General features: G+C 43.2%; 1 pseudogene; it reads right to left on the bottom strand.

Annotated features, from left to right (window-relative positions):
* Positions 1-34,065: 34,065 nt before the first annotated feature.
* On the bottom strand, positions 34,066-65,311 carry LOC133960853 (uncharacterized; annotated as a pseudogene).
* Positions 65,312-72,089: the final 6,778 nt, after the last annotated feature.

Genomic DNA, 72,089 nt, shown 5'->3' with positions numbered 1-72,089 from the left:
ACGGAGTGCCCTTTGCAGCCGTTTGTTCAGATACCATGCAGCTGAAGGTCGAGAGCCAGGAATCAGATCGGCTTTTAAGTGTTTTGATTGCAATACTTGTTGATGCATTGTTGACCAGGCCATCAACAATGATTCTGCCTGGAGGGTTCTTATGACATTAAAAGACATAGCTGAATTGCTGGTTGCACCTGTTCACACAGTTGAATCTATGCATACCTTGACTTTAAAATATCTGTACATCGTGATAGATTATTTGCAGTTTTTTGAAGAAGAATCGTTGACACCCAAACAACATTCTTTGGAATATCACCCAGCATGGATTGAAGAATATGGTTCTCTGGTTGGTGTATTTGTCAATGCGCTTTGAAGCTAAACACAGCTTTTTTAAGCAAGTTGTGAGGCACTCTAAGAACTTCAGAAATGTTTTGTTGACCCCTTCTACAAGACATCAGATGTTTATGGCATACCACTTGCATAAAGCATTGTGTGTCACAAAAATATCTGTAGTGCCTCTTGAAGTGCTGCATTCAGACATAAAGAAAGCCTCAAGAGAATCATCACCTATCTACTGTGCAGTTAACTAACACTGTCATCTACTATGGAACAAGGTACAATGCAGCAGAGGTGTAAAGTAACGAATTACATTTACTCACGTTACTGTAATTGAGTAGTTTTTTGTGTACTTTGTAATTTTTTGAGTCGTTTTTGAAATGGGTAATTTTACTTTTACTTAAGTAGATTTTGTATTGTATTTGTACTAAGTATTGTACTTCGCTACATTGGAAATTACATCCGTTACTGAGTAAAAAAAAAACATAGTTCAGGGCGCAAGGCAATTCTCACGGCAGTGGTAGATCCTGCAGAGTGGATGACGTTCCCTCACGTGCACGTTCAACATATGAAAACTGATCGTAAAGTTCACTGTTCTCGAAAAATATGCACGACATGCACAACACTGCAGAGCCGGGGGTTGTCGACCCCTGGCTACGGCGAAAGAGCGATTTGTTTACTGCTCCGCCATCAAAGAGATGCGGACGTTTAGACATTAGTTCGGCTATAATATGAGTTCCGCCTCGCATTTTCCCCTCCCGGTCGCGCGCACCACCTGTTATGCCTCCGCACCACACAGTTTGAGAATCACTGTGCTGCACAGGGCCGGCCCTAGAATGCAGGGATGATCTTGTTTTATGGCTCTACTGGTGGACTACGTGACTTTGCTGAGATTATTCACATTTTGGACAACTGTGTACATTTTCTTGTAAAGTTACTTTCTGCCTGGTATGAAAATTAAAAAAGATCTTTTCAACTGGAGGACAATGGTAAAATGGTTCTTCTGGAGAAGCAGAAAATGTATGATGTGTGCCCGCTTGGTTGTACTCAAACGTGACATCTGTTGTTCATTTTAGGTCATTTAAATATTTATTGCATATTTGTCCATTTTCAGGTTTTATGTGTTTCCTACTCAAAAATGTACATTTAAAGACAGCTCCTAAATTGTGCGATGCATAAGCAGGGTGCCACGTGAAACATAAGTCAGTCCAACACACAAGTTATCAGTATGAATTCTGATTTTACACGACTCACAATATACACGGCAACACAAAGAGTAGCCAGTTGGAGTTCCTGTTTCTCCCTTGGTGGTTGGACTCCATTTAATTGGCATCCTGCTGACACAACTTTTAATTGAATGGAGTTTCTTAAAAAAGGAACAATGGAAAACAGAAGTATTGAAGTAAACAAATGTTTTGTGATATTGACTATGAAATGCAGACAGTGATTGAATGTAATGATACAAAGATACATTTTAAATAGTTTTATAAACAAATATGTTGTAATTTGTATTTTCAAAGACTACAACAATTTGTAATTACATTTAAACATTATATTATTGATTTATTATTTAAGACAGAATAAGGAAACATTTTGAACTTTAAATTAATTGTGATTTAAATAACCATTACAAATTCTCTTTAAATTAATGTATTATTTTTTATTTTTAGCTCAATGTATTCTGTTGGTATACTCCACACTCATTTCATTATTCCCTGAATTACCAGCCTGACAAGAATGTTCTATTTACATTCTTGTCAGGCTGGCAGAAATGAAGGCAAAGCTTTGAGTATGACTTGATGCCCGAATTGAGAAGTTGGTCCTTCCATTAGGAATCCCACCCACTGTGGAGGAGCTGCAAACTGTTGTGAAAGAGACCTTTGGAACTCCTGCCGAGTTCAAGTCTTCAGTATTTGGACTCTGCATTCGAAGATTACTTCACTCTTCATCAAATTAAACACAAAGACACCATAAAGGTTGTTCAAGCGGCCCCAATTATTCTTAACTTGCTTCCGCTTGATGAAAGTTTGGACAGTTCCTTCGGTCTACAGTAAACTGCATCATATGCAGAGTCGAATGCAGACTCATCTACTGGAACACCTTTTTCACAGGACACCATTATCCTGCCTAGGCAAAGTACCACAGAACATGAGCCATGGCCAAAGCAGTTCCCCATTTCACAGTTTGCATAGGAAAGTGAAATGTACCTTGAAAGAGCCACGGAAGACTACAAGAAGAATATAACCCTTCTGACTACCTCAAAGGTTAAGGCAGACATGTTAGAGAAGCTGGCTGAAACTCAGCATCGGAAATAAACAAGGACAAAGGGCAAAACTGCCCCTAAGAAATATATATTGACCCTGATATCACCAGGAGGGGGGCAAAAAATGCCCCCGTAATTTCCTCTAATAATAATGATAATTTAATGAACTTGTTATAAACAATTGTAGCCTATATGACCCGGTCCAGCTGCAATAGAATGTTTTTGATTTTCGCCTTGTCTGATGTTGCGTGTGCGTAAAGAACCGAACGTTCTAAACAATATAAAAAAATGAAGCGCTTCTTAATAAGACCTGTGACTGCTGCGAGTGTGAGGAGAAATGATAAGGATCAGCAAACACAGTCTCCGTCCCCATCTCAGGTTCCAAAGCTTAAACGTACACACCCAGCGACCATAGAAAAAGACTTGAATGTTTTGCAAGGCATGTCGAAATGTCGAAACAAGCTGCCAAAGTCGCACAGGTGAATTATTCTGCTGACTTCATCAAGGGGAGCGAAAACACAAGAAATACATGGCCTTTCGTCACCAGCCGACCAAGCAACATCGCCTACGGTCAGTGATAACTAGTAATAATTATTTGGAAATTATTTAGTTCGCTTTAGCTAGTTTAACGTTAGTTAGCTATCGTTAGCTAGCTCTGATAGTGCATTAGCTACAAAGGCTTGCTTGCAAGCTAGCTAACGTTAGACAGAGTGCAGTCAGTGAGTGATTTTTCCCCCATCCTCATAAGTTAGTTACTGCCATCTTGTGGTTGACAACCAATCCTCTAGTTGCGTAAATTACAATTAGTTGAGACTGCAGTTGACTGGGGGTTTTCAAGGTTTAAATGTTTAGAATAAGTTTCTTATCACATGTAACATCCTATTTTTGTTTTTACAGAAGCATGGAGTAATCAGCTCACTTACAGAGACCCAATTGTGGAAGCTGTCAATCTGATGCAGAAGATAGCGTTATGCAAAATGGTCAAGCTGTTTGAATTTGCTTACCATATTGCTAAACACGAGAAGCCGTTTGCTTATTATTCATCTCTTGTGAATCTGGAGAAGCGGCAAGGAGTTGATTTGGAAGATGCCTTTTTAACCCCAAACCAGGTTAGCAAGCAAGTATTGGCTTCCAGATATATTAGTGTCCTTGTTGATGGCATCATAGACAGGTCAACAGCGGAGAAGGAGGTTCTTTATGTGAAATTCCTGCATAAAGTTACCCTCGCATGGCATTTCTAGGGTAATTATCTATGATCAATGATCTCTTATCAATTATCTATTGCTCAAGTTTATTGTTTATCAATTAATCTAAAGGTTAGTAACACACATACAGTACAAGGATTTCTCTGAAGTGGCTCGCTTGTGTTTTGTTTAGTTTTTTTTTTAACATTGTATGTGTTTATCATCCTAATAGAATTGAGGACACAGAGAGAGCCACAGCTGACACCATCCTGCATTGCATCCGGTCACTGTAAATCTCCAAGGGTATCCCTAACTGGACTGATCAACTTGTTGGATTCGGAGCAGATGGAGCCAGCGTTAACTTTCAATGCAGGCAGGGCATCTACTCAAAGCTAAAGAATGACATGCAATTGTCAAGTTTTGTCCTGTCCGATAGTTTGTTTCCCCTGTGTGGTCATTGTTTATGTTCTGCGTTGTGTTTACCTACTCATCTCTCCTCTCGTTTCAGACACATCATGCCCTTCCCTTGTGTGTGGGCCCTGCCTTGTTGATTGTTTTTTCCACTTTGATTGTTTCCACCTGTCTCTAATCACCTTGTGTATATAGTCTGTGTGTCCCTGTCATCTCATTGCCAGTTCGTCTTAGTTTCTCTATGTCTCTAGCGTCCCAGCGGTTACCCATTCTGATAGCTCTCTTGTTGGCGACTACCATCTGTCTAACGGATTACATCTCTGCCTCTCCCTTTCATGATACTCTGCCTGATCATCGACTGCCTGCCCGTGTACCGACCTTGGACCGTACTTACTACAAACTTTTCTGCCGCCTGTTCCCATTTGGATTTGTATACTTGTGTATGGACTGCCTATCCGTGTACCGACAAATCAAGAGGTTTGTGTGATATTTTAACTTTTTATATAAAAACCTATTATAAAAAACATAGTATTTATTTGCATTGCTGGACCCTAAAGCAAACAGTATAAACAATGTGGGATTCTCAACGCCTTGTTCGTGTTTTACTTTGTTCCAATCTGAAATAACTGCCTGTTAGGAGCCAGGCATGGGCACAAATACATATCCTCCGGTACCTCACGAATTAGATGAAAAAGAGGACCAACGCTTGTCGAGCCCGGTCCCGTCCGGACCGGACAGCGTCGTGTTCGTTGATTCGAGGTTCAGATGGGAACGGCAATGATTAGACATTCAATGTTCAAAAGTTTCACAGTAACAAGTTTATTGCATAAGAACAATACTTACAGAGAGTCTCTGGGGTTCTGCCGAACACGTCACCAGGTTTACTGGATCATGTCGAGAAGAAGCGCACACACATCCTAAGTCCACAGTATTTATAAAGACACAGGGGGCAACATAGAGGCGGTTCTTTTTCTTTGAGGGAATTCAGTTATTGGCCAGATGTATACCGTTTCCTCAAGGTGCAGTTTTTTGCAAGCAGATCACTTTCAACTGACCAGGTGTCCCACTACTGTGGCCTTGGCCAACAGGGAGCCTGCTACATCGGAGAGACACAGATAAGACACAGAGGAGGATTTCATATCTTTTTCTCACCACATTTCATGAAACACCACTTTGTATTAATTCTGGCATGACCTCTCTTTGCTGAGAACCTGTACTTGTTGTGCAAACCCTGCGTCTGACTCAAAAAGATAGACATCATTCCAAGAAAAGGAACAGTTGTAGCATAAGCATTATTGAATATATAGATTATACAGCTAATATTCATTCACAGGATATAGGTAAAATATAGTCACTAGATACAGAGAAACATAGATATCTCAACACGCTCCAAAATCCACCTTCTACTTCTTCATCACAAACCCAACATTGGCAGCAACCTAATACAAGCTAGCCACAAACTTCAGCTTTTCAGGCCTATCCGTATTTTTCACAATACCAACGAGGTCACACTCCACCCCTGACAACATATCAAGGTCCTTCTCAACCCCCAACAATAAACTATTCTGTCCCCCAATGCCACAACAACAGCTTGGAGGTGTGAAAAGAGCTGGAGGACCTCTCTTCTCCAACAACATTCTTTCATGTTGATTGATTAAAAAACTAAGTAAAAAGGTCACCAACATATGTATATATGCCTGTATTGCTGCTATTCATATTTCGTTGTATTGTTTGTTTTGTTGTTATTACAGCTTTATATTTAATTCATTCGAAGCATGTGTTTGTTTATTACTTCATAGTAAAAACATGGTTTTTGTTTTTTGTATTTATATAGTGCTTTTCCAGTCTTGGTGACCACTCAAAGCCCTTTACAGTACAGTTTTACAATCACCCATTCACACAGTGCATCTATTCGCAGCACTTTGTTATATTATGGGGGGCCATTCCTGGTTCAGCATCTTGCCCAAGGACACTTCAGCATGCAGATGGGTCAGACAGGGGATCGAACTGCCGACCTTCAGGTCGGAGGACAACCACTCTACCCCCTCAGCCACAGCTGCCCCCATGTTTGTACAATACATGTATGCTTCAATACACTATGCTAATAACAGTGTCCTGGTTTTGTGTTTGAGAATGTCATGAAAAGGTTCTCAGTGTTACAGCCAACCGTTGCTTTGGTTTGATGGCTTTTCGATAATTTGTTGATTGCCTGGTTATAGCTGGTCCTATCAAAGACAGAAGATTATCCAACTTCTCAGCTTCCATTCTGAAGTACTTCATATGGCGATCTATGTCGAGTAGCAATTCAGCAACAATGATGACCGGCGCAGAGAAATGCGCTTCTGGTGTGCTATTAAGAATAGCGCGGCACTTCCGCGCCCGTAGTAAACCTGGCAGAAGAGGATGAAGAATGTCAAGAACAAGAGAGGATTAGGGTTTTAGCCAATTACAGGCCAATATCTAATCTCCCCTTCATTTCTAAAATCTTACAAAAAGTTGTTGCCAATCAGCTTTGTGAGTTTCTCCAGGAAAATAATATATATGAAGATTTTTAATCGGGGTTTAGAGCCAATCACAGTACAGCGACAGCCTTGGCAAAAGTCACTAATGACCTTTTAATAGCCTCAGATCAGGGACTTGTGTCTGTCCTCGTTAGATCTCAGTGCAGCATTCGACACAATTGACCATCAAATTTTATTTCAAAGACTCAAACAGTTAACATTAATGGAACCGCCCTTAACTGGTTTAAATCGTATTTTTCTGATCGCTCCCAATTTGTGCAAATTAATGATGAGTCATCTGTGCGCACCAAAGTTAACCATGGTGTTCCACAGGGCTCTGTTCTCGGCCCAATTTTATTCTCATTATATATGCTTCCACTAGGAAACATTATCAGGACACACTCTGTAAATTTCCACTGCTATGCGGATGACACTCAGTTATATTTGTCAATAAAACCTGAACAAAGTAATCAATTAACTAAACTTCGAACATGTCTCAAGGACATAAAAACCTGGATGACCCGCAATTTTCTCTTATTAAACTCAGACAAAACAGAGGTTATAATACTTGGCCCCAAACACCTTAGAAATGCATTATCTAATGATATAGCTGCGCTAGACGACATTGCCCTTGCTTCCAATGAAACAGTCAGGAGCTTGGGAGTGATCTTCGATCCTGATTTATCCTTTAATAGTCACTTAAAACAAATTTCTAGGACTACTTTTTTCCACTTGCGTAATATTTCAAAAATTAGACATGTCCTTTCACAAAAAGATGCAGAAAAACTAGTCCACGCCTTTGTTACATCGAGACTGGACTATTGTAATTCATTATTATTATCAGGCTCCAGCAGTAATTCGTTAAAGACTCTACAGCTTGTCCAAAATGCCGCAGCACGTGTCCTGACGAGAACAAAGAGAAGAGAGCACATTTCTCCAGTATTAGCATCGCTACACTGGCTTCCAGTTAAATCTAGAATAGAATTAAAAATTCTCCTCCTCACCTTCAAGGCCCTTAATAATATAGTGCCATCTTTTCGTTTAAAAGTAGGCTCAAAACCTTCCTTTTGATAAAGCTTATAGTTAGAGCTAATTAGTGCGCCAGAACGTTACTTGTTCTATTTTATGACACATGACACACGGATCTTCTCTTTCTAGCTTCTCCTTCCTCTTCTCCATCCCTATCTCCCTTCCCCGGAATCCCTTTGCTTTATCACCCGCAGATCCAGGGCCTCTGTTGCACCGGGGGTCGCGGTGTTGGATCTAGTGTGGCGGATTCTGAGTCATGTGGGCTGATCGTGGTGCTGGTGGCGGACCCTGTGTCGCGTTGGTATTGGTGGCTTGTGATGGGTCCTGGTGGGCGGCGGTGGACGGTGACTGAGGACTGGAGTGGCGTCTGGTCTGGATGGTGGATCGTGGTCTAGATGGTTGCTGAGCATGGACTGTGCTTGCAGCGGGACTGCTTGGCATGTCATGTTGGGGTTGTCCTTCGGGATGTCTACCCTCATCAAATGCTGCTAGAGACTTTGATTATTGATGATGTTCTCCTACACGTGGCATCTATTGCACTTCTGTCTGTCCTGGGAGAGGGATCCCTCACATGTGGCTCTCTCTGAGGTTTCTACGTATTTTTACCCTGTTAAAAGGGTTTTTAGTAGTTTTTCCTTACTCTTGCTGAGGGTTAAGGACAGAGGATGTCACACCCTGTTAAAGCCCTATGAGATGAATTATAATTTGTGAATATGGGCTATACAAATAAAATTTGATTGATTGACTGATTGATATGATTGCAGGTAATTAAAGTCTGTTGGTCCAAAGAATGTTGTTCCAAGGAGGGAAAAAAAAAAAGAAGTTTACGGTGAGTTCTCTCCTATCGCTCGCAGGGCAAGGAGGCTCGTAGGGCAAGGTTGGTTATTAAGAGTCTATACAGGGATAGCTCGCCATCAATTGTCAGAAAAAAAAAAAGAAAGGTTGGGGGGTAAAAACCTGACCTGAGCTGATCAGTTTACCGGTTGCTCCAAACGCTGAGTTACCGGTAGCTTCACACTGCACACGCTGATTTACTGGTAGCTTCGCACTGCTCAGCCAGCAAAGAGGCCTTCGCACTGCTCAGCCAGCAGGCCATTGAGGGAAATAAAAGCATAAGTCCAAAAAAGTCACGTTTGCATTTAAATCATACAAACCTTTGACTAAGGTTAACTGTTCATTATAAAATAATTGACTTAACTAAGAACAAAACATTCAATCAAAGTACAACACAAATGCAAGTCAATACACACAAACATTACTAATTGATCACTGATTCCCTAAAGGGGGTTTCGTTAGCATTGTTAGCATTAAGCTAACAAACACACAGACAGGCTAACTAGCACCACGCTATACTACTCCTATACACCACAGAGAACATAACTCACCTTCGCACTGCTCAGCCAGAAAAGAGGAAGTGTGCCTCTCGACCCGGATATTTATAGTGCCAGAACTGGAAATATTTGCACTTCCGGTTCGGAAAATATATATATTTTTAATTATTTTAGATTCATGAGACCTGGGTTACACTAGCCTCGAGTAACAGAGGGAGACCAGTTAACAAAAGACTGTCCCTAAACTGACAAAGGGGAATATATATGGTGGCTGGTCAAGCAACAACAAAAAAAGGGGGGATAGAATTAGACATACTAACATTGAAAAAAAACTACAGCCACAACATAACAGCCCAGTATAAGACCATATAATATTAACTAAGGGAGAATAATTCAATATAAATATCAAACAATAATCAAAGATTAACAACTAAAAATCGAAATAATGTCCCTCCCCATGATTACACAAGACATGGTGCAGCCCACTTAATGCTTTAAGCCATTTAAGGTTGTCTGCTGCAACTGGACCTCCTTAAGATGATTGGCCAGATGACTCCAACAGCAAATGGTAACTCAAAGAAAAATCAAAAGAGAAACAAACTAAGCAAATTAGGAATTAAGAGAGGTTACCATCATGTTACAGAGTTTCAGTGTGTGGTTGCTGGTGCGGCCATCACAAACGGCATTGATCTGAAAGTTGTTTCTAATTCTTTGTAGTCCATTTCAGGATACATTAGGGGGTCAAGAAAAACCTCCAAATATAGGTGTGGTAGTGGGGGATGGTTAGTGGCGGCTACAGGAGGGAGGGAATGGAGATGGGGTTCTCGGATCGGTGCCAGGGCGAGAGTCTAATGGTACACAGGTGTTACAGGTTAACTAATGACCCTCTCTCCCTTATCAGCAGTAGTGCGCTGGGGCTACGCCTGGACGCCGGCTGCTAGGCTGGAGCCGGCATATATACTGAATAGTATATGCGTGCAAAGAAATTGTGTGATTGTGAATTGTATGTGTCCTGGAAATTAAGAAGCTTGAGACACACCTACCGTTTCCCCTTGATTCCTACGAAGAACTCCCGGGGACCAAGAGACCTGTTACAATAGGATAGTCCAGTACAATATCTTCAAAAGTAATGACTTCTGCTAAAACAATATGCAAATGCACAGGGTTAAGATTTGCCAAGTATTGCTTTGAGATGACTGATTCTGTCTTACTTTGTCGATTGGACATAAAAAACCATCAATCTGCAATGGTTTTGATCAACAGCCTTTGAAGCACATGATGATTCTGATTATTAAGACGGTCTGCTGTGATCATCCACAAATAAAGTGCTACATATGTGTGTTTACATCTAGAATGTATGTCCCTTCTGTGTATTATTTGGTTCTCAATACCAGCTAAAAACTGGAAATGGGGGAAAACCACTAGTCTGGCTCTGTCCAAGGGTGACACAGCTTGCCGTCCAACATATCTAAAGCTCACTGGATACCATTTTATGTCATGTTTGGTTAATACATACAAGAAGCAAGGTCTAAAATGGTTAAATTTTATTTATTTTTAACGCAATATGTACTATTTCTTTACTGGGACTTTCCCAGAATCACTTCTGATTTCCAGGGAACCTCAGAAATGAGAGAGTTTCATTATACTGATACCTGAGACAACACATCAAGGACTCTTGATAGGGGCTTGTTAAACAATAATATAAGCCACCCGGTGTTGAAAGTGGCATCTTTAACAAGTTTTAGGTCAGTGGAAGATTGTTACACCAGGAACTTGAATGTTATTTTTGTAATTTCAGGCTCCAAGCAATTCTAGCATCAACATGGCCAGAGATGTTGTCATTCAATGTTTGATGGTTTACCTCGGGGAATTGACAGATCAACTCTTAAAAGGGTATGATGTAAGTTGTACATATAAAATATAAAGAAGGTGATCTCTATCTCTTTCATCTCCCCACCTGGTATGTCTTGGGAAGGTCAAGACACAAAATACAAGTAACTCCCAGTACTTATTGGCAGGCTGCTAAGATTCGTGAAGTCATGTAAGTAATCATTGTGCATTGTACATTTGTTATCCATTAGGACATTTTAAAGAACTACTACAGAAACAGGAGGTGTTATTAATTCCTCCCCATCTCAATCTGATTCACCAACTGGCAGAATTCAAAAGTTATCAGTAGTTTACTTGTCTTTATAATGTAGCCCTAAAAGTTCCTAGCCAAGAGTTTCTTCCTAAGAACTATTCACAAAGCAGTTGAGAGACAGTTTTATAGAAATGCTGAGGCAACTTATAAAATAAGCGAAGGAGCAGAGTTGATTCAGTTGCTGTGGTCGACTTCAAGAATCAATAATGAGCTAACAGTGCTTTATAAAGATTGTTGACAGGTGACCAACCTTTGTAAGTCAATGTAAAATAAGATATGTATCAATACATAAGTGTTAGGAATAAAATAATTTATGTAGGAATCCATTGATTTCATTAAAATAATTTATTTACAAATATCTCTGTAACACTTACTGCTAGTTGCAGTTAAGTTGGAAACAGGACCAGAGTCTAAGTTCGTTGGAGCAGTAAAATAGTTAAAAAATATAAATATAATGAACACACCAGAGACCATAGAATAAATTGAAATGCCAGACTTTTATATAAGAATAGAAAAAGTAGTTTTAGATTCACAGGTAACAATACAACTAACACAGGGAAAATAATATTCATTCAATGCAATATAATCAATATCTAGTATAATATTTACTAAAAACACATTTTAATCATACGGTGAATCTTGTGATGTAAATCCAGTTCAGTGTGTATCAACAAGTTCAGACGATCTTTCTTACGGCCACGTTCTGCAGTCCGTAAATTCCAGAAAAACACGTGCTGTCCTCCGATGAACAGGACTCCGTCCCGTGTTGTCACGTGCTGGCAAGGGTGTGTCACTCGCTCGGTTGGTTCGCTATCAATTCCACCGCACTGCTAAGCTCTTCAAACACACTTTTCAAATGTCCAAAAAACCACAGCCTACCGACGTAGACAGAATAAAACTCAAAACACTTTTAGAAATTAAAATAAAAGTTAACAACAGTCCAAATCCCGGTTTTCTTGTAACGTTAGTTACGTATTGTAACTCAAGATTCTATGAGTATAGGCGCAGCCCTTTAAGGCTATCGCTAGTGGGTTTATCCCTCGCGCGCATGCGCAGCACTGAAAACTTTAGTCCACGCCCACCAACGGTGGGCCCCGCCCCGGTCTCACCTGCATAAATTGGGGTGAGACCGGCCGCTCGCTTCCCTACTAATAGCTTTTTCTTCAGCCATAGAGGAAAACCAGTGAGGCCCAAGACTTAAAGGGCTGCGCCTATACTCATAGAATCTTGAGTTACAATACGTAACTAACGTTCTATATCGTATAGGCTTCGCCCTTTAAGGCTATCGCTAGTGGGTTAAAGGCGAAGCTCGATGTAGTCCATGCCTCACTGGGTCTGTACAGTACCACAAGCACAAACACATCTGCCTAATAACCATCAACCATTCCAGACGTCGTGATGGAATAACGTAAAATATTCCAATATGGAATGGTCAGGAAAAGACTACTGCTGTAAGACGTGGCAGACGAAGTTACGCACTGTAACAGTCTAACAAATACAGAGTAGAAACCAAACGTATCTCCCCATCTCCAAAGATGGGAGGGAGAACGTCATACAGAGGCATCCAATAATCCATCACTCTGACAAAACACTTAGTACAGAGTGAGTCATGGAAAAACGGGAAACATCCCGCAGATAAAAGCGGATGAAGGAACAGGGAGAAGACCAGGAAGCTGCAGTGCAGATATCCTCTACCGTCATTCCTCCATGCAGAGCCGCAGAGGAAGAAATTCCTCTGGTGGAATGAGCTCTGATGCTCTGTGGGGGGTCCATGCCTGATGAGAGGTAAGCCTGTGAAACGGCCTCACAAAGCCAATGAGACAGGCGCTGTGCCGACAGAGGGAGCCCTTGAGAATGCTCCCTGTAATGCACAAACAGACGCTGAGAACGTCTCACCGGGGCCGTGCGCGCCACATAACAGGCCAGCGCGCGCACAGGACAGAGAAGATGGGAAGTTGCCTCTTCCTCTGAATTGTGAGGGGGTGGGAAAAAACCCTCCAAAGTGATCACTCTGGATCGGAAAGAACTTGTGATGCTTTTAGGAGTAAAAGCAGGATTAGGGCGTAGAATAGCCGAGCTGCCATCTCCTTGGATCCGAAGACATGAAGGTGCCACAGAGAGAGCAGACAAATCACTAACCCTCTTTGCAGATGTCAAAGCCAACAACAAAGCTGTTTTGATTGACAACAATTTAAGTGGAATTTGCTCCAATGGTTCAAAAGGAGCTTTCACCAAAGCACGTAAAACCAATGCTAAATCCCACTGAGGGGCCAAAGAACGTGACACTGGCCTGTCTCTTCTTACGCCCCTCAGGAAACGCTTTGTCAGAGGATGACTGAACACTGTTCTGCCACCGAACCCCTCATGACAGGAAGAAATAGCAGCAGCGTATGTCTTCACCGTGCTGAAAGCCAAATTCCTATCCATCAAAAGCTGGAGGAATGACAATACCTGAGGCAGGGGACACACCGTGGGATCCAGACTCCTGTCTACACACCAACGCTGAAAAGCGCTCCATTTGGATGTGTATGAAGCTCTGGTAGAGGCGGCCCTGGCGCCCTGGATAGTGCGCACAACATCTTGAGAGAGACCCTGCCTCTCTAAATGTTCCCGTTCAGCGGCCAGGCCCACAGACGCTGACCTATCTTCGGGTAATTCCTGATCGCTCCTCCTGCTTTAGAGAGAGAGCGTCTCCGCGCCACGGAAGTTCCCATGGCAACCCTGAGATCAGCCGTTGCAGACATGGAAACCATGACGCGCCCGTGCGCTCCGGAGCTACGAGGATGGCTGACAGCCGTTCCTCCAGTACTCGATCCAAGAACCGTGGAATCAATGGACCCGGTGGAAAAGCGTAAAGAAGCGTCCTGGGCCACGGCCGATGCGCTAACGCGTCCACTCCCAGCGGAGGATTGTCCCGCACGCTCGTTTCCGCGAGAGGCGAACAGATCCACCTCTGCTTTGCCGAACCTGTTCCAAATCTGAATCACCAGTTCGGGATGAAGGCTCCAATCCCCGTGTCGAGGACCTCCCCTCGACATGATGTCCGCTCCCGTGTTCAAAACACCGGGAATATACACTGCTCTGACTGAGAGAAAGTGTGTGTGTGTCCACAGCAGCAGCCGCCTCGCTATGTTCAGCAGCTGCGCGGAGCGCACTCCTCCTTGGCGATTTATGTAGACTGCTGTCGCCTTGTTGTCTGTGCGGATCAGGATGTGTTGATCCCGCAGCAGTGACGCAAAATGCTGGAGTACTTTCCACACCGTGAGGAGCTCCAGCGCGTTTATGTGGAGAGACATGTGAGCTGGCCACTGTCCTCCCACCACTTGCGACAGACACGTTCCCCCCCATCCCGAGAGAGATGCGTCTGTGAACACTGAAATGTGTGATGCAGCTCTGCCCAGCGGCACTCCCGCTGACAGTGTGCGGGAATTCTTCCAGTGAAGAAGATCTGCGTTCACTGAGGGAGGAACGACTACCATGCGTCTTCGCTGCCGCACAGGATCGACGTGCAGACGAATGAACCATTTCTGCAGACGTCTCATGTGTAACAGACCCAGGGGCACTACCACGTGACCTGCTGACATCATGCCCAGCAGGCGCATGACAGAGAGAGCTGTCACAACATTGGGGGGCGTGACGCGGCGGAGAAGAGCTGTCAAAGCCTCTGTTCTCTGCTGTGAGAGCCGCGCTCTCATGCTGACGGAGTCTAACTCCACCCCCAGATACGTCACGAACTAGGCGGGGAGAGCGGAGCTTTTCTTCCAGTTGATTGTGAAGCCCAGACTCGACAGATGACACACCAGTGTTTTTGTCTTTAAAACAGCTTCTTCCCTGGAGCGAGCTAATAATATCAGGTCGTCCAGGTAGAATAGCACTCTCATCCCTGTCCTGCGCAACGGCTCCAGCGCCGTTTCCACACACTTGGAGAAAGTGCGTAGAGCCAGAGAGTAACCGAATGGCAGGCGGTTGTACTGGTACTGTATCCCCTGGAATGAGAAGCGCAGATATCTCCTGTGCTTCGACACGATCGACACGTGGAAATATGCGTCCTTCAGATCTATGGAGGTGAACCAGTCTCCCTGGTGAACACACTCCAACACCTGTCTGATCGTGAGCATGTGAAACCGCCTCTCCATGATCGACTTGTTGAACAGAGACAGGTCGAGGATCGGTCTCACTCCTCCCGTCTTCTTTGGAACCAGGAAATAACGGGAGTAAAAACCCTGTGTCTCCTCTCCCTCGGGAACTTTGGAAATTGCATTTTTCCCCAAAAGTTCCTGTAGCTCTGACTGAAGAGCGAGACAATGTTCCTGAGATGAAAGGATTGTTTCCACTATCCCGTTGAACCGCGGGGGAGGGGAAGCAAACTGCAGAGTGTAACCTCGGCTGATAATCCTGTCCATCCATTTGTCCATCAAACACACGCGCTGCCACTCTGAGTAATGCTCTGAGAGGGGGCGTGCACTTGCTTGGTGCTCTGTGGCTGACATGGTGACGAGCCAAGCCAGAGCCCTGACCGCCGTTGTTCGCATCGGAGGACTCTCCGGAACAACCCATGGGGGGCTCGCAGCGAAAGGGCTGAGCAGAAGCCCCCGGGGCACACAGGTTCTCAACCACACTTGTAGTCAGACGCTGACAAGGAGATGACGCGCCGCTGTCCGAGAGCGGCCGTTTAAGAAGCCCTTTTATTTTACAAGGCTCCTGAACGCATCTCTTATGTGCGATCAAACCTTCGCTCCCGGAAAGAGGAGGAAGGGAGACGCTGATTGCAGATACAGTGTGTGTGTCGTCCATACGAGGCGTTAAGACGGCGCTCGATGGCTCATGGTCACACTCACTGTTAGCAGAAACATGTGAGGGGGAACACCCTGTCTTTGAGACAGAGGAGATGTATCGGCTTAGTGTCGTGAATCTGTACCGTGGATCAACGGACAGTTCACACAGTGTGGGGAATGTGTGTGAAACAGTGGCAGCAGAGCCAGCGGACTCAGGGGCAGACTGTTTACAGGATTTGTTCTTCTGGGGAAAAAGTGTTTGTTTTATTACAAAACTCCCCTTGAACTTATCACACATATTCCCCCCCCGAATGTCAGAATCTCTTCCCCTGTTTCCTGGGGGGTTCCTCCGGTGGGTTGGACCAGGTACAGGCCGGGCGCCGATTCTTCCACCGAGGATTCTGTCGTTCAGCTGGCGGGCCCGCCCGAGGAGGAGGAGGTGGGGGCTGAACAGCCGAAGCAGGGGGGCGAGACGCTGCCGCCACGGCTGTGGCGGGGCGCCTTGACCGCTGGTAAGAAGGAGCCCGGTGGTCCCGCCGGGGATCCTGTGGACGAGAGACTCGAGACAAGTGTCTCCGGAACCTGTCGGCCTCATCTGCTGTTTTCTGCATCTCTTCGAGCGCCGTCTGCAGCCGAGGCCCGAAGAGTCCGTCCGGACTAATCGGCGCCTCCAGGAGGTCCTTCCTCAGCCCCTCCGGGAGGTTGGAGCGCTCCAGCCAGACACCTCGATGCAAAAGCGTCTGCCATGATGAGATGCGGGAACCCGCCACCGCGATGGACGCACCCAAGGTCTGGAGCATGCGGGTGGCCTCGGACAGATCTTCCGCTCTATCGGCCAGGAGGTGTGGCTCCAGAGACATGGAGTGTAACCAGTGGGACAGTAACACTACATTGTTAGCCGCTGCCACTGTCTGGACGGCGCACTGGTGTGAGCGGTCCGCCAGTCTCGTCATCGTCTGGCCCATAGGGGAAGGCGGTACAGGGCGCCGACCCCCGAGCGGATTCACCTTCACGCCGAAGACAGCGGCCAAGCTCGGCTCTAAAGGGGCCACAGGTGGGAAACCATCCTGGGAAATCCCCGCCACTCTTGTGAAGGGGGTGTAAGAGAGGACCGGGGACTTCAATTTCCCAGGCTCCTCCGCTGATCGGGCCACGTAATCCTGGATGCCCGGGAAACAGGGCCAGCACGCGTCCTGCTGGGGCCGACGTGCCGGTGCGACGACCCCGATGAGGTTATCTGGCGTAGCCGCGACCTGCGGAAATGGCACCGACAGCTGCCTGGAAGTCGCCGCCTTCTCAATCATTGCTGGCATCAGCTGCACGAGGGCACCAATACCAGAAGGCTGAGCGGACACCGGAGTGTCTGTGTGGTCCGACCCCTCGGTCCCGAGGGGGGAACCTACGGGAGGATAATGCTCTTCAGCTCCGGGAGCGGAGTCGGCTGACTCCGGTCCACAATCATCATTAAAAAAGTCGATGGCTTCACCCAACCCAAAAACACGCTGCGAGGCGAACCCTTCGCCGTCCATCTCGGCGTAAGCCTCAGCCCGTCTGCGTCTCTCTGAATCCTCGAGGAGTTTGCAGAACGCACAGTTAGCTCCGGGGGTGAGCGCCCGACCGGCGTGTTCCGGGCCGAGGCAGGACTCGCAGCGCGGGTGGAGGTCATCGGACATTATGTACCCGGTTCGGCACTCCGGGCACAGGCGAATGTTCGAAGTAGTGTGCTGCTTCATGGCTGAAGAAAAATGGGAAGCGAGCGGCCGGTCTCACCCCAATTTATGCAGGTGAGACCGGGGCGGGGCCCACCGTTGGTGGGCGTGGACTAAAGTTTTCAGTGCTGCGCATGCGCGCGAGGGATAAACCCACTAGCGATAGCCTTAAAGGGCGAAGCCTATACGATATAGAACTTTAGTTCACTGTTTGCAAACCAGTCTCTTTTTTCTCCGTCTCCCTGTCTTACACCTGCCGTTCACCGGAGCAGGAGAACTACCTTGTGTTTGATTGGCTGTTGCTACTGTGCTTTCTTAAAGCAACAGTGCACTTTAAACTACTTTCACAACTAATAATATCCTTATTGTATTAGTTTTGATATTTGTTTAAGTGTTTGGTTAAACATTTTAATCCGATCAAATCATAGATTTTATTACTAATATCAACTTAACTCAGGTAAATTTTAAATCATATTTATTCAATTATTTATTCACTAATTTGTTTACTAAATCATGTTTCTTTTAACCTTGGTTACATCTACAACAGTCAGTTCATCTCTGGTGTCATTGAATTGTTATCATTTGTTGGTGAGCTGGTTTGATCCTTATTCAATCAATCAAATTTCAATCAAATTTTATTTGTATAACCCATATTCACAAATTACAATTCATCTCATAGGGCTTTAACAGGGTGTGACATCCTATGTCCTTAACCCTCAGCAAGAGTAAGGAAAAACTACTAAAAACCCTTTTAACAGGGTAAAAATATGTAGAAACCTCAGAGAGAGCCACATGTGAGGGATCCCTCTCCCAGGAGGGACAGAAGTGCAATAGATGCCACGTGCAGGAGAACATCATCAATAATCAAAGTCTCTAGCAGCATTTGATGAGGGTAGACATCCCGAAGGACAACCCCAACATGACATGCCAAGCAGTCCCGCTGCAAGCACAGTCCGTGCTCAGCAACCATCTAGACCACGATCCACCATCCAGACCAGACGCCACTTCAGTCCTCAGTCACCGTCCACCGCCGCCCACCAGGACCCATCACAAGCCACCATCACGGTCCTGCGCCACCGCCCGTGCCCAGTGCCAACCCGACACAGGGTCCGCCACCAGCACCACGATCAGCCCACATGACTCAGAATACGCCACACTGGATCCAACACCGCGACCCCCGGTGCGCGATCCACAAACCGCAATCCATGGTGCGGCCACAGAGGCCCTGGATCTGCGGGTGATAAAGCAAAGGGATTCCGGGGAAGGGGGATAGGGATGGAGAAGAGGAAGGAGAAGCTGGAAAGAGATTCTCCGTGTGTATTACGTTATCTGGGATGCCAATTTGCTTTTGTAAATACATAATCTCAAATTGTTTTAATTGCTATCAACTGTGAAATGGTCAGTTTCATTTTAGTGGCATTATGTGTTTTATAAGGCAGCTGTTCTTAAACTTTGTCCACTGAGCAGACTAGGTGTGCGAATTTGAAATATTAACTGATGAATTTGAGGTGAGTCCATTTTTAGCAGTGAAAAAGTAATCCAAGACCCTATCTCAGACTAAGTCTATCAACATGTAATATTTTGAAATTTCTCACAATTTCAGCTGTATAAAAAAAGACATGGGTAATAAATACAATATTTAATATGACGTAATATTACATTTGCAGTCAACATACTGTTTTAATTTTAATTCATTGATATTCTTAGTTTTCTGTAATGCCCACAAGTGCAACTTGTCATAGCTCATCGTGCAGTTTTGTTAAATTTGTACTACCAAACACTATTTAATAAGTATTGTGTTCTAGCTAAATTTTTTGCTAAAAGTAATTTAAAGTAGTGGTGCACTGATGTTTCAGTCGTACATAGGTAGCGGCCGATATCTGCCTCGTTCACTGACATTGGCGCATCGGTAATAAACTTGACTTACACCGATGTCATTGGCCGATATTCATTGGTATTTGTGGTAAAACGGTGCATTGCAGAAGGCGGGCCGTTGGAGGGGACCGGGTACGGTGGACGGTGGCAGCGACTCAGGACGCGTGTCGGGCCCTTCTCGCGGATCATCTCAGCTACGGTGCCCACTTTGGGAACCCTCTGTTCCCGTGGGGGGGTGGGCCCTACGGCAGTGCGCCTAGCAGCTGACTTAGAACTGGTGCGGACCAGGGGAATCTGACTGTTAAATTAAACAAAGCATCTGCGAAGGCCTACGGTGGGTGTTGACGCGTTTTGATTTCTGCCCAGTGCTCTGAATGTCAAAGTGAAGAAATTCAATGAAGCGGGGGTAAACAGGGGGAATAACTAACTAACTCAAAACAGGTCAATCTGAGGAGGGCTGTTTTAGACAAGGTAAAAGTGCACAGGACAACGAAGGCCCTAGTGATTAATAACTTTTGCTGGTAGGTTCCTATATAATCCGCGGAGAAAATGTGTGACGAAGTAATTACATACCTTCAGGCTGTTCAATTCCCGATACTGAAGAAGACAACTTTAGTACTTTAATTAAAATTTAAAAAAATCTTTCCTGTAACATCTTGCCGCGTTAATATCTCATGTCTCAACAGGGACACCTGCGTCTTATAGACAAGTGCGGGTTATTTATGTACAAGTTATTTTTTCTTTTAAAAATGAGCAGGTGTGGCCTGTATATAGGTGCGCTCTATAGTCCTGAATTTACGGTATACAGATCTATTAAGAATGTATCTAACATTTATACATCGATGATTAATCCTTCATTTATATTTCAGATAGCAGGGAGAGTGTATGTTTTAGGTTTTACAACAATCATTATTGGAGAAACAAATCTATCACAAGATCATGTCCTGTTTTACCTAAGACAGGAAAACATAACAGCCATAATTATTTGAAAGTGAGAATGGCAAGGTCATTCTGGAACAGTTGGGATTTATTACATAAGCATGTATACCCGTTATAACTGTTAAAACTGAGTCACTCAAATGATATTTCAGCTGCTATTCTGCCTGCAACTTGATGTGGACTAGAGGGCCAACTGACAGTATTGTTTTTCCATATAAATGTCTTCATCAGAGGAGCTGTAGTCAGTGTTCCTCCATGTTGTCTTCCTGCTCCGACACTTCCTCCTCCAAATCACTATCTGCTTCCTCATCTTGGAAGATCAGATCAAGAGCCTCTTGCACAGTTTTTCTTGCTGCCATAAACTCAGTCACCGAAAATACCAGCTCCTTTACATATATTATCTTATGACCCCCCTGTCTTTTGATCTCTATTGATCTCAGTTGGCTCAGAATAAATGGATTCTAATTCATTGTTTATATTATTTTGTCACAAAACTTGTGCTTACAGGTGCAGATCTGGTGTCTGTGTCAGGGCCACTCTGACCTCTGTATGACTTCTGTTCTTTATGTGCACCATATATGATCACTCCTATGCTGTTTCACATTTTTACTGTTTCAAGATTCCTCCTGACCCTTCAAAGACCATGTGCCTGTCTCTGAGGAAACCTGGGCAAGTGTGGTGGGAACACAGGCAGTTCTTCTGACAGTATCAACTCCGTAACCACTGTTCCATAGAAAATACACAGACATGGCATGTACAATTTCAGAGTTTCAAGTATAACATTTTAAAACAATTGCATTTAATGAAAAGTCATACAATTTCAGGCTAAAAGAATGAAATTTAGGGTATTTTTACTGCTGTCAAATGTCAAAATGGGTCAGTTGACATGAACAGTATGCAGTGGTGGGAAGTAACAAAGCAGAAATACTTTGTTACTGTACTTAAGTAGATTTCACATATCTGTACTTTAGTTGAGTATTTATTTTCCTGACAACTTTTTACTTTTACTCGTTACATTTGAACACAAATATCTGTACTTTCTACTTCTTACATTCTCAAAACTGGCTCGTAACTTGAGCAGCGGAGGTTGGCTGTCTCTCTCTGACGTGTGTACAAAGAGGAGGGACTTAATCAACGCGAGCACATTCCCCATCCATTTATTCCCTTTAGAATTATCCAGGTGCTCATGCAGGAGCTCGGTTCAGTTCAGTCTTTATTATTCTGTTTGAAATTTGGCAGGAAAACGAGATCTTATTTTGTGTGCCTAGAACTTGTTTCCGTTTGCTAAGTTATCATAAGGGGCATTGTGTATCACTCCTGCTACTAATGAAAGGTCCATGCTTAGTGATATTTACAGAATGTTTTAGTGGTTATACTGTGGTTTATTAATGTTCTTAGGCAGACACAAGAGTGTCCTCAGTATCTAGGGTTCAACATTTTTAAACTTATACATTATATGTATAATGTTGTTATAGTTTTTCAGTTGAAATAAATCTTGAGGTGAAACATTTTGGGTTGTTTTGTGTTTGTATAGGCCTACTATAAAAAGCCCCATGCATTTATAATTTGTTGTACTTGTACTTTTACTTTTGATTGACGCGTGTATAAAAGATGAGGAGTAGAGGTGAGTCCAATTGGTCCCTTTGACCATTTATTGTAGAAAGGAGTAACAAATTTCTTGCCTAAAAGACATTAAACTAAAGAGACTCTCGTAGAGCACATTTTCCCTGTTGAACGTCGCAGCACACGGTCAAAAAAGTGTTGCCTTTCTCAGCCACGCCCAGATCCTCTGGCTGCTGGCTCCTTAAGCCTTTCTCCTTGGGCTCCACCCTCAGCCTCTCAGGTCCAGTTCAGGTGTCCTTTAGGTGGGGGTAAAAACACCCGTGGACACAGTGTTACTCATTCACACACACACATACTAATAAAGAAAGATAACAAAGGTTAATTTGGCTCCTACGTACCGGCCCCTAATTGTGTTTGTAGAGGCAAAGACAATTATTTAAATTACAAATGAGCCATTTCTATTTGCAGTTTACGTATTTTCACTAATTTGGCAATTTTAAAATAATCTCATAAGATTATTTCACTTTCAATTATTTTCACTTATCTTGAACTCATTCGGTGTTCAGGATTTTCTTTACAGGAACTGTCATCACCCTCTGTACAGAAGTATTTGATTGGGAGTTAGGGCTTGTAAATCCTGTGGGTCATCAGATACTTTTGTTATAGGCTGGCTCTTGAGAATTGCCTCAACCTCACAGAAAACAGTGGTTAGGCCTTCATCATCTAAAGTTTGCTGCGTCAAGAATTGCCTCAACTTCACAGAAAACAGTGGTTAGGCCTTCATCATCTAAAGTTTGCTGCGTCAAGACTGAACATAAGACATGCCTTACTATTCGGATGAGGCGTTCCCAGAACCCACCATGGTGAGAGGCAGTGGGGGGATTGAAGCTCCACTGAACTCCCTCCTTCCTTAGAGTTTGTTGGATCTTTTATGTGTTCTATGGCTTGAAGTACTTCTCTCAGCTCTTTATCTGCACCTACAAGGTTAGTACTATGATCGGATCTCATGTGTTGTGCTGGGCCTCTTCGACACAAAAAACGTCTGATGGCATTGATGCACGAGTCTGTGGTTAGAGAACAGGCCATCTGCAGATGTACTGCTCAGCTGGTCATGCAGGTAAAGATGATGTCATACCTTTTCAGCATGCCTCTGCCCCTTCTAACCTCAAAAAAATACTTAAGTACATTTAATATGAGCTATTTAACACTTTTACTCAAGTAATTTTATGACGGGTGACTTTTACTTTTGCCGAAGTCACTTTCTGGTAAGATATCTGTACTTTTACTCAAGTATGGCTTTCAAGTACTATACACCACTGACAGTATGTAACGGTTAAACATGAATTTGGGTTTCACTTGATTATAACCTGAAATGAAGCAAACCCTGCAAGCTAGTTCAGGCAGCCAACTTGAGCTGCGCTGATCCAATCATGTGACATAGATCCCTCTCCTTCGCCATCGATAGGTCACACCCACCTTATCAGGTGGTCTATTTAAGCTGAAAGAAATTTCACCTCCTTTTCTGGCACTGCTGCTGCAGTATTGCTACCGGTTGGTTCAGCCCCTGCACCAACCCTGCATCCACCTGTATGCTCCGACAGGGGTTACAAGTATTTGCTCATCACTCCCCTCATATCTGTGTAATCATATGTGGGAGAGATGAAGTTGGAGCCTAGACGCTAAAGACTAAATGCTGCAATAAGCGTTTGATCGTGAGTTGTCTGAAGTATCATGAGTATTATATTCCATTTGTGCCAATCAATCACCCCAAAGGCTTCCCCAACATTCCAAGTTTAGGAACAGTCTCCCTCTCTTGACACATAATTTATCATTTTAAGGCCCAAACCTATTTCACCCCTTGGCCCAACCCATTCTTTGTAGGTGTAGGCTGCCCCAATACCAGTCGGGAATGAGGGGTAGGGCTCTATACCCATAGATATATATATATATATATATATATAAATAAAGGCTAGTCGAACGTCCGCACATGGCCGCCATCTTGCCACAGGCAGCTCGCACATTGTGTTGGTAGTGGTACATGTACTTTTCAAATAAAAAATTTTTTTAAAAAATCTTGATGTATATTTGTAAAGAGAAATCTTGTACCTATATGGAACATTATCCTGTTTTTTTGAAAATAACATAATTATTCATAAGTATGCAGTGTCACAACTACATCTCTGACGTTTGTAACAAACCAAACCATTTGAAAATCGGTTGAGAATTTAGCCAGTTATTGTTACTTAAAAAGTACGTACCACTACAACACAATGTTATGGGTGGGCGAGCTGCCTGTGGCAAGATGGCCGCCATGCGCGGACCTTCGACTCCATTGGCCGAGACATATAGACTTTATATATATATATCTATGTCTATACCCCTACAAACTGATTTATCAGACCCTCACTTTAAATGGAGGGGTACCCAGTGTCAGGGCTGGCAGAATGGCAGGCGTGAACCCAAAAGCAACGACAATGAGGCAGAGTGGGAATAAGCAATGTTCGTGGTTTATTGGAATGAGCAGGGGTCAGATACCAGGTAGTCGGTCCGAAGAAAACAAATCCAATAAGGTGCAGGCCAGAGATAATCCAGTGTAGACAGAGCAGAGGTCAGGAGCCAGGTAGTCAGTCCAAAGCAAACAAAACCGACAATTAGCAGGCAGAAGAGGAATCCAGGGGAAAAGCATACAGGTAACGGTGGAGATCAGGCAGGCAAGGAATCAGGAAAGTAACGCTGGAAGGATTAGGCACGAACAGACTAAACGATCTGGCAGAGGACAAGGGGAACAGGCATGCAGATATAGAGGGGAGACTAATGAGGGAAGTGAAGACAGGTGCGTCTGTGGGTGGAGCTGGTGAAGGGATCAGAGGAATGAGGAAGGTGCAGAGCAGGAGGGGAGTGGCAGAGTTCTGAAAAGAGAAGAGAATTAGTAAACAAAACTTAACAGGCAAACGGTGATAAGACGGTGAATTTGTGACACCCAGAATGCCTTGCGAATCATCGGCAAACTGGGAGAGACCCAAAAATAAAGTAATTTCTCCACTGATAGGGATTTAAAAATAACGATAATGATTATATAATTTCAATGTATTATGGTCACTTTTTTTCAGAACAAACTTAAAAAAAACGCTATTGTATTCTTAGCATGGTAGCGATCTTTTTGCATGATAATCACAAATTTTTAAAAAAATATACATCTCTTGTTTGATATGGAGAAGTGCTCATTTGCTGATCACGATCCACCGTACCAGGCTTAGGAAAACATATAATACATTATGAGAAGGATTGCAGGAGAATTTTCATGACAGTTTGGTGGAAGAAGCTGAAGCAGAACCCCATACTGTTCCTTACTAAGTGTTTGGTGAGTGTTTCTGGTGAAAATGTTTTTTTTTGTTTTACCTGCACACTGATGTATATATTACCTGTAATACCTGTGAAGTATTTTTTTTTTATTATTTGTATTTATATAGCGCTTTTCTAGTCTTGATGACCACTCAAAGCGGTTTACACTACAGTTTCACATTCACCCATTCACACACACATTCATACAGTGCATCTACTTGCAGCAATTTTGTTATACTATGGGGGCCATTCAGGGTTCAGCATCTTGCCCAAGGACACTTCGGCATGCAGATGGTTCAGACTGGGGATCGAACCGCAGACCTTCAGGTTGGAGGACGACCACTCTACCCCGCCCATAGTAATTATCTGGTAATATGACTGGAAAAGTTAATGTCACATGTTATATAACGAAAATGCAAAGGGCAATGATCTGAGAGTATTCCAGGTAATTTGAATCTGTCTTCAAATAATAGTGTGTATAAAGGCTACACAGTTGGAGGAAACTGGAATTTCAATAACCCTAACGCAAATGAAGGAGTTGATTTGATTATATTCAATACAAGGAAAAACAAAACATTTAACCAATAGTTTTTAATTATAACAGCTTCTCACAAGGAGAGTACAACACTGCTTTCAATTTAGCAGTAGATTATGAGCCTTGTCTTACATTGCAAAGTCATAATTTTCTTCATAGTTCACAAGCAAACAACTCTACCATCAAACAAACATTGGTAAAACAAATACAGTTACTGTCAGAAAAGGCGTGTGAAGAAATGATTGGCTTCATAAAACAATTCTATTCAACGTAACAATGCAGTAGATTGTCGGTGTAACCAAGACAGTTTGATAATTGGCTGTGCCAGTTTGCAGAAGACAATAAATGTGCTTAGGTGAGGGGAGGGGGTTGCCGGGGGATAGAGTGCAGTTGTTTACAAGCTTTATTTCACCACACGTTACCCCTGCTCTTTGTCAGGAGCACACAAGGCATTCCATGATGTGCAGTGCCCCTATCCTATGAGGGCTCAATTAATTTAGATGCCTACATCCATTCTGTCCCGTAAACTCACCTCTTCAAAACCTATCAATAATTGAATTACTGCAAACTAAGCCAATGAGGTACTGTGATATAATATAATGATATGTTCATAAGGGTTTGATTGTGGACAAGACTGGTTTCCCTTCTCTGCAAAGGGGGAAGAAGATGAGCTTGGTTGCTGCCAGGCTGAATCTCAATGGGATCTATCCGGCCATCGATCGATCCTGTTCACTGCTCAGGAGGACGCAGACTGGAAGAAAACCTGCAGGAATAGACCAAGATTGGTGAAGCCGCTATCTAACTCTAACTAAGCACCTGACCTGGTCAGACCAAGCCATTGCTGCCCCCTCCCTCTGGAACTACACTCCTGATCAAAATCTTAAGACCAGTTAAAAAATTGCATGAATTTGCATTTTGCACTGTTGAATCTTAGGAAGGTTCTAAGTAGAGTTTCAAAATGCAAAAAGAAGAAATGGGAACAAGAGCCCAAAAGTTGTGGGCAGGCAATTTATTGAAAACAACAATTTAACTGAATTAGGCTGTTCATCAGCTGATCAAAAGTTAGTAATCACACTGTAATCACACTGTGAAGATCTCTTGATGGCAAAGGCAAAAAAGCTCACCGTCTTTGAACGTGGTAGGATTGTTGAACTGCATAAACAAGGCCTCTCACAACGTGCCATCGCTGCTGAGGTTGGACGCAGTAAGACAGTCATTTTGCATTTCTTAAAAGAGCCTCAGGGTTATGGAACAAAAAATCAAGTGCAAAATGCAAATTCATGCAATTTTTTAACTGGTCTTAAGATTTTGATCAGGAGTGTATCTCCTCAAATACATCAGCCAGTACTGAATTGCCCACCATTAAAACATGACATCCACCTGTTAAGAAATGTTTTAATGTGACATTAATGATGTGTATTTGATATTTACTGATATTTTATTCTGTTTTTAATCTATGTGATATAATGTGAGGCTTGTTTATTTATTTATTCTTGGGTTTAGGTGTATTGTTTGATGTAGAGTGAGGTCATAGGGAAAGACTGACATTCCAAACAGGGTGGTGCAGTTAACTCCCTTTTAAGTGGACAACTTGACACCCTTGGCTGTGACAAATGCGGTGGAGCAGGACTGCAGCGGGTAGGTGCTAATGCGACAAGGCTGCGTCCAAGACGAGACTCTTCCTAGCCCAGAGCATGGATTCTTTTCACGACATTTTGCACAGGGACACTTCCCCATCACTGAACTCAAACGATATGGCAGCGTCTGAGCTCAGAGCCTGGCATTGCTGCATTGCTGCAGGGGACTCAACAACAGACTGTGTCATGGTTCACGACCCGTTGGCAGAAGACGTTGGGAAGTTCAGCTGAAGAGCGCGAGTACTCCCTACACTTACAAATAGGTAAGTGAGGCAGACAATACAAGTAAACTGCATACACTGATGGGATTGCTTTATATGTAACACAGTGAATGTGAACGACCTAGCATTGAGTCATGCGTATACTACTTGTGTGCACTTATATTGTAAAAGTCTCATTACCTATTAATTACTATGTATCCAATATGCCATGAACCCTGACCCCGACCCCTCACTAAAACAACATGACAAAAAACATCTATGATGGATGTGTTAACACAAACCACACGTAGTTGCGTATTGATCCAAATCTGTGAGTGTCCTGGATGAAAGGTGATTTACCATCATGGTAATTACGGTCTCTCTGGAGAGTCTCTACACACACACACACACACACACACACACACACACACACACACACACACACACACATTAAAGTATACTTCTGGGCTTGGCTATCCATAACCCTGACACTGCTCTAGACTTCTGAGACCAAAAAGGTTTTCTCCCCTGCCATTATTGTGCCGTTGTGTGTCATTTATAGTTTTCGTAATCCACCAAACCATTGATAGGCCCCCCTTAGCGTCCAAACAATTATGCCAAAAAAGTGGTTACACTTAGAATTATTTTGCAGCTATGTTCCCACATCACTTACCCGGGCCAAATATCCGGTTTCACAGGGTGATATATTCTGGGAATTTTATCACACACACATCTATCTCAACAACCTCACATTTGATTTGAAGTTTGTAACTGTGTCATTTGGGAGCAGGATATACTGAGGGTTTCTAAATGTGGCTCTAAAATATTTTCTAAAGTATCGCTCTCATCTACAAGTACACACACACACAAATTTACAAACAGATCACTGCTCTGGGTCTCTGAAGAGTGGTCCTAAAACATTTCTTCATCCTTCTTTTTTAATTTTACTTTCTCATGCAGTCGATTAATCTAGCCAGGAGATACTTATCTCAGGCAATGATTTGCCTGCAGATAAATCTGTTTCCATATGGATGGGATTAAACGTCGCAATGAAGTTAGGTTTATAGTAGGGATGAGCGAGTACAGCATTATCTGTATCTGTATCTGTATCTGTTAACCATATGAATTATCTGTATCCGTATCCGTACTAGGAGTGGGCGGGGCCTAACCCGGAAGTGGGTGTGATTTAACCCGGAAGTGGGCTGGATTTAACCCAGAATTAGGCCGGGTTGTCTTGAAACGGGCGGGGCTTTAACCAGTATGTTATTTTAAGCATGCAATTGATATGGGTTGATCCGAAATTGTTATATTTATTGCTGATTAGAAAACTATTACAGGACAGCATCAGCATTGAGCTTCAGATCAATGATTTTGATCACAATAGCAAACAAACTATTTACAGAACAAGTTTTGCAACAATGAATACAACACATGCTGTTGCAATTATGAAGTGAAATGTAATAACAAGTATTTTCATACTCAACATAACTTTCTCTATTAACTTTGATATTTTTTTATGATTTTTTTAAATTTATTTCCACACCAGGTGTGTGTTTTTGTGTGTAGCTTAATTTGTAATATTTTTTATACCACTACTACCTAGAAAGTATCAGACACTCAGTGCTTGAAGTAAAATAAAACTGGTTAGAGCCAACTGATGGTTTAAAAAAAAATAAAAAAAAATCCAACGACCGGCAGAGAGAGGGAGAGAGAGAGCGAGAGAGAGAGTAGCCAGACACTCAATGCGTGAAGTAAAAAAAAAAAAACTGTTTAAAAAAAAAAACAGCACCACGTCTGAACGAACCCACGTTTAACAGAACTCTACTGGTTAATAAGTAAGTACAAACTGAAATAAAAACAAACTTCAAGCTGAAGAAACCCTAAACGTTAACGGAACAGACCCGCGAACCTGAGTGACTGAGAGACAGAGAGCTGTTCTGTGAGTGAGTGAGCAGAGCGGTGTGTGAAGGGGAGGAGCGCTGTGACGCTGTGTGAGGATTTTCATTCAGTCCGAGCACAGATAATGACTCGTATTACTCGTATAATACTCGTGCTCGGCAAAAGTGCTTTATCCGTACCGGATACGCTCATCTCTAGTTTATAGTTCTGGTTTATGATGGAAGCCAAGGGGTCTATCTATATTGTTCTCTGTGCAATGTGTACAAGATTTAAAGTTCTAACAATATAAATTAATCCAAACCTGTCGAGTTCCGACCTTCATTGGTTTATTAAGAGCTAATTATTGAGTCAGTGTTAACAATTATTAACAGTCTGAAGACATAAGAAGATTTTATTCGTTGAGGTCTACGTATGGTATATAATAACCATGGCTACATGAACAAGTGTGTTATTTTGATTTTGATGTCTTACAGTACTTAGAGTACAGTATCATAACAACATAATAGTTTAAACAATTGTTGGTTTTGGTCTTTTCATATGTTTTACTTAAGATTTGTAAAATATGAAATGTCAGCAGTCTTGTTTGTTAAGTCTAAATGGAAGAATGTTTACTGCCACAAAAAAATCAATTCTTTACTCTTCTTAAACATTAACTTACATGAAAAGCAGTTTTTCTTGCTGTGTGGGTGTGGTCACACGTGTACTGTGGCTCTGATGCACCTGATACCACTACTAGCAGTGATAATACCAGACTCTGGAGTAAACCCGTAGTCTACAGCCCAATCCAATTACCCCTACCCCTACCCCTACCCCTTGGTGTCGAGGGTTATCTTGCCCCATGAACGGCGTCACGTGTTTGTGTGTGTGAAATGAAACCCAGAATCTGCTGCTCTTCTTTACCCAGGACAAGCACAGTCCAAACTTAGTTTTTTACGAAAAAGTTGTAGTTATCTGTCTGTAATGCAGTTTTTGATCATTTGTAAATAGTGCAGACCACAGCAAAGACATTGAATTTGTTCTTGGACCACTTCAACAGTAATTAGCTACAGCTGATAAAATATACTGCTGACTCTTCATGATTGCTGACTCTGGGCTTGTTTGAAGGTACAGTTTCACCTAATGAACTCTCCTTGCTGTGGGAACAGGTACACTTGGAAAAAGTCATTACTTACATGAAGTTTCAATGAAGGAAAAATGTGGTGACTTAAACTGCACAAACATGACAACTGAGTTCACTCCATAAGAAGCTTCTTTTTTCATTTTGTAACATCTCAACTTCATGTCAATTCAGTGCTGTCTCAGTGATCAATGTAACTGTCAGGCAAATGGGAGGAAAATGTATAGTTAATTTTCTTTGGAAGAATAATCCTCATTGTCATGGCCCCAAAACCAGTTTGACAGCATAAAAAACATGCTTCATATAATAAAACCCAAATTTGTTTGCACAATGATATAAGTTTAAGAAATGTTAGTGTGGCAAGTATTTGGTCATTAAATCATTATTAGATACATTGGAATTTCGACTGGATAATGGTACTAGATAAGAAAAAAATGTGGGTGTGATAATCCATCCTGTTGTTGAGATATTACATGGAGATCCACAGGTTATAACGGTAATTAATACATTCAACTGTATAAAAAAACAGTGCTGCTCAACATCTCACCAAATGCATTATTTGAGGATAATTAATGTTTCATGGCCATTTATCCAAACCTTTGGTTTCACATACAAATTTACGATGCCATCCTCAGAAGCACTAAATGGTTAGTGTGGCTAAAAAACTATTCGTAAACTAAGCAAACATTGTGTGCTTTTAGAAAACCTGTCAAATTCACACCACAGTGTCTTGGTTTACTGCTCAAAGTAGAGTGGTATCTCCATTCTCCCCCCAATGGCTTGATTGAATCTTTGTCTCCTAATGGCTGCCATCTGCCATGCATGACTCTCCTCAACAGGTCAATCACATCATCTCATCACTTTGGTCTTGAGATGCCAAAAAGTAGGGCTTTCAAGAGCCTCATATAGAATATCGTGTTTCCTTGTCTGTCTGAAAGTATAAGTCACACTGTTACTGGATTTGTATGTAAGGTTACCTCCTTTGAGCACAAATCTGATTTCATCTCTCTTGACAGTTAATATTGATCTGATTAGGGGCAAGTTGGGGAGACGGAAATGATCCAGTGTTATAAGGTATCATGTGCTTTAATTCGTTGCCCTGGGAGAACTGCAAAGGTGAGAAAATCTTTCCTCTCATCTTTTTTTTTTCGCAGTCCTATACTCAGTTTAAGACTATTTTACCATTATCTCCCACGTCGTTTGCTTGAAGGAAAAGAGGAAAAGCACATTAAAAAATATAAACTCTGCACTTCTAAAAGACTGTCTACATACTCCACACAGCAGAGCAATACAATGTTCCTGTCAGAGTTTCTGTTTTCTTTGTGTGTGGGTTTGTGTATGTGAGACTGTTTTACCATGCTATTATTAAACCAAAATCTGCTGCAGCCTGGTAGTTGTACTATAAATGAGGAGCAGATAGGAACAAAAACAAAACAAACACCTCAGGATGAAAGATCATAGAAGATACCGACAAAGATATCAAGAGTTTCCGAGGACCGCCACCAGTGTCGATGTGCTGTAAACAAAAACATGTGATCTTTTGTTGCATTGTGCATATGTGAAAGGAAAACTGTAGAGAAATGTTCCTCATGGATTTACTTCCTCTGCAACATGGTCACATTACACCAAAAGAAACACTATTAAAACATATATACAAGATAATACATAATTTATATATATATATGTATATATATATATATATTTAAATCAATCAATCAAATTTTATTTGTATAGCCCATATTCACAAATTACAATTCATCTCATACGGCTTTAACAGGGTGTGACATCCTCTGCCCTTAACCCTCAGCAAGAGTAAGGAAAAACTACTAAAAACCCTTTTAACATGGTAAAAATACGTAGAAACCTCAGAGAGAGCCACATGTGAGGGATCCCTCTCCCAGGACGGACAGAAGTGCAATAGATGCCACGTGCAAGAAAACATCATCAAGATTAAAGTCTTCAAGATTAAAGATTAAAGTCTCTAGCAGCATTTGATGAGGGTAAGCATCCCGAAGGACAACCCCAACATGACATGCCAAATAGTCCCGCTGCAATCACAGTCCATGGTCAGCAACCAGCAGGACCACGATCCACCATCCAGACCAGAACGCCACTCCAGTCACCGTCCACCGCCACCCACCACGAGCCGCCGCCGCGGTCCTGGTCCAATGCCCGTACCCAATGCCAACGCGACACAGGGTCTGTCACCACCACCACGATCAGCCCACACGACACAGAATCCGCCACACAGGGTTCGCCACCACCACCACGATCAGCCCACATGACACAGAATCCGCCACACTGGATCCACCACCGTGACCCCCGGTGCGCGATCAACAAACCGCAATCCATGGTGCGGCCACAGAGGCCCTGGATCTGCGGGTGATAAAGCAAAGGGATTCCGGGGAAGGGGGATAGGGATGGAAAAGCTGGAAAAAGAAGCTCTGTGTGTCATGTGCCATAAAATAGAACAAGTAACGTTCTGCCGCACTAATTAGCTCTAACTATAAGCTTTATCAAAAAGGAAGGTTTTGAGCCTACTCTTAAACGAACAGATGGTGTCTGCCTCCCGAACTGAAAGTGGTAGTTAATTCCACAGCAGAGGAGCTTGATGGCTAAAAGCTCTGGCTCCTACTCTACTTTTAAAGATTTTAGGGACAACAAGTAGGCCTAAATTCTGGGAGCGGAGTGCTCTAGTTGGTTTATAAGGTACTAACAGCTCTTTAAGGTAAAATGGCGCCATATTATTAAGGGCCTTGAAGGTGAGGAGGAGAATTTTAAATTCTATTCTAGATTTAACTGGAAGCCAGTGTAGCGAAGCTAATATTGGATATTTGTTCTTGTCAGGACACGTGCTGCGGCATTTTGGACAAGCTGTAGAGTCTTTAACGACTTACTGCTGGAGCCTGATAATAATGAATTACAATAGTCCAGTCTCGATGTAACAAAGGCGTGGACTAGTTTTTCTGCATCTTTTTGTGAAAGGACATGTCTAATTTTTGAAATATTACGCAAGTGGAAAAAAGCGGTCCTAGAAATTTGTTTTAAGTGACTATCAAAGGATAAATCAGGATCGAAGATCACTCCCAAGCTCCTGACTGTTTCATTGGAAGCAAGGGCAATGTCGTCTAGCGCAGCTATATCATTAGATAATGCATTTCTAAGGTGTTTGGGGCCAAGTATTATAACCTCTGTTTTGTCTGAGTTTAATAAGAGAAAATTGCGGGTCATCCATGTTCGAAGTTTAGTTAATTGATTACTTTGTTCAGGTTTTATTGACAAATATAACTGAGTGTCATCCGCATAGCAGTGGAAATTTACAGAGTGTGTCCTGATAATGTTTCCTAGTGGAAGCATATATAATGAGAATAAAATTGGGCCGAGAACAGAGCCCTGTGGAAGACCATGGTTAACTTTGGTGCGCACAGATGACTTATCATTAATTTGCACAAATTGGGAGCGATCAGAAAAATACGATTTAAACCAGTTAAGGGCGGTTCCATTAATGTTAACTAACTGTTTGAGTCTTTGTAATAAAATTTGATGGTCGATTGTGTCGAATGCTGCACTGAGATCTAACAGAACAAGGACAGACACAAGTCCCTGATCTGAGGCTATTAAAAGGTCATTAGTGACTTTTGCCAAGGCTGTCTCGATGTAACAAAGGCGTGGACTATTTTTTCTGCGTCTTTTTGTGAAAGGACATGTCTGATTTTTGAGATAATATATATATATACGGTTGGATGATACGGGTGGATGACATGACGCATGATTTTCCTGTAATTAAGTATAAATGTTTATTTAAATGCATTTTGCCACTTAAACAACACATGGATGTGAGGCATATTATGGTACTGTGTTTTAAACTTATGATTTTGTATGAAATATCTGTTATGTTTTGATTATATTTTAAGGTGAATAAGCAAACTGTCCTGCGGTGTTGGGCCACAGTCCAGAGGCTGAACACCAGACACTGGAGCCGACGGTGAGGACAAAGGGTTGTAAAACTTTTGGAGGGAAAACATTCTCCAGCAGGCCTGAGAATCTCCCCCTGGTGGTTGGAAAATGTCCTGAAGCGCCTTCAGGACCCCCGCAGAGTTCCAAGCCCCGCCCACTGAGGTCCAACTCTGACACTCAATTGGCTTAAAGCCAGCATCATCCTATGACCAGCACCTCAAGGAGGCAGAACCTCTCAGGTAGAATAAAACCACTCAATAATCGCTGCCATTTTCCCTGCTCTGAAGACGTCAACAGACCCCTCCGGGTCTTTCCAGATGATTTAGTTGCTAAAGGGGGCAACCAGAGTTATTTTCTTTCATTTCTTTCATTTTCTTTTATCTTAAGTCTGATCTTACTTTGATAGAGACTATTTTTGTTTTTAACTTGAAAAGGCCGTGCACAGGAACTCACTCGCTCGCTGGCCGAGCTCGGAGACTTTCTTTCCAAATCCACAGCTGCGTCAACCGCTGCTCATCCCTGCAGAAGAGACGAAGCCGAACTTCGTTCCAAGAGCAAGAGACTTCGCTCTTTTCGGCCCAGCGCTGACCTCCGTTGTAACCACGAGACCCACCGGAGCACCGCTTAAGAGGCCAGGACACTGATTTGTTTTCCAGGAATCCGCCCGTTCGCACGCATCCTGAAGTTTAACGACAGATTCACTGGACTTCCGGGAAATCCGCGCCCCACGCGCAAGCAACACCGCGGAGGTCACAGTAAGAGGCTTTATTGTCTGGGCAGAGACTAGTTTAAATACTTAGCGTGTCATTTGTTTGATTGTATGTTTGTTTGTAGATCGCTGATCTGTTTTTAGCCGTGCTACACGGCGGGCCGAGACGACACATCCGGTTCCTTTGTTTACTGTGTTTTTGAGAAGAGCGCGGTACAGAGCCGGCACATCCTTTTTGCGTGTTACCGTCAGAGATATTGTGCGGAGATTTACATCTGTTAAAAGATAAATCTCACGTAACTGGACTGCCTGCTTTGCTAGTAGTTGTCTCTGACGATGTTTCCTGATCTCTCTCTCTCTCTCTCTCTCTCTCTCTCTCTCTCTCTCTCTCTCCTCCTAAACCTGTTTTTACACACGTCCCGACCTACATTTATACCTTTCATGTTACATGGAGAAATCTAGATTTAACGAGCATTTATACATCTCGACGCCATTCGGCGCCAAAACCACGAGATAAGAAATCTCTTTGTCTTAAAGATCCCCTTTGTTAAGGTCAGTGACCAGTAGCCATTTTGCTTTTCGCAACGTGGCTTCACTAAGGTAACCTCCATCTTGGAAGTACGTGAATGTAACATCACCTTGAATTCGGCCAGAGGACGTCACCACGTCATTACGCCATAGCCACTCCCCTTTCTCTTTCTTCCACACACACACACACACAGACAGGCAGACACACACGACCACACACACACACATAGATACTCCGTATTACATGTGTGACAATTGTGATAAGTGCTGCTGCTGTTGTTACCATCTTTGAAATATTGGAGTTTGTTAAATGAAGAATCATTGAAATAACATTAACTTTATTTCCCCTTTTTAATAAATACTTTTGTAATTAAAGTATTTGTATTGCTGTGATTATTTGTGCATATGTATGTGTATACAGCTGGATTACTATAGCCTGTGTTCGAACTTAAAACCCTTCATTGTTTATTATATAATCATTAATACTAAATATTGAGATTATTAATATAACCTATATCATTGAGACTGATATTTAAAGATTGAATTGTTGGTCCCTGTAACCAGGGTGGTGCCCCGCGACAATAAGCAATGATTACAGATTTGTATTATTCTTAATTGATAATTTTATTGTTTTCATTAATTATTTTAACTATTATTAATGGATAACCGTATCATTTCTAATTAAATGTGTTACTATTCTTAATTAATAGCTTTATCATTTTTGATTATTTTTAAGAAATAATTGTTATTTTAATAATCATATTTCATGATTATTAATAATTAGCCAACGTCAATTCTACTCCTACTATTGCACAACAGCGGTGTGACCGTAACATAGGTGGAGCATTAAACTTACATATTAACAAAATAAACCAGAAATATCTGGAGCAGCTAATAATTGCAAATGCATTACATTTGAACATTATAATTTCATACAACTATTATCCTCATTAGGTCTTTATTTAAAAAAAATACTGTTTCACCCTTATTTGTCAACTACCCATACACATATCTATTCATTGTTTATAAAATGCATTACCAACCTACAACTGATTCACAGGGTCTAACAGCTGAAGGCTTGATGAATATTATGAACTTCATTACTTACACAAAATAAAAGTTAAGAAAAAAAAAATTATTAAAATGACGAGTAATATGCGTAAGTAAATAATGAGCTCAATTCTGTAAAGATATGAATATTCAAGTACATTCATTTGTTGAAAATATAATGTTTGCTCAGGAAACGGGTATTCATATATTTATTCAATTATTTATGTAGAGTATGTCTTTTTGCATTTATAATACATTCATTTATTAATTTATTATTAATTATATATTCTTACTTTTATTTATTTATATTTATTTAGGCTATTTGTCTATATCATCATGTTGACATTTAGTATTAGGTTGGTGGGCTCAACTCCTTTTAAAGTCGGATTGTTCATAGCTGTAAATGAAGGAGCTGTCTTTCCAAGTGTCCCATGGGGTCAACTCTGTATCTTTTGGTTTATTGACGTAAGAGTGCTTACAGTAGATCAACATTACAAGGCTTTTTAACCATCAGTGTGGAGAACCTTGCTCCTACCACCAATGCTCATAAAGGCCTGTGATCTCACTAATCCACAAACCTTCAAGCAGAACACTCTCCAGGGCATCTGCAGGCAGCCGACGAGGAGGGCACCAGACTGTCGCTGCTTATGGTAGACAGCAGAGGCTAAACTGGGCCGAGACTGTCCGCATCCAGCACATATGTTCAGGGTTCCTACAGGTTTAAGACCTTTTTAAGACCACTTTGAATAGAATTTAAGACCTATTTCACGGCCATACTGGCAAAAAAGTATGAAGGAAAATTACCATGAAAGAAGAAATAAGTAACCAGAATTACTTGCAAAGTAAATGTATTCCCGTTCAACATAACAATGACTGAACAGAACAGTACACAGAACTGTGTGTGCGTGTCTGTAAATCTGGTGGAGAAGGAATACAGGCGACAGCTAGCTGGCCCTGCACTGAGGCAAAGACTGTATCCCTGGACTTACAGCAGTTGGAAATCCAAACAGGTGCAAAATAGTTACAAATATAATCAGAAATAACTTGCCTTCTAGTCAATAAGGACGCTTTTGTTTGTCAAACAGTTACCAAGTATGAGTTTGATTGAGTGAAACGATTCTTTCAGCATAGAGAAAAAAGGATGTTCCAAAAAAAATGTCCAGAGAAGAAAATTAAACATCCCAACCCAACACTACATAAACATGCTGCCTAGGCCACAGTCTCCTTTTCAATTGTCTCCAGCTCAGCCAACTTCTCCTTGCAGCCCCTACTAAGAATATTTAATTTGGAGTTAACCCCGGCCATCTTGCTGCCAGCCTTGCCCTCAGCCTCTCGAACACCGGCGAGATGGCAGGCATTTGTTTTTGTTTTTTCACATCTCTTGTGTTTCTCTGACGAGGCATGCGATTCTAAAGCCTTTACCCCTGATTTTCCTAGTTTTACTGTTTTCTTGCTAAAGGTGCAGTGGCCTTTAAACATTCCCCTCCACTGGTTTTAACTCCACTGCACTTCCCCATTAAGTTACAAAAGACGTCAATACACCAGTTGAATGTCCGTCTCTTTTAGCTTGATTGTCCTGCGCGTTTTCCATTGCTAGACATAAAGGCTGCCTATCTGCAGAGCGGAGGTGCGCGCAGAGCACAGAAAGAGGAGCGCGCGCTGCAATTCTGCGGCGGGAGCGCGCGTTTAGCGGTGTTGCGCTCAGAGTAGCGCAAGCGGAGTGTAGCGCAGTAGTAATCAAGCGTGTAGCGTGAGACAGAGACTGCCCTCTGTTTGTGCATGTGCGTCCGCAAGAAACATGAGTGGGCTGTGTATGTTATTAGTAGTTTCAGACTTCTTTATTAGTTAACTTGCACTGCTGGGGCTGCACGGTCAGTGCGAGTGCAGCGTTATCGGTGAGTTCCTCGCTAATATGTATATACGGATAGATAAGGATATATATTGTTAATATAGAACCACACGAATTCCCACCCATATCCTGCCCTGCCTTTCATAGGCATATGTTGCACTGTGCTGTTTCCACATTAAAGAACATTAACAGAGAGAAGTTGTCTGAGCCGTGTTTTAACAGACACCCCTGGAGTGGAGCTGGAAATCAGGACCGGCTAAAAAGAATAAGTTCCTCATATACAGTCCTTACATCAATCCTCCGATACGTTCTCACTGGGGGCTGCAAAGTTAGTGATGGTTCCATGCTGCTTTATATCCATACGAATTGTTGGGGGGGGACTGATTACCGTACTGCTTACTCTGCAGCGCGGACATTTCTTCAAAGCACATTTACTGGAGAGCAAGTTATCGCGAAGTCGCTACCTAATCCATTTCATTTTTAAGACCTAGTATCGTATATTTGATGCAGCCAAGAGGTCAATGATGTTGTAGAAGTTGTTGATGATGAAGGAAGGATTCCGAGGACCCAGTAGTTTCAGTATAACAAAGTTTATTACACAGAAGTTTCTCAGGTCAGGACGGGCATCTAGAAACCCGAAGCATCACACAGCCAAATGGTGAAAATCTGATGTGCGGGGGTCTTACAGTTATATAGGGACATTGGTTCCGCCCTTGACTTCAGGTAAATGACGTCCACTTATGGGATGTTTAACTAAATAAGGGCACATTTTGTGTCCGAACATGAAGACACATTGGTCAAAAACATTCCATCTGCCAGCTGGTCAATACAACTCCCTAGGTCAAAGGCCATCCCAAAAAGTTAGAGTGCAAATAACATAAACACCTGGAGGACTCTCCAAGAATTTCTGAGTGTCCAGAGGGCAAGCACCATAAGTGTAAGCCTATCATTATGTTTTAAGCATATGTCAACATGTTTTACTCTAACGAATACACTACACTAGCTTAATCAAATTTAAGCCTTTTTAAGGCCTAGAATTCCGATTAATTAATTTAAGACTTTTTAAGACTTTTAAGACCCTGCGAAAACCCTGTATGTTACGTCGATGTCATCAGGGGATGCTCAGCCTTGCACATCTTCAACAATTATTTAAACTTCTCTCTTTAATAACAGTGTTTAAAACATATTTACTATTTGACTGTGGAGCTCATATTTGTCGTCTTCCGCTAATACTCTATACGCACTGCACGCTCCTGCATACACACAAACAGAGATATGGAACGAGCGGGGCGGAGAGGCTCTAGTAGGAAAAGTGAATCCGGTGAAGTAACGATAACTCAAGGTGACTATGCTTGTTACTGTCAGTGTAATAAAAAGTAAAAGGTCAATAAAGTGTTTTATAAAACAAAGATGTACGAAAACAATGTTGTGCAATAGCAGTAGTAGATTTAACGTTGGCTAAATATTACTAATCATAAAATATGATTATTAAATCAAAAAATATTTATTAAAAATAATTAAAAATTATAAAGCTTTTAATTAAGAATAGTAAAATAATTAATTAGAAATGATACGGATATCAATTAAGAATAGTTAAATTAATGAAAACAATACAATTTATCAATTAATAATAATACAATCTGTAATTATTACTTATCAGTCACTGGGCACCACACTGGTTACAGGGACCATCAAGTCAATCTGTAAGGATCAGTCTCAAGTTATAAAAGTTCAATTAATAATCTCAATACTTAATATTAAATATTATATAATAAACCATGAAGGGTTTTAAGTTCGAGCACAGGCTATAGTAATCTAGCTGTATTCACATACATATGCACAAATAAATCATAGAATACAAATACTCTAATTACAAGAGGATTTATTAAAAAGGGAAATAAAGTTATTGTTATTCAATGATTCTTCATTTAACAAACTCCCAATATTTCAAAGATGACAACAGCAGCAGCAGCACCTATCACAATTTAGAAACACACATGTTATACTGAGGGTATCTATGTGTGTGTGTGTGTGTGTGGTCGTGTGTGTCTGCCTGTCTGTGTCTATTTGTGTGTGTGTGTGTAAGAAAGAGAAAGGGGAGTGGCGATAGCATAATGACGCGGTCACTTGGTGACATAGTCTGGCCGAATTCAAGATGTTACGTTCGCGTAATTCAAAATGGAGTTTTACGACCCCAGTGATGCCAAGTTGCGAAAAAATTTCATACCAAGAGATTCTTATCTTGGGTTTTGGCGCCAAATGGCCTCAAGATGCATAAAGGCTCTTTTAGTCTAGATTTATCCATGTAACATGAAATATGTGAATCGGGACTTGTGTAAAAGCAGGTTTAGGAGAAAAGAGAGAGCAAGGGGGAGAGAAAGAAAAGCTCTCAAAACATCGTCAGGGACAAGGTTACAGGGACTTCACGGATACCGAGTGGTCTGCTGGGGCTGCAGCATCTTGACTGCCGACTGCAAGAAACTGGACAGACTCATTCGAGAGGTCATCTCCATCCGTGAACCAGTGGACGTGGTGGGACAGTGTAAGATAGCTAAGCTGTCATCTCTGATGGAGAATCATTCCCAACCCCAGCCGGACACCATCACAGCACTGGGCAGCTCCTTCAGAGACAGACTGATCCACACAAAGTGCCTGAAAGAGACGTATTGCAGCTCCTTTGTTCATGCTGCTTTAAAAAACTGTACATAAGAAAGTGTGCTAATCTTTTGAACTTATGGTTTTCTGTTTTTGCAATTAGAATTGTATACATTGGTAGTCCTATATCACTGTATATAATCTGTTTACATATTAATTAAATTACTTAATTTTCATATTTTCTTGTGTTTATATTTTATCGTTGCTTATTTATGACTTTCTGGAGTGTTTATAACGATACTTATTGCCGCTGTAACATGACAATTCGATAAGTTAGTTTTTTGTATTTGTTGTGGCAGTCAATAAACAGAAACTTAAGATTCTGGAGTAAAATAAGTGATAGTTTACTGAGAGATGCATGATTTTCTATTTTATTCTACAGTCCACATATTTTTAACAAAATATAGGAACTCGTACATCTTGGGATAATTAAAGCATATATAAAAGCAGAAATGATTTTGTACCACGGACACCAGGAAATAAAATTAATATCTTTGACATTTCCCAGGGGAGAAACAAATAAATGCAGTCATTAATTCACAGTCCCACAAAATGTGTGTGTAAAGTCTCTGCATGTTTCATCCTCTTGGACCCAAAATTTGATGGAGACAGTTTTCTGAGGAACAAATGTAATTTCTCCCATATTTCAATTTTCTTGAGTCAAGTTAATGTTGTCCAGTAACCGTAAAACATGCACACACACACGCACAAATATGCTTATTAAGAATTGTTTAATGAAACCTTGAAAATGTCTCTGATTTGTTCATCAATTACAATATATTGACAATTTAAATAAATGATTACACAGCATGAAGCTTGCTTTGCTCAGTTGGTTGCATCAGATCTGTTTGGCTTAGCACATTTTTGTGTTATATAGTTAATTAAAAGTGTGTGGGAGCCTTTCACAACTTTTTATCTACTTGTCCCTCTCCTACGCACCTGTTCCACAAAATGGATGTGCAATGTCTTTTTTTGTTATGTTGTTACTTGACATTTACATTTATACAGTGGGCATGGATATCAGTAAAATTGGTTTCTTTGGTCTTTTGAGGCGGAGTGGGGTCCACATACATTTTGGTGCACGTTGAGCAAAAGAGCGACATCCGCCAAAGTTTGATTAACTTCACTTAACTTGAACTTTGGCTGTGGCTAAGGAGGAAGAGTGTCATCCTCTAACTAGAAGGTCACAGATTTGACCCCCGACTCCTCCAGATTGCAGTCCAATTTGTCCTTGGTGTAGATACTGAAACCCAAATCTCCCCTGAAGTGCTGTGTGTGTGAACGTGTGTGAAGCATTTGTGTGATTCTTTTAATGAAGTCCAGATAATTAAAATGGCTTGTGATGTGTTAGAATCAGAATCAAAATTATTTTATTTGCCATATATATTTGCACATACAGGAAATTACCTTGGTGTGGTTGGTGCATTGTACATAAAACAACATTATAAAACAACAATATAGAACAACAATATATACAGTAAGAGAGTTATAGGCACGTACAGTTCTAAGGGTCAGCGATTGGTGATAGTGCCAATAATATATAGTTATAAATTATGTGCGGTCTGCCCTTGTCCGGAATTAATATTATAGCCAAACTAATGTTTTGACGTCCGCATCTCTTTAACGGCGGAGCAGTAAACAAATCACTCTTTCGCTGTAGCCAGGTTTCGGTAACCCGTAGCTTCAGACCCTCTGCAGTGGCTCCCTGTACAGTGTTGTGCATGTCGCGCATATTTTTTTCGCGAATGGACTGCGCACACTCAGGCCCGAGGTTCCGCCCTGCCCCCACCCACTCGCTGAGACACACACATAAGATCAGAGCTCGTTCACATGAAGCAGCCGGTCAGGAACAAACAATATAGAGTGTTCAAAATCCAAGTTGAAAAGAAAGTAAGATGAAGCCTATCTTGCTCTTGGGTTCACAGTCAATGTGGTAGGACATGAGTAGAGACCAGTGTGTATTTTATGTCTGAAAACTCTATGAGACCCAACAAATTAAGAAGACACTTACATGCATGTGTTCTTTTTGGTCTATCCGGGAAACGGGCGTAAAAGTCTTGGAGGATGGAGGGATCAAGGATCAATGACCGGGAAATCCATTGTCTTTCCTCCGGCCCATATCCCTCCCAATCCACGAGATATTGGAACCCTCGGCCTCGCCGACGTACGTCCAAAATCGTATTCACCGTGTAAGCCGGGTGGTCGTCAATGTTCAGGGTGAGAGGAGGGGGCTCGGCTGGAGGGCACAGAGGACTTGAAGACACTGGCTTGAGGAGGGAAACGTGAAACGTAGGGTGAATCTTCAGGGACGGGGGAAGCTTAAGTTTTACTGCACAAGGATTAATGATCTGATCTATCTCAAACGGTCCAATGAATCTGGGGGTCAATTTACGGGACTCTATCTGAGAGGCAGATCACGAGAAGACAACCAAACCCTTTGCCCTGGCCGGTAATCCGGGGCAGGTGTACGATGATGGTCGGCGATACGTTGGTTGCGGGCTGAGGTCCGGATGAGGGCTGCCCGGGCCTCGCGCCAAACCCGACGAGCGCGTCGAAGATGTTCCTTGACAGAAGGCACTGCCACGTCAGTCTCCTGGGAGGGAAAGAGCGGAGGCTGATAACCATTAATAGCCATAAATGGAAACATACCTGTGGCGGAGCAGATCAGGGAGTTGTGTGCATATTCGATCCAAGGGAGGTCTGTGGACCAGGAAGCCAGGTGTTTCGCCGTCACACAGCGTAGGGCTGCCCCCAGATCCTGGTTAGCCCGTTCTGTCTGGCCATTTGTCTGCGGGTGGTACCCAGAGGAAAGGCTGGCCGACGCCCCCAAAGCCTGGCAGAACGCCTTCCAAGTTCTGGCAGCGAACTGCGGTCCCCTGTCAGAGACAATGTCAACTGGGATTCCATGGAGGCGAAAAACGTGAATCACAAGAAGGTTGGCGGTCTCGAGGGCGGACGGCAACTTCACCAGGGAAATGAAATGAGCCGCCTTCTAAATACTGGTCCACGATGGTAAGAACCACTGTCTTGCCTTCGGAGGGAGGAAGGCCAGTGATAAAGTCCACAACAATGTGCGACCACGGGCGGTGCGGGATGGGTAGGGGGCGCAGCAACCCCGCAGGAGCCTGGTGCGAAGCCTTGCTTCTGGTGCAGACAGAACAGGCTGCGACGAAATCCCTTGTATCGGCAGCCATGGACGGCCACCAAAAACGCTGTTGGAGGAGGCCCAGGGTCCGACGACAACCAGGATGGCAGGCGATCCGGGAAGAGTGCCCCCACTGAAGGACTGGGGACCTGACCGCCTGGGGAACAAACAGACGGTTTTGTGGACACCCTGGTGGAACTGGCTGATCCCTCAGGGCCCCCTGGACCACACTTTCGATCTCTCATCCTGCTGCTCCCACCACACAGGCGGATGGCAAAATGGTGCTCCCTGATGTGTCCTCCATAGGAGATGCAAACTGACGTGACAGCGCATCCGGCTTAATGTTCTTCGACCCTGGTCGGTAAGTGAGTGTAAAGTTGAATCGCCCCAGGAACAACGCCCATCGAGCCTGGCGCGTGTTGAGCCTGCGGGCAGAACGGAGATAAGACAAATTTTTGTGATCAGACCAAACTATGAATGGGTGAGTGGAACCCTCAAGCCAGTGTCTCCATTCCTGTAGCGCCAGCACGACCGCCAGCAGCTCCCGATTACCCACGTCATAATTCTTCTCCGCAGGGGAGAGCTGGCGGGAGAAGAAGGCACAAGGGTGTATCTTCTGGTCAGAGACGGTGCATTGGGAGAGCACAGCCCCCACCCCGGAGTCAGAGGCATCCACCTCCACAACAAACTGAACAGCAGGGTCAGGATGAATTAACACAGGTGCAGAGGAGAACAAAAACTTTAGACGAGCAAATGCCCCCTCAGCTGCCGGTGACCATATGAACGGCATCTTAACCGAAGTCAGCTGGGTAAGCTGTGGCAACTCGGCTATAGTCCCGGATAAACCTGCGGTAAAATTGGCAAACCCGAGAAATCGCTGAAGTTGCTTTCTTGATGTCGGAGTGGGCCATCGGCCACTGCCTTAACCTTGGCAGGGTCGGCTTTGATCTGCCCCTTCTCCACAATAAACCCCAGAAAACTAACCGAGGGAACATGAAAATCACACTTTTCCGCCTTAACATAGAGTCTATTCTCCAGGAGCCTCTTTAACACAATGTTTACATGTTGTTCATGCTCCTGGAGTTCATGGGAAAAAATCTAAATGTCATCCAGATAAACAAATACAAAGCAATTTAACATATCCCTTAACACATCATTTACAAGTGTTTGGAACACAGCTGGGGCATTTGTGAGGCCAAAAGGCATAACCATGTATTCGAAGTGACCCAGGGGAGTGTTAAACCCTGTCTTCCACTCGTCCCCCTCCCTCATCCTCACCAAATGATATGCGTTGCGGAGGTCCAATTTGGTAAAGATAGTTGCTTTGTGAAGGGGACCAAAAGCAGAGTCAATGAGTGGAAGGGGGTATTTGTTTTTTACAGTGATGTCATGAAGGCCCCTAAAATCGATGCAGGGGCGAAGTGACTTGTCCTTCTTCTCAACAAAACAAAATCCTGCCCCCAAAGGTGAAGAAGAGGGGCGAATGAGTCCGGTGGCCAAATAATCCGTAATATATTTTTCCATGGCATCTCTTTCCGGTTTGGACAAGTTGTACAGTTTACTGGATGGGTAGGGGGCGCCAGGGATCAAGTCAATGCCGCAGTCATACGGTCTGTGGGGCGGAAGAGATAGAGCTCGATCTTTACAGAACAGGTGGTGATAAACAGAAGGAACAGGATTGAGCTCAACTGGTTTAGGTGGAGATGGTGTAGTGGCTAATGTGGAAGGAATGGCAGAACGTAAGCAGTGTGAATGACAAAATAAACTCCAATTTGTGATTGAGACGGTAATCCAGTCTGTGTGGGGATTATGCAGTTTTAACCACGGGAGACCCAACACAACTGGGGAACTTGGAGAAGGGATAAAAAAAACGAAATAGCCTCATGATGGTTACCGGAAAGTTGCAAAGAGACGGGAATAGTGTGATGAGTGACATGGGCAAGCAGCCTACCATCCAGTGCAAACACCCTCCTCGGGTGAGGAAGGAGTGGAGAGGGGATTCCTGACTGGGCAGCGAAATCAGAGTCAATGAAACTATCATCTGCCCCAGAGTCAACTAAAATAGAAATAGGCAGGGAGGTCTGAGCCCATGAAATGGTACCTTTAAGGATCAGGCGGGGAGGAGACGAAACAACAGCTGAATGGCTCACCAATGCTCCTCCCGTGGTTGGTTAAGCCCCCCCTTTTGGTAGGGACGGGCAGTGTTCCAGCAGGTGTCCGTCCTGCCCGCAGTAGACACAGAGTCGGCTGAGACGACGACGTTGACGTTCTCTCGGTGTGAGTCTTGTCCTCCCCAGCTGCATGGGCTCCTCCGTGCTTTGGGGGGAAGGATCGATCCGCGGGGGAATCCTGCTGGAGCCTGCCTGAGGCAGCGGAGAGGGCGCAAACCCCCGATAAAGGGGGTTCATTGTCCGAGTCACGGGAGGAAATAAGATCGTCCAGCAAGGTGGTCTCATCACGAGTGGCCAGTTCATCCCTCACTTCATCTCTGAGCCCCCTGAGAAAAACCCCCTGTAGTGCCTTCTCGTCCCACCCGCTCTCTATAGCGAGAATATGGAAGTCTACTGAGTGCGCCGCCACGGAGTTATTCCCCTGGCGAAGAGACAGGAGCCTGCTACTGGCCTCCCTGCTGCGCAGCGGGTGGTCAAAAATCTTAAGGAATTCCTCAGTGAAGGAGGAAAAAGAAAGACAAGCTGGAGAATTACTGTGAGCGATGGCAACAGCCCAAGCCGCGGCTTTCTCTGACAGGAGACTCATTACAAAAGCAATCTGCAACTTGTCCGTGGATTAGGTGAACGGCTGCTGATCAAAAACAAGATTGCACTGATAAATAAATTCCCTGCCTGAACCTAACTGTCCCGAAAACCTGGCGGGCGTGGGGATGAATGGCTCCCGCGGCTGTGTGGGAAGAGCGACCGAGGACGCAGCAGGTGGAAGTGTTGGAGCGGGGTCCGGAGCCGGAGCGGGAGCTTGGACCTTCAGCGTGGTGAGTCGTCAGCTGTTCCATGCGGCCCCCGATCTGCGCCACGTTGGAGGTGAGGGTTTGGAGAGTTTCTATCACCTCGTGCAAAGCCTTCTCGTGGATTCCCACACGGGTTCCTTGGGACGTGAGAGCCTGTCGGAATTTCTCCGCGTCTGCGGGGTCCATTTTCTTGGCCAGATTATTCTGTTACACAGACACGGAGGAGCAGGTAGTGAAAAAGGTAACAGTTTATTGACTGTGTAGGCAGGTGCAGGCTGGAGCGGCAGGGTGCAGGCGGGCTGGAGGATCCACGGAGAGGTGAGGATGACAGCCGTGCGAAGAGGCACACGGAGGTTCTGCGTGGAGCAAGCAAGAAACAGGAATTAGTCCACGATATAACACAAGACGTGAAGGTCGAGAGCATCAGCGAGACAACTATCCAGATCTATGGAATAATCTGGCGCCGGCTTGTTGAGCGGACCAGATCTTTATAGTGGGGATGATTAGGATTGAGTGCAGGTGCGCCTCGTCCGCTGCAGGGAACCAGCCACGCCCCCTAGCGCTCACAGCACCTGCAAAGGGAAACAGAGAAGGGGAGGAGGAGAGACGAAAACAACAACAAACAACTACACAAATCCTCACACTTCTTATCCTTCCATTTTTCCAACCCTCTATGAATAGATGTAAGTGGAGTTTCACTTTCTCTAGTAAAAGTGAGTGGATCCTTTTCCTCAATCATGGACATTGTTTCTTCCACCAGGTAGTACTTGGTTTTACTTTCTCCTGAAGGGGTTTTTTTAGTCAATATTAGTCAGTTATTATTGTTATAAACCTCCATGTTATGTTATAGTCTTGTCCTGAAAGAATGGATTTCATGGTCCAAATAGCTAGGGCGGTGGAGAAACCTGTTGTATTGCCATTGTTATGATGTCACTATGGCCTCTTTTACTTCAAGTGAAATCATTACAGGGATCTCAGTACAAATGTCATTCCAGAAAGCCTGACAGAGGCAGCATTCCACATGAATCTTGAATTCACAAGTTAGTTTGAAAACTGTAGGCCAGGGGACTCCGATGACTTACATACTGTTCATAGTTCATGCCTGCACAGTACGGCCTGTGGTGAAATTGAAGAATAGAAGACTCTATACCAAATTTTTAAATATACAGATCTATTAAGAATGTATAAATCTGACCTTAATACATGGGTTATTAATCCTTAATTAATATTTCAGAGAGCAGGGAGAGTGTATGTTTTAGGTTTTATACCAAACTGTTTTTTGGGAGAAAAACATCTACTATCACAATATAATGTCCTGTTTTACCTAAGACATGACAACATAACAAACATTATGATTTGAATATATATTATATTGAAAGTGATAATGGCGAGAATATTCTGGAATGGTTGAGATTTATTATATAACCATGTATACCCACAGTGAGGACAGTTAAATTGTGGCCAGAGGGAGCAGACATTGCACTCCAGCTCCGGTTCGGACACACAGACTGGAGTCCACACACAGACTGGACTCCCACACGGACATCGACTCCTATGCATCTTCCGTTCTGGACTTCATCAACACCAACATCAACAGTATCACCACCCTCAAACGTATCACTACATAACCTAACCAGAGGCCATGGATGAACAAAGAGGTCCGCCTACCACTGAAGGCACGAGACACCGCTTTCAGATCAGCTGATGCTCAGGCCTACAGTTCATCCAGGGCTGACCTTAAGAGGGGCATCAAGAAGGCCAAGCACTGCCACACGCCAAGGATTGAGGAGCACTTCAAGAACAACTCCGACCCCAGACGTATGTGGCAAGGCATTCAGGCTTTAACTGACTATAAACCCACCAACACCACCCCTAAAACAGAGATGCCTCCTTCCCTGACAGGCTCATAACAAAAAAAAAATTGGATTGATCTGTCCAAAGATCAAGAGGACTCTACCTACCCTGTCCAGTGCCCCTGAGCAAGGCACCTTACTCCCCCAACATATGCTCCCCGGGCGCCGTACATGATGGCTCACTGCTCTGTGTGTCCTGCACCTGATGGGTCAAAAGTAGAGGTTAAATTTCCCTACCTGCATGGGTGTGCCTGTGCATGTCTGTGCATGTGTTTGGGACAAATAAAGACATCTTAAGCTTAATCTTAATCTTAATCAACAGTTTTTATGCTCGCTTTGACACGGACAACCAGGAGGCGGCTATCAAGGATGTGCTCACTACAGACCACCATCCCCTCACCCTCTCCTCCATCGACGTGTGTGCTGCACTGAGCAGGATCAACGCACGTAAGGCTGCTGGCCCTGATGGCATCCCCGGATGCGTGCTCAGGGCCTGTGCTGGGCAGCTAGCTGAGGTCTTGACTGACATATTCAACCTGTCACTGGCCCAGGCAGCTGTCCCCACATGCTTTAAAACCACCTCCATCCTACCGGTGCCTAAACACTCCACTGCAGCGATGCCACCTCCATGGCATTTCACGCCGCACTTTCTCACCTGGACAATAACAACTCCTATGTAAGAATGCTGTTCATAGACTTCAGTTCAGCTTTCAACACCATCATCCCCTCCAAACTGATCACGAAACTCGGTGACCTAGGCATCAACACTTCCCTCTGCAACTGGATACTGGACTTCCTATCCAACAGACCCCAGTCTGTTAGGTTAGAGAACCATACCTCCTCAACCCTCATCCTGAGCACGGGCGTGCCACAGGGCTGTGTGCTGAGTCCTCTCCTCTCCTCCCTCTTCACCTATGACTGCACACCTGTACATGGTTCTAATACCATTGTCAAGTTTGCAGACGATACAACGGTGATTAGCCTCATCAGCAACAACGATGAGTCGGCCTACAGAGAAGAGGTCCAGCATCTGGCGGAGTGGTGCACTGACAACAACCTGGCTCTCAACACAAAGAAGACCAAAGAGCTAATTGTAGACTTCAGGAAGAAAGGTGGCACACATCCCCCTATCCGTGTCAACGGGACGGAGGTTGAGCATGTCACCAGCTTCAAGTTCCTGGGTGTCCACATCTCTGAGGACCTCTCTTGGACCCTCAAGAAATCTCACCAGCGACAATTCTTCCTGAGGAGACTAAAGAAGGCCCATCTGTTTCCTCAGATTCTGGTGAATTTCTACCGCTGCACCATCAAGAGCATCCTCACCAACTGCATCTCAGTGTGGTGTGGCACCTGCTCGTTTGCGGACCGGAAATCACTGCAGAGGGTGGTGAAAACTGCCCAACGAATCGCCGGCTCCTCACTCCCAACCATTGCAGCTGTCCAGAGCAAGGGATGTCTGTGGAGAGGGCGCAGCATTGTCAAGGACAGCTCACACCCCAGCCACAGACTGTTTGCCCACCTCCCTTCTGGTAAGCGCTACAGTGTCCTCCTTTTCCAGACCAGCAGGTTCAGGAACAGCTTCATCCCTGCGGCTGTCACCTTGCTGAACTGTGATAGCAGACACACACATCCCATCCTAGCACACACCTTCTTCAGTGACTAAACTTCCTCCCTCAAACCTGGCTTGGACTGCCACACACCCTCCTCCAACCATTGAACATTTGAACAATTACACATTTGCACTACACTGTTACTTTTTTTACTGCTTTATTATCCCGCCTATTGTATATTCATATTGATATATTTTTATATATTTATCTTGCTCATAGTTCTTATATCATACAATACAACAGTGTTCCTCCATGTTGTCTTCCTGCTCTGACACATCCTCCTCCAAATCACCATCTGCTTCCTCATCTACTGCTACTGCAAAATATGAAGTTGCTGCTGTTAAATGTTGATAATGTGCTGGTTTCTATGCTGGTTTTTGTTTTGTTCAAGTGACACCAACTCATTTTCCCGAGGGTGGTTGCATTCATGACAAATATTGGAATATTGTTGATGGCCTGTCTTGTGTTTTCTGCTGCTTATCTTTGATTCCTGTGGTATTCTTGGCATATTAGGCAAATCAAATTCAAATTGAAGCATGTGGTTGCTATGGTGACTGATGAGGGATGATTTGCCTGTTATTTATATTTCTCTCTCTCTCTGTCTCTGTCTCTGTCTCTCTCTCTCTCTCTCTCAATTATTTTATATTGAATGTCTGTCAATGGATCAATTTCACCTATATCTTAGATACTATTTCATTTTGTCACCTGCAGCCAAACTTAATTTGCCTCCAAGATCAAGACGAGATTAGAAACTTCTTGAGAGAACGAATCCTCAACAAACACCAACTGACAAGAAGACAACAAACGCAGATGAGAGAAAACTGTGCATCAATTTTATGAAGCTCTGAGTTTCTGCAGAGCTTCATCAATAAGTAGATCTTGTCTCAGGTGTGAAGCATGCAGCAACAAGACCTTGTGACGACTGTCAAAGCTGAACTTCTCCAAGCCATGAGTGAGATTAGGGCTGTTAAAAGATGTAAACTTGTCTCTGAAGGAACAGATGGAGACGCTGCTGGAGCAGCTGAGAGAAAAGGATGGTCTCATGAAAAAAGAGACCAGGAAACGGCGCACTCACTGCAAAGTGTACACCAACTACCTGGAGACAGTGAAGGAGGAGAACAAAGAAGAGAGGGAGGAGGACATAGTAGTATGTCTTGAAAAGTCTCAACCTTTCCCCTTCACCCTTTCTTACCTCACCCTCTCCTCCCCCCCTTGCTATCAAGTAAAAATCATTCTATATTTTCCATGTTATTATTTCAGTGTTGTAGTCAATTGCCATTAGAATTAGATTATCATATAACTCAACTATACATTATAAAACGAGTTATCCAATTCGGCAATATCAGCAGAGAAAATTGTTCGAACACTGAGAACCCCAAAAATACAGCTCATGATTTCAAAAGCTCCTTTCACAATAATGTAATTTCTTTGCTGCTCACTATTATTTATTACTATAATGTAATTATTTTTTTGTCAAACTTGTTCGTCATTGAAACAAATTCAAAATACAAGATCTTAAAATTTAAAACACAAAATTTATAAATATTCAGATTAGTTGCTGTAGAGATGTTGTGACGTTTTTGTTTGTTAACATGGAAACTCTTTTTGTGTGTCAAAGTGGGTGTATTTCTGACAAATGATTTCCATTTGGAGGAAGCAGTAGCAGGGCTCACTGACAAAGCTTATAAGGGAATTTAGCCATGACTAATGATGCCAGCGGCTTACAAAAAACGAAAAATGTCTGCTCTGAATTAGTGGCATCTTTATCGGCCTGTGTAGATGGTAGATAGAGATGGTGGATTGTGATTGTGATTCTGGATTGTAGCAGCTGATGTGGATTATGATTACAACTAGATTGCATAAATTAACAAAATAACCTCACATACTCTACTATTACTGACAAAACCTAAGTCATTACAACTGTCATTACAGCTACATGTATCTCTGCCGGACATTTACTTATGTACAAATACTTTAAACATAGATATACCTCTCCATTTATGTTAGTCCCTGTCTTTTCTCATAAATTGTAAATCTTGTTGACGTGCTCTGCTACATGCAGCATCTATTGCACTTCTCTCCGTCCTTGGAGAAGGATCTCTCTGAGGTATCTCTTTATTTTTTGGTCCCCTGTTAATAGCTTTTTGGGGTAGTTTTTACTCTTGCTGAGGGTTAAGTGCAGCGCATGTCACACCTTTGAGTTAAAATGTGTGGGAATATGGGCTATACAAGGGGTGGGCAAACTTTTGACTCGTGGGCCACAATGGGTTCTAAAATGGGGCCAGAACAGAGGGGCCGGGCCAGGACCAGATGGATGGAGTGTTTTTGTGAACTAATATAAATGACATGGAAAAATCATTACATGAAAGGATTTGGCATTTAACAAGAAGCAAAGCATTTATTGGCAAGGCAATTTAACAAAAACTTGCCTTCAGAGAAAGGCTTGCTAGCTAGCCTTTGCTATTTTGAATGCCACCAAAAAACTTGACATGGTAGTTGACACTAGAATCGCAGTTTGTTGGTGAATTTTTTTTAGCTGACATCTGAGCAGTAGCCGCCCGTTCTTGCGTTGACTGCTTGCTAGCGTTGTTAGCATGCTTCGTAGCAAAGTGATGGCTGATGTTGTTCTCCTTGAAAACGCCGACAGTTTCTCGGCATATCAGGCAGCTTTCGATTGGACTTCAGTGAAAAAGTATTTAGTTGTCCACTCTGTGTTAAACACTCGGCACTCATTGTCCATTTTTTATTTCCTTGATCCGTTCATTTTACAGAAGGGCTCACAGGGCAAAGCGTAAAAGTGGAGGGATATCATGTGCCCTTTCGAACCCTATACACCACACTCCCGGTCAAATTTTATTTAGCTGATGTTTTATCGAAGGCGACTTACAATAAGTGCATTCAACCCTGAGGGTACAAACCCAGAACAACGAGAAGCAAGAAAGGACAATTTCTTCAAAAATAAAGCAAAACTACAAAGTGCTATAAGTGAGTGCCATTTAAGTGCTACTAAATTGTTAGTTACCCAAATTTTTAATTTGTATTATATTTGGACGAGTTCAGTGGGCCGTACTTTGCCCATCTCTGGGCTATACGAATACAAATCTTTTACTTGATCCAAAAGTAAATCGTCCAGTTTAGATACATGTTGCTGAGATTCACCCAATAAACTAGACGTACTGGGTTGTTTTTTACTTTTAACACAAAATTATTATTTATCTGCTTTTCTTGTCAGTTGCCATGAGACTTATCAGCAATGACAGCTTCATGTGTAATGCATGAAACATGACCTGACAGGCATACAGTGGAAAGGGACCACCCTGAAGGACAGAGTAGTCTACTATGTTTATTTTTTTGTCTGTTTTATGACAGAAAGATGTAATGTTGTCGTGGAAAGTTTTAATTTATTTATGAATTGTCTGACAGGCTGGATCAAACTGTAGACAGATATGTGTAAATTAGAAAGTCAACCATTAAAAATCCATTAAGCTACACAGATAGCAGGTGAAATCCTTGCAAACTCACCTGATCTTCTTGCTCTGCTATACTGTATATGCTCACATCCCTCCCTTGCTGAGTGACACATCCACACCGTGGGTGCAACTCCAAAGTTACCCCAATTTGTAGGAATATTATAGGGTTTCTGCCCTAGTGACACAACAAATTGTTTTTGTGTTGGACAGACATGTGAGTTGTATTATTCTTCTCTTATATGTGGTTAGTGAATGGAATTTGGAACAGATGCCCCGCAGAAAAGAGGCCGTTGATCAAGAGCAGTTATGCATTCTCCCAGTGAGATTCACTGTTATATGATAGCGAATACTGAATGTTTATCTTCATATGGTGGTTGCATGATAAATTGCTTTTGTGATGTGTAAAGTGCCACCTACATAAAGTATTTCCTTCAAGACTAATTCCTTACACAGAAAACCTTCCAATGCTCTTCTTCAGTCATTTATTGTCCTAAGGATTTCCATCACCATCATGAACACATTAGCATCAGTCAGAAGAGACAGCAGCCCAGCAGTTTGAGACGGGGGCCTATGAAAACCACAGAAAACCTGCAGACTGAATCTGCAGTCGGACTACACCGCTCTGACTGAGAACTGGTGTTGGAAAGCTACATTTAAGAAACAAAAGCAGGGACACAGTGATTTCTCTCTTGTAATCTCTCTTTACATCTTGTTTTTTTCCCTTGAAACATTTGCATTGAAACACCAGGAATGGAGTGGATGGTAAAGACATCTGAGTTAACGCACAGTCTGTTTGTCAGGGAATGAATTCACAGTGAAAACAACAATAAATAGTCCCTCAAAGAGAAAATGAAAGTTGAGTTGATGTATGTTTACGTGGGTGCAGTACCTATATGACTGAAGGTGATAGTTTACCCACTTTATATTTAGTACATCAGTTATCGTGACAGATCTCTCTTTCCCAGCCACCAGTGTGAGTTGTACAAAAAAGAGGGCGAACACACTGAGTCACGACTGCCACACGGACTGCCCACTGAGCTCAATCTATTCCATAAGACTCACTTACATTGGCACTTCCTCCCTTACTTGTGCTGTTGCTGTGTGTTTTTGCTAGCCTGACGTTGTCAAACTCACAATTCTAGTCAGAATGTGAGTCTGAGACCGCTCCATTGGGCTGTGATTATTGGGCGTGTTTCAACTGACCAGGAAATAAAATTCCTCTTCGCTCAATTGGATAGACCTACAACCAATCAGAGCAACGTAGTATGTGACGTATGTTAAGCAACGCATTGTGAGTTATTTTCTAACACCGGGTTCACACCGGACGCGAAAGCGCAGCGCCAAGCCTTAAATAACAGCTGGCTCCCATCCACTTCCATGTTAAAACTTTGTGCGGGTCACACCGGAGGCTGAAACACCGCGCTGCGCCAAGGCTGCCTCGCGCCGTGCAGCGATCGTTTCGGCGGCGAGTCTATTTAATGCGCTTGACGCGAGTGTATCGCACCAGGAAACACACTGAAAAACGATCTTAAACTGTATTGATGACATATTTTATATGATATAAATGATCAAATATGCATCCCATACTTTGAAGTCCCCTTCTGTTGTCCTGGAGTTTTAATTTGACCAATGACATTATTAAATGTCCCCCTCTGCCCATCCACTACAGCCACACAAGCAGTGATACAGATAAAAAGAGAGAGAAAGGGGGGACTACGTATTCTCCACATAGGCTTGAGTGGAGAATACGTTATTTGACCCCCGACACCCGACATTTAACGGAGCAAACAGCGAAGTTCTTCTACATGGATGACATTAAATTAATAATTGAAGTGGAGAAGTACAGTGAGTTGTATGATCCTCGGAACATGTTGTATAAAGACAACACCAAGAAAGACAAATGTTGGGACGCTGTTGCTTAATGTTGGAGCAACAAGTAAGTATATGCTTTTAATCTACTGGATCAACGGGTGATATTATTAGCACTGCCCGGCGGTTCAGCGTCGCTTCAGTGTCCGGTTTGAACAGCCAAGCGCCGGCGCGATAGGGATTAGCGCGATGCTTTGGCGTCGCCTCCAAGTTCTCTGTTCCTCTTTCAAAATGAATGCGCTGTCGATGTCTTCTAAAACAGACTCAATGGCAGCATCAACACATCTCAGCTCTCAAGCGGCAGGCATGTTTGTTGAAAACGAATTCAACCCAAGAGCACTTTGATGACGTGGTTGAATACGTTACCGTTGATCATCTGTCCATCATCGTATAAAGCTCGCCCTGACAATCTCATTGGCCCGGTCGGGCATAATTTCTCCCCAAAGGAGCGACTCCAGACCGAACTTCCCGACCTCAAATGTTGTGGGCGGGGCTAAGTTCGTCTGGCATCCAGGCTATGATTTTGCACAAACACATGTTGTTTTTATGCAGCCAGTATGTTGTCATGTGCTCTTAGAGTGTGCATTTTTCGAATCAACGGCAAGATGGCTGCAAAAGCAACTCGAGAGACCCACAAACGTAGTATTTTCACAATCTAATGTCACATCCCCCCTCTTTGAAGACACAAGATGCACCTAAACTAACATGCGTACAGCAATGAGGGTTCTCCACTTAACTGCTGCTCCAACAAAAATGTATTCTGGCAGAGTTGCCTACAGACCACAACTAGTAGCCTGAAGCTGTGTGCTTTTGACAAACATTCAAATTTAACTAAAAACAAGGCAATTTCCATGTTTTTAGCCTGGATGCCATCTGATATCCTCTTCTGGAGCTGCATTGACACAGTAGACATTTAGGCTAAAAACATGTTGTAAATTATCTAATTTTGAGTTGAATTTGAATGCCGAGGCTTAAGAACACTTGGATGAAACTCCAGAAGCAATAAGGAGTCCCTTTAACCTCCAAGTCTCTGAAAAGGGTAGTCTTCCATCTAGTTTTAGTCATTCCAAAAGCCCTTTTGATTATGCTGTGAACCCTTGAATGCTGATAATTGAAGCTCCCCTGTATTTGACCATAACTGGCTCTTTATACAGTATGATATAACAAATTGGTGCATCCAAACAAGGATACACCATCACCCAGAAGTATGTTACTGACAACCTTATTGAATGCAGGGCTTCCTGATAGCCAATGACTCTCCTGTCAGTGGGAAACACACGGCTTGCTTCAGGTTAATGCATATATTGTTTTGCCACTTTGTGAATGGTGGACTTTGGCACATTGAACACAAGGGATACAACCCAATAGGACTGTCCATGAGCCAGGCAGTAAACATATATCAGGACTTCCAGCTTATTATCCCAGCCAGCGTAATGTTCCCTTTGTAGTAGTCTATTTTTCTCAGCAAAATGACCTATGATTGCTGGAAAGTTTTTTCTTGATAAACTATGCAGCTTCTCTAGCCTCAGTTTAGCTTTCCAGATACTTTTCCCCCTTGACTACAGTCGTTATGCTAAACGGGGCTAATCCAGACCCGTCTCCTTCTCTATTGTTGCCACACAGACTTCTCATTTCACTATTTGAAAGAAGGCAAGTCATTTTATATACCAAAACATGTAACTATAACACACATTTTTTTGGGGACATCTGATGTGTTTCTGTGTCAGTGGTGTTATGAAACATTTTGGTTAATCATGACCGGATGTTGCCTTCACTAGAACAGAGGGGACTTGATTACTGGAGAGGGTGTGTTTTTGGGCTCCACACAGCACTGAAGGAGCACGGGCACACACACACAAACACACACACACACCTCATTAAGCAATCAGTGACAGGCTGCCCTCTGGAGACTTGCAGCAAATGGGAAGCTCAAGTAGCACATTTTAGAACAAGATTAGATAAGAAATCAAAATTTATTTAGAATTAATGACATTTCAGTACAAATAGAAGATACGTATCTATACCATAGATATAACATGATATCATTTATTTGTAGAAATGTTTGTCCAGACAAACAATTGTTTGACATGTAAATCTATAGTGATACAATTTCCATAACATTTGGCAACATAACTGCAGAAAAGTGTTTTTCTAGTCTTGAACAAAGAGCTTTACAGTAATTGTTTACATTTCCCCATTCAAACACTCATTGTCACAGTGCATCTATGTGCATACATTTTTTTTATGGTCAATTTAGGGTTCAGTATATTGACTACGGACAGTTCAGCAAGCAAATGTGAACGGCTGGGATCAAATCGCCGACCTTCTGGTTAGAAGACGACCAACATCCTCTTTATGGTGTGTTCACAAATTAGTTTACAGAAGAGAGATCGAGAGAGAGAAAGAGGGAGAGCAGAGTCAGGAAGAGCTGTATGAATGTGCGCAGTAATGAAGAAAGATTATACACATTGAAGAAAAGTATCAGATATATCAAAAACACATTACATTCATCCACTTATAAACATTCACAGTAAAAAACAGTGTCAATTCAACTCTAAAGCCTGAAACATGCTTCTGCGTTTTCACGGGCCCGTAAGCGCAAGAGCCCTTCCGGGTCCCTTACGTGCTTATGTATCCCTCCTTACGTGCTGACGGGTGTCGACCCCCTTTTCTAAAATTTACGGCAAAGCTCCGCAAGCTCACTCAGCCCGCAAGGCTGTGATTGGTCTGCTCTACATCCCTTCTGGAGCTGCATTTCCGGTTTCATGCCCCATAATACTGGCAGAAATCACGGAAGATTTAGAAGAACGAATATGGACCAAATAGAAGAGCACTTGGCAGAAGATATCCGATAGTATGATCACTTGTATAACCTGTCACTGACTGGCGGATTTGTCCGCCAGAAAAAGGCTACGAGGAGCCGCAGTGGCTATGTAAATAAACAATCGACGAAGAAGAAAGAAGGCGTCTCTAAGGTCGTCTTCGACAAAAAGCATTACTCCGCCTAGTGTTATGGCTTTGTAAGACGCGCAACGGTTGGGGAAGCATGAATGAAAACGAGTCTTGCGCCACAGCGGCGTGAAAAGACGCAGACGCAGTCGCAGAAGCATGTTTCAGGCTTAAGAGAGTTGAAATTAACTCTGTTTCAGCTAACATTTGGTCCCACTCAAAATTAGAGTTAAATTGACTCTATGGCCAGTGTCAACTTTTCAGAGTTAATTTTATTCAATTTAGTGTCAAAATTAACAATGAAATGTGTAAAAATATGTAACACTGAGGTTTATTATTTATTATTATTATTCACACTGTTCAGAGTATATAATATTAGTAATATTATGATTAGACTTTATAGTGCTGATTTTACTCACAGTTTTAAAATGCCACTCTAATGTGTAAAAATTAGTGCTGTCAGTTTAACGCGTTATTAACGGCGTTAACGCAAACCCATTTTAACGCTGTTAATTTTTTTATCGCGACATTAACGCAGAGCTGCCAACTCTCACGCTTTCACCGCGTGACACACGCTTTTGCATGTTGGTGGTTGAGTCACAATAATTTTTTAAGACATCATCGTATAAGGCCGTCATGAAGTACAAGGAGTGGGCGAGTGTGTGTGTGCGTCTGTGTGTGTGTTTGTGTGGTTCCAGATAGTGCACCGTAGCCCCGCCCCCTGCCCCCGCGCACTCGCTCAGAGAGACTCAGTGAGATCAGAGCTCAGTGACTGACTGCTTCTTAACTATGGAAACAGTGAAAACACAGAGTTTCTCTGGTCTCAGCTGATCAGAGATCAGCGCCTCAGCTTCTTGATCAGAGCAGAAGCTGCAGTTGGTTTCTACCGAGCTTCAGTATCTGTGTTTGCCTCCAGTCTGACCTGCTATCCCTTTTTGTTTTAATATTTCGCCCTTGTATTAGAGTCCTTGTTTACCTGAAATGTGCACTTTATAAATTTATTTTGTAGCGCCGTGTTTGGCAATGTTGTTTTTCAATAAAATGAAACATTTGCATAAAGCAAGCCAATCCACTTGTCCATGTTGAAAGAGCATTAAAAAAATAAATAAATGAAGGGACATTTAGAATAGATACAAATTTGCGATTAATCGCGATTCATTTTGAGTTAACTATGACATAAATGCGATTAATCGCGATTAAATATTTTAATCTTTTGACAGCACAAGTCAAAATATTACATTTTCATTTGCATACATTTCTTTTTATATATATATATATACATACACATGTGTGTATATGTATATACATATATATATATGTGTGTGTGTGATCTAACCTCTCAAATGGAAAAAACACATTTAGACAAGATGACAGTACAGTGTGGTTTATTGCTCAACAGATAAAGCAATATGGAACAACAAAGAGAGCTGTGTCATTCCCTCCATATGACATTTGTATGTCAAAAGGCCTTGGATAATGAACAATTAAACAACTTGAACCATCTCTTCCATGGACGTCACAACAGAGTACACTACACTTTGGCTTACACCTGCTGCCTTTAAAATCAGAAATTACTGCTGCACAACTATTTACAAGGTGGGCTGAAGTTAAGGTGGACTGTCCCTCAAAATGTTTAGACGACACATCAACATCAGTGGCACAACACTCAACACTTTGGTGTGGTGAAAATCACTTTCTTCTACAGAATCAAATGAACCACTTACATGGCACTTGTTCAGATGCTTTTTAAAGCCTGAAAAGCTACCAAAAGAATGTGAACATCCAACTTGGCCACATTTAAGATGAAGAGTCCGGCCAGTACAGAGACCGTAAATTATCTTAAGGTGCTTTATAAGGCTGTTTGGCCTCCCATGGTCACTTTTGCAAAGAAAACACTTCATTATTTGACACTAACGCACCATTCTTGCTCGCAGCAGTACCAAAACGTAATGGGCCTTAAAGAGTTTGTCTAGGGCTCCCACTGAACCTGTTGCCTTACATGGAAGCGCTGTTAGGACGACCACACTTACGGCTGGACCGTACAGCAAAAGAAGACCGAAGCAGGATAGTTGCGTGTCACAGACGGGTTTATTGTGTTCTCTCAGGCAACATGGCACACGTCCTCCAACTCATGCAGCAACCACACGGGAAAACACTCTCTCCCCACTGATAACAAAATGGCGCCTTATATAGGGTGCCTAGTTAAGGAGGGCGAAACCATTCCCCATGCTGACATGCTCTCCTTTTGACAACACTTTTCTTTTATCATTATACCCACCATTCTCCTATATACACACCCCCACATCCCCAATTCCAGCACCTTAAAATAATCACATACACTAATTTTCCCACACCCACACTAATCACCACTTGGATGCACCCGGAACTATAAATATAGTGCTTGTTTCCTGGGGAGGCCTTTTGCCCGAACACCCTGGAGACAAAAGAGACTGGTGAGTACCATTACACACACAAACACACACTTTACCCTTCCCAATATACTAACACACACTATTTCACAACATATGATATTAGTCACATCTCATCTTAGCGTTCAGTTACCACAAATGCACATTAACTCTAATGTCCCTCTTTAGCAGGTGGAACCATTTGGCCATCACAGAACATACCAGCACAGATTTAAAAAGGACAATAAATGTATCACCCATTAATAAAGATGAACTGTTTTTAAGTGTGCACATATGCCATGTGCAAACTCTGCACATCCAATAAAGTGCAACTGCTTACAAACGCCTGTGCAATTATTAAAGTGCATGTACCCGGTCAAAGTGCATTGTGCAATATTCCCCCAACCCCATCTCAAGCTCCAGGGAACGAAGTCCTCTTCGTTACATGTCCTCCTCCCTCTCCCCACAGAGAACAGTACCTCAATCCTCCGACATTCTGGACAAACAGTCTGCCACCACATTTGACTTCCCAGACCTGTAGTTCACCGTGAAGTCATAAGGCTGCAGGGCCAGGTACCATCCCGCAATGCGCATGTTGGCCTCCCTCATGCGATGCAGCCACTGCAGAGCCCGATGATCAGTTTCCAGGAAGAAGTGCCGTCCCAGCAGATAATATCTGAGGGTTTCGATGGCCCACTTCATCGCCAAGCACTCCTTTTCCACTGTCGAGTACCTTGTCTCCCTGTCCAGCAGTTTTCGACTTAGAAACACCACCTGCAGCAACACTGCTCCCAGGCCCACTCCAGAAGCGTCAGTCTGCAGGATGAACGGCTTCTCAAAGTCAGGACTGGGTGAGTGCAGATGGCTTCCTTGAGGTCCCTGAAAGCTCTGTCACACTCAATCAATCAATCAAATTTGCTATATCATTAGATAATGTATTTCTAAGGTGTTTGGGGCCGAGTATTATAACCTCTGTTTTGTCAGAGTTTAATAAGAGAAAATTGCGGGTCATCCAGGTTTTTATGTCTTTGAGACATGTTCGAAGTTTAGTTAATTGATTACTTTGTTCAGGTTTTATTGACAAATATAACTGGGTGTCATCCGCATAGCAGTGGAAATTGACAGAGTGTGTCCTGATAATGTTTCCTAGTGGAAGCATATATAATGAGAATAAAATTGGGCCGAGCACAGAGCCCTGTGGAACACCATGGTTAACTTTGGTGCGCACAGATGACTCATCTTAATGTTAATTAACTGTTTGAGTCGTTGTAATAAAATTTGATGGTCAATTGTGTCGAATGCTGCACTGAGATACTGTGATTGGCTCTAAACCCTGACTGAAAGTCTTCATATATATTATTTTCCTGGAGAAACTCACACAGCTGATTGGCTACAACTTTTTCTAAGATTTTAGACATGAAGGGGAGATTAGATATTGGCCTGTAATTGGCTAAAACCTCTGGGTCTAGGGTGGGTTTTTTGAGTAGGGGTTTGATGACAGCTATTTTAAAAGACTGTGGTATATAACCTGATGATAATGACTGATAGTTTGTTACTTAACATTATAAATCTATTAGGGGCAGAATTTCTTGAAGTCATTTTGTAGGAATGGGATCTAAGATACAGGTTGTTGGTTTAGAACCTGAGATTAATTTGGTTAACTGATCACGGGTGATCAGAGAGAAGCTGTCTAAGTAATGGGTAGGATTCTCAACCATTTCTGAGATCTCTGTTGTTGGGAGGGTATTAGTGCCAATGGGCAGTAGATGGTTGATGTTATTTCTAATAGTTTGAATTTTATCATTAAAAAAGGTCATAAAGATATTGCTATTTAGGGATCGAGGAATACTGGGTTCGGTGGAGATGTGACTCTGTCAGCCTGGCTACAGTGCTGAAGAGAAACCTGCGGTTGTTTTTATTCTCTTCTATTAGTTTTGAATAGTAGGCGGCTCTTGCTTTGTGGAGAGCCTTTTTATGTTCTTTAACACTATTCTTCTAGTCTATTAGATTTTCAACATGGTTGCTGGAGCACCACTTCCTTTCTAGTTTTCTTGATAATTGTTTTAACTCATTTGTCTGGGAATTATACCACGGAGCTAATTTACTATGTTTGACATTTTTCTTTTTTAGAGGCGCTATTGAGTCTGTTAATCGTAATGAGTCTGCAGAGCTATCGACAAGGTGGTTGATCTCAATGGAGCTCAGGTTTTCAAAGAACACTCATCCGTCCAATGAACCTTGCTTGAAGCAGAGGCTTTGGTTAGATCAGTCGGCACAACAGCTCTATCAGCAAATTGAGGCACAAACTTACGATACCAGCCCACCAACACGAGGAATCCCCTCAGTTTCTTTTTGGTGGTGGGAACTGGAAAGGATTGAATGGCCTCCACTTTCCCCAGCTGTGGTTTAATCTGTCCAAATCCAATGATGTAACCCAAGTACTTCACTTCTGTTTGGGCAACAGCACACTTGTGAGGGTTAATGTCGAGGTCAGCTGCCTCTATTTTCCGCAGCACCTGTTGCAGGTGAACCATATGCTCCTCCCATGTCTGGCTGAAAATAACTATCATCCAGATATGCAGCCGTACAGTCAGACAAATCTCTCAGAACATGGTCCATTAGCCTTTGAAATGTGGCTGGCGCTCCCTGGAGACCAAATGGCATGACCTTGAATTGATACATACCAAATGGTGTTCTGAAAGCTGTCATCTCCCTGGCATCTGGTGCTAAGGCGACCTGCCAGTAGCCTTTGCTGAGGTCCAGTGTGGTGATGTACTGAGCTATCCCAACTCTCTCCAGCAGGTCATCAATCCGAGTCATTGGGTATGGATCAAAGTTGGACACTGTATTCAGATATCTGAAATCAATACAAAATCTGAGAGAACCATCTTTCTTTGGAACCAATACAATGGGACTGCACCACTCACTGCAGGAACCTCTATTATTCCCAGCTCTAACATCAGCTTAATTTCCTTTTGCAGCAGAGGCATCAGCCGCTCAGGAATCATGTAGCTCTTCTGACGCACTGGGGCATCTCCCTTCAGCCGAATCCTGTGTTGCACCAGTGAAGTGAAGCCTGGTGTCTCTCTGAAGAGCTCTGGGTCAAGCAGGGGTTTCACCTCTGCCTGCCGAGTGAGAAACAGATGTGACAGGTCCACCTCTGGTGGCTCCGCTGTGGTGGTGGTGGCTGGAAAGAACTTGTCCACGGTATCCTCCTCCTTCACCGCACGGACCAAAAACTGCTGGCGCACAGGCTCCGGGCACACCTGGAACTTCTTCAGCAGGTTAACATGAAAAGTCTGGTATTTTTTAAACCTGTCGGGCATAAAAAGTTCATGTGTGACCTTACCCACACGTTTACTGATTTCATATGGTCCATGCCACTTAGTCAGCAACTTGCAGTCACTGGTTGGCAGCAGCAACAGTACTTTTTGGCCTGGATGAGAGACTTGCTGTCTGGCCTTCCGATCATACCACACTTTCTGGTTTCGTTGAGCTGACTCCATGTGTTCATGTGCAAGCGCTGTCATCTCCTCCAGTCGCTCCCTCATTTTACCACATATTCTACCACAGCTTTGACCTCTCCCAGTAGTCTCTAAGCAGGTCCAGCGGTCCTCTCACCTGGCGGCCGTACAATAGTTCTAAGGGGGAGAAACCCGTGGCAGCCAGCAATTCCAATCAGAACCTGTGTGAGACACAAACTTGCGCAGCATGTTTTTCATTGTCCGGTTATAGCGCTCCACCAGCCCATCCGTCTGGGGGTGGTAAGGGTTGGTCTTAATGCCCTTCACTCCTAACAGTTGATAAACCTGCTGCAACAGTTTGGACAAAAAATTAGTCCCACAGTCTGTTAGGATTTCCTTGGGGATGCCCACTCTAGAAAAAAGCTGTAAAAGGCAATCCGCTACCTGTCTAGCTTTGAAAGAGGGAAGGCTTCAGGGTAGCGTGTGACATAGTCACAAATAACCAAAATGTAACGGTGGCCTGAGGAACTTTTCTCAAGTGGGCCTACAATGTCCATGCCTATCCTCTCAAAAGGTGTGTCAATAATGGGCAAAGACTGTAATTGTGCACGTGTCACTCCTTAAGCAGAGGTTAGTTGGCAGATTTCACAAGAAACACAGAACTGAGAGACTTGAGTGTACATCCCTGGCCAAACAAAGCGGCTTCCAATCCTGTTCAGAGTTTTCTGGGAAGCCATGTGACCTGCCCATGGAATTGAATGACCCAACTCCATAACTCTGTCTGAACTGTTGTGGCAGTGCTAAAGTCTCAGTTTTTCCTGTTTTCTAATAGAGAAGGCCCTCTTTTACTATGTAGGTGGCATCATCTAAACAGCTTGGGTTATTTTGCTGAACCCCCTCCACCTCTGTCACCTTCCTAAACCACTGCTTCAATGTAGCATCTTGTTTTTGTAGCATGCTCAGATCTGGGGGAAACTCAAAAAGTTCAGGGGGTGTAGGAGAGCTTTGTGCTCCTTGTCTAAACGAACCCTTTAGCTTCTCCTGTCTTCTTTGGGCTGTTGATTTTTTGGGTTTAAATGGCCCTGCTTTCCAGTCAACCCCAAAGAACGGTAGCTCTCTGAGGACGCCCCCTGCACTCTGTGCTCTGGTGGTGACATTACATGGTTTTACAGGCAATGTGACTGGATTAGTCAGTGGCTCACTGAAATCAGCTACTGAACTCTGACCTTCATCCCTGCTCCCATCAGGTTTACATATTGGCTGGGTCATAAGGGCAGAGAGTGTGGGTACATCATTGCCTAGAATCACTGTATATGGCAATGTTGGAGCTAATGCCACAGTCAACAGGAAAGTCTGCCCCCCCACAGTCAGATAAACTTCAGCTGTAGGATAAACATGTTCATCACCATGAATACAGCTTATCCGTGATTTATCTTGACTCCATTTTTCTCTGGGGATCAAACTGGACAAAACTAGTGTCTGAAAGCATGCCGAGTCAAGTAGTGCTATCTCACGCTGTCCATTGATCAACACTGGGGCTGTACGGCCTGCGTCCCTTACTGTACCCCCTGTGGCTGGTATTGGAGCGGAACATAGGAGAGATGGTCTAGGATGGCTCAAAGCTGGGCAAAATGGTTTTGTGTGATCTAAACCATTACAGTGGTAACATCTAACCTCTTGTTTAGGGGTTAGAGGGGGAGGTTTTTTAGCATGGCTTGTGGCCTGGGGAGTAAACTGCCTATCACTTGAAAACCCTCTACCCCATGGCTGACCAGACCCCTGTTCACCCCCAGAGGACCTACTTGAATGGGCCTGGTGGTTCTCCCAGCCGAAGGTGGCAGCTCGGGCTTCCTCTCCTGGCTGATGTGAAAACCTCTGCCAGGCGTGCAGCTTCCTATGCAGTCCCAGGGCTTTGCTCTCTGATCCAGATCTCCAGCTCAGGGGGGACCATCCTCAGGAACTGTTCAAGAATAATAGTCTCTGACAGTTCTTTAACTGTGGATTTCTCTGGCTTAACCAATTTGCAGAAGAGGTCTTTCAGACGCACATACAGCTCTCGTGGAGTTTCACCAGGCTCAATCTTGAGAGAGCAGAATCGTCTACAGTAGGTATCAGATGTAATTTCATATTTTGCCAAAACTACTGCTTTAACTTGTTATATTGTTCTGAATCTTTCAGGTCCATCAGAACATAAGCACTTCGTGCTTTGCCAGTCAGTAACAGAACCAGCCGCACCGCCCATCCATCTTTAGGCCAGCGACATACTCGGGCCATTCTCTCAAAAGTGGTTAGGAAATGCTCAATGTCATCATCTGGAGCAAATGGCAGCAGTTTGGGATCCCTCCGTTGTGTGAAATCCCAACTTGTTGGGCTCATCCCCTCATCTGGGTCATCAGAATCCCCATCATGGTTGTCACGACCGTTGTCATCATCACCTCGTTGTGGAGGGTGGATTCCATCCCTCGTGTCCAGCTCTGTTCTTTGTTCTTCGGTCATCATAGCCACTTGCTGCTGCATTTGGGAGACTTGATGCTGCATGTGTCTCCATCTCTGTTCTTGACAGTAGGACTCTGTCTCTCTTTGCTGGTCCAGCTCTGTTTGTGCTTGAATGAGTGATTTCACCAGACCAGCTGGTTCATCAAGCTTTTCTTCTGTCTTTGCGCCTGTCCTGATGTCTGGAGCACATGCTCCACTTGGCCCCTCATGTGGTTCTTCTTGGCCACTTTTCTTTCCCTGCTTTGGCATCTTTTGCTGTAACGTGGATCCCACTTCTGACACCACTTGTTAGGACGACCACACTTACGGCTGGACCGTACAGCAAAAGAAGACTAAGGCAGGATAGTTGCGTGTCACAGACGGGTTTATTGTGTTCTCTCAGGCAACATGGCACACGTCCTCCAACTCATGCAGCAACCACACGGGAAAACACTCTCTCCCCACTGATAACAAAATGGCCCCTTATATAGGGTGCCTAGTTAAGGAGGGAGAAACCATTCCCCATGCTGACATGCTCTCCTTTTGACAACACTTTTCTTTCTATCATTACACCCACCATTCTCCTATATACACACCCCCACACATATTTATTTACAAACTCCCCCTCATCCCCAATTCCAGCACCTTACGATAATCACATACACTAATTTTCCCACACCCACACTAATACCACTTGGATGCCCCGGAACTATAAATATGGTGCTTGGTTCCTGGGGAGGCCTTTTGCCCGAACACCCTGGAGACAAAAGAGACTGGTGAGTACCACTGTCCCAGCCTACAGACCAACAGACATTAGCAATAAGATAAGACAAGATTTACTTGTCAGATACATCTTTATACATAGTACAATGCACAGTGAAATGTCTTATTGTGCCTATTTCCAGAAATAATCAAATAAAAAGACACAGTGTAATATATAAGAATGTAAGATATGTAAAATATGACATATTTACGCCACATGTACATTTAATTGGCATAATTACAAAAAAATTGCAATTAAAAACAGTCCCAGTCATACCATTCTCAATTTCAGCAGTATACTCAGCATTGCACGTTAAATCCAAGAGCTCTGTGGTCGGTACCAGTCCATGGCTTTATTTTATCACTTTTGTTTTCAGATTAGTGGCCCACTTTTCCAGGAATTTGTTGGCTGTGGCCTCCCCAAACAGCAGTCTTAAATCTTGTTCTATCTGTAATGCAAAAATACAGTGCAAAGAAAGGGACGATGAGACACACTGCATGTGTGATGCCCACATTTGTGGACTGTTTCTTGGGAAACTTAATTTTGCCGCTTTCTCATTTTGAACCACTGGAGATGTCTTACCAGTTCATGTGTGTCTAGAAATCTCGGCAATAGCTGCTTCCACATCCTCATCAGATAACACTTTGTCAGCAGTGAAGGGTCTGGGTTGAACACGGCGTGGCCCACCAACTTCAAAGACAATTCAAAGTCAATAAATTTTATTGACTCCTGACTACACAAGTCATCAATATCATATGTAACTAGGGCTGTCACAATTAAGAATTTTTTAGTTGACGAATAACTGCCGTACAAATAATTGCTTTTAACTGTTTTAATCTTTTTCTGCTTGTCAGTCTTTTGCAGCATTTCTTTAAATACTGGATTTTTTAACCGTATTTAACCATATTTCTTTAGCTACACCACGTTTAACTGTCTGTTAACGTGCACCATCTTTATTAAGCCACTCATCTGACTGAATGACATGATGTAATTAAAAGAGGGCCAATCAAACCTTAGATGGTGGGAAACAACATGGAAATAGTGATGAAGGGGTGAAAATCTGACATTTCTGTTAGTTTCATCCTGTGTTTTTTGTAACGACGAATGAAAACAATTATGACAGATATGCATAATAATTGCGAACATTCAAGTTATTGATAATGTTACGCCCCTAAAATAGAGGAAAAGTGCAGGAATGAAACGGACACGTTGTTCTCTGGCTTCAAGTCCATGGACAATGTATTACAGAAATATAAACACATAGCAATTTCAGACTTTACAGCAATTCTTAAACACATCAGGAAAATCTGAACATTAAATATACAAAATACAAAATACATTTGGAATCTATGAATAAACAACATAATAAACACATTGAAAACATTCACCCAACAACAGTTACGCCTCCACCATACTACACACACAGCGGCGCAGGCGCTGCGCACACATTCGGGCCATGCGCGGTCTCTACGTGCTCTGCAAGCATGGTGCATCGGGTCGGCTCGGCTCTTTCATCTTTAAACTCTTCTAAAACTAAATCAAAAACCCCTGTAACCAAGTATCCCAGCACCAGCGCTCTCCCCACAACCTTAAACACACACACACACACGCATGCATTTACCATATTACAACTCCTGTTCTTACCTAAAATAGAGGAAAAGTGCAGGAATGAAACGGACACGTTGTTCTCTGGCTTCAAGTCCATGGACAATGAACGAGCCACTCCCTCTGCTTTCCAAACCCAGAACCCCAGTGTGAAAACAACCCACAGGCCAAAGCAACAGATCTCAGATGTCACTAAAGCAACAGATCTCAGATTTCACTGCTAATTAAATACCTGAAAACACTATATTAGACAAATAACACATCCACCACACACTCCCCTTCAACACAGATGTCGTCCCGACATCATAGCCTACGTCAACATCACTTATCAATATTTACAAGTAGCCAGCAAGGGCACATAATGCAACTGCTCCATTTTGAAATGGTCCACACATGTGATAAGTACAATCACTCTGCTTGTAGAACATTCATCATCGGATGAAGCTTGTTGGAACACTCAGCTTTCTCAATAGTCCATGAATGCATATCCATATCTATATACAAGCACTAGAATTTTTTAACAGTCCATGAGTGTAGGGGTATGTGAGCACTCTGCTTTCTTTAACAGTCCATGAGTGTATGTTGGGCGTGTGTATAAATGTCTTCTCGGTGAGGAACAACAGGCTGGTAGTTAAACTGCTGCACTGGGGCCATCCACGTACTTGTCCCTTGGATTGCTCTGAAGGATCCTGGAGGGCACCAGTACCTGAAGTTGCTTTGGGGACCAACGCTGTTACAAACTGGGTTGCCTAGCTGGTTGTATGTGAAGATCCTCGGAGGTCGTCTCTCTCTCACTGGTCGCTGGCATCCTGTTTCAACTTCTCTGTTACTTTCACTCGGAACAGGTGACGGAGGTGCTTGTATTTCCTCTCCCAAAGCAAATTCTTCTTGAACTTGTTCTCCTTGGCCTAATGTCTCTTCTTCATCCAGCACAACTCCTCTGTCCTGAGCTTCTTGCGGTAGGGTATGTCGTGGCACTGATGCTGCACATTTTGTGAGGGCGTTGTGAGTTCCCTGTCAGCATCCTCTCTGTCTGTGATCACCCGTGGCTTCATCACAGGCTGAGGCTGGATCCTGGGCATCTGATAGTACCCACAGTCATCGTCATCACTCTCATCATCCTCCTCTTCTTGCTGAGGTTCCTGCTTATCTCTGCTGGTCTGATTTGTTGTTTTTCTCTTTGACGTTTCAGGTTTGAGCTGCGGTAGGTGGTCACATGGTAACAGGAGATTACGGTGTAATATCCTGCTTCCTCTCCCTTTACCTTGCTCCGGCAGTACTTCATAAATGGGCATGTCTTTTCCCATTTGACGGATGACTTTATGAATGCACTCTTCCCAATGGCTCCGAAGCTTTCCCGTTCCACCTCTGGGTGTCAGGTTCAGAACTAGGACACGGTCACCCTCGTGCAGCACAGAACTCCTCACTTTAGATTCATAATTTCTCCTGCTCCTCTCAGCACATCATTCTTAGCATTTCCTGCTGTGATATCATAGGCCTCTTGCATTTGTCTTTTCCATCTTCTCATGTATTCCTGTTGGTCTGCAGTTCCTGTCTCAGGAGTCAAACCAAACATTAGGTCAACAGGCAGCCTCGGTGACCTCCCAAACAGGAGATAGAATGGAGAGAATCCGGTGACTTCACAGCGCGTGCTATAATAGGCATAAATGAGCTTAGGAAGTGACTCTTTCCAGTTCGATTTCTGCTTTTCAGTAAGCGTCTTCAACATTTGCAGCAGTGTTCTGTTTAAACGTTCAACTTGAACATTCCCCTCTGGGTGATACGGTGCGGTTCTTGAACCCATCACTCCACAGTTATTCTGCATCTGTGCAAATAACTGATTTTCAAATTCACCTCCCTGATCATGGTGAATTATCATAGGATATCCAAATTTCAGTGCATAATCATTAAACACCTTATCTGCAACTGTCTTGGCGGATTTAGAAGTTGTAGCATAAGCTTGTGCAAATCGTGTGAAATGATCA

The sequence above is a fragment of the Platichthys flesus genome, chromosome 9 (assembly GCF_949316205.1).
Source record: "Platichthys flesus chromosome 9, fPlaFle2.1, whole genome shotgun sequence".
In the NCBI taxonomy this organism is placed as follows: Eukaryota; Metazoa; Chordata; class Actinopteri; order Pleuronectiformes; family Pleuronectidae; genus Platichthys; species Platichthys flesus.
Note: the sequence above shows the minus strand (reverse complement) of the source record. Positions and strands in the feature narration are given on the sequence as shown.